At 38.5% G+C, this 72,089-nt stretch overlaps 3 protein-coding genes and 1 pseudogene across 3 annotated transcripts; 2 read left to right on the top strand and 2 right to left on the bottom strand.

The window, feature by feature from the left end:
* Window positions 1-10,579: 10,579 nt before the first annotated feature.
* LOC100657642 (olfactory receptor 10A2-like) lies at window positions 10,580-11,707 on the bottom strand. Its single transcript, XM_023550899.2, has one exon. It carries the CDS (start codon window positions 11,611-11,613, stop codon window positions 10,648-10,650), a length of 966 nt encoding a protein of 321 aa, XP_023406667.2. The 5' UTR covers window positions 11,614-11,707; the 3' UTR covers window positions 10,580-10,647.
* Window positions 11,708-34,566: 22,859 nt separating this feature from the next.
* On the bottom strand, window positions 34,567-36,194 carry LOC100657929 (olfactory receptor 10A5). Its single transcript, XM_023550620.2, has one exon. The coding sequence runs from the start codon at window positions 36,081-36,083 to the stop codon at window positions 35,121-35,123; it is 963 nt and encodes a 320-aa protein (XP_023406388.2). The 5' UTR covers window positions 36,084-36,194; the 3' UTR covers window positions 34,567-35,120.
* Window positions 36,195-54,489: 18,295 nt separating this feature from the next.
* LOC100658213 (elongation factor 1-alpha 1-like) lies at window positions 54,490-57,495 on the top strand (annotated as a pseudogene).
* Window positions 57,496-65,690: 8,195 nt separating this feature from the next.
* LOC100663864 (olfactory receptor 226) lies at window positions 65,691-70,469 on the top strand. Its single transcript, XM_003423459.3, has one exon. It carries the CDS (start codon window positions 67,597-67,599, stop codon window positions 68,599-68,601), a length of 1,005 nt encoding a protein of 334 aa, XP_003423507.2. The 5' UTR covers window positions 65,691-67,596; the 3' UTR covers window positions 68,602-70,469.
* Window positions 70,470-72,089: the final 1,620 nt, after the last annotated feature.

Genomic DNA, 72,089 nt, shown 5'->3' on the forward strand with positions numbered 1-72,089 from the left:
AGACTTCAGAATATTGCACGAATCTCCATTTCTAAATTCAGAAAATTGTAAGCTAAACAGAAAGACACAATATAGAACTGGGGTTATCTTGACCCCAGGGCCAAAGATTCTTTGTGCGGCTGAATGTTATTAGGCACAGGAAACAGATACTCAAGATAGCGTCAGAACCATGGAGAGAAACTAGATGTGTTAAGTATAAATCTTTAAATCAGCTTCCCTTGATTGACTTGTGTAGTGTACAGTCTTGACTCTTATGATTTTTAAAGCTCGTGTTTTACATGTTAGTAAAGTCTTACAGAAATAAGTAGGTGTTACTAATAAGATTCAGTGCTGTGAAAAGGAAAGTTTCGTCACTGTACCGTAACTAAGCTTCAAAACTGGGCCCCTGAAGTTGTTTCTGATGACAAATTAAATGAAGGAATAAATCTAAAGTTCTTAGCATGGCATCTAACGTGCTGTAAATGCTCAGTAAATGTGTTTAGTATTGTAATTACAGAAGACCTGCTGGCACAATGGTTAAGAGCTCGGCTACTAAACAAAAGGTTGGCAATTTGAATCCATACATTGCTCCTTAGAAACCCTATGAGGCAGTTCTACTCTGTCCTATAACGGTTGCTATAAGTTGGAATGGACTCGATGGCAACGGGTTTATTATTATTACAATATAATACTAAACTTAAAAGCCACTCATTTTTTTGTCCTACTCATTGTCCAAAGTCACTGTCATGCCTGGTATTCAATCACTAAGAGAAAATAATCATTTGTTCAATAAAATAAATACTGATTATCTACTGTGTACCAGACTCTCTTTTAGATACTGGAGATGATACATTAGTAAACAAAACAAACAAAAATATCATCTTCTGGTAGGGAAGAGAGGTAATAAACAAATTGTGGGGGAAGAATATATAGCAAGGTAGATGGTGGTAAAGCAGTGGAGAAGGACATAGGCATTTGGTGTGTAAAGACACCAGGGAAGCCTTCACTGAGAAGATGATATTTGAGCAAACTCCTGAGCAGGTTCAAGAGGTGAAGTGAGGATGGTGAAGGAAGAAGGGAGGAAAAGAGCCAAAAAAAAAAAAAAAATGAGTAAACGTTGTTTGTAAAAATTCGTTGACTCATATTCATCTTTTTAAAACACAACCAGGCATCACTTCTATGCAAAATTTTTGATACCTCATCTATTTTCATAGTAAGCATTAACATTTATTGAGCTATCCTGTGTTTTGCATTTATTATCGTATTTAATTCTCACAACATCATGAAGATACAGGCTCTATTAATAGGACCATCTCACAGCCAAGGATCTGAGGCACTGAGAAGTTGAGTAATTTTTCCAGTGTTAGGCAGCTAGCAGTCTCACTGCAAGGCATGGATTTAACCATTAGGCAACACTTTCGCCCACTCTCTTAGAATGGAAATGAGTTAGAGCTCACAGGTTAGGACAAGCAGAAGTCTCTAGGACGGGGTAGGTAGTAAGAGAGCAAAAAGCAAGACAGTTTCCAAAGATGGACAGGAAATTTCAATGTATTAGCAAAACTGGAGACCTGTGTTACTGCTTTCATAGCGCTTGTTGTAGAATAATCATTAATTTATATATTTGTCTCATATTCTAGATGGTTTACTCCTTGAGAGTGGAAATTGTGTCTTCTTCAAATTTTATCTCAATGGCTGGAAAGGGATTGCTTTTGAATGAATGAATAATGAGAAAAATGTGGACAATAATCAGGGAAATATGTAAATGTTTTCTCTATAGAAAGACAGTCTTTGTATAGACTAATGCAGGCATAGTGAGCTCCTTTTACAAGGTATTTAGACACATAAGAATAGCACACAACTTCATAGACTTTACACAGGTTTCAAGCATCCTCCTTGTATCTAACCCATTTCAGTAAATGGCAGCAACCCAGTTGGACAATCCAGATATCTGATATAATCCTTTAATTTATCCCCCAAACTTGATTACTCTTCCTCCTAAACATTGATTCAGTGTTACCTTCTCCATCCTGACGATGGCTTGGAATATTGTATGAACCCACTTCTAGGTTATTACCTTCAAATGTATCCTTGATGTGCGTGTCATCTTTGTGACAACTCTCATTAAGTCAGTTACATGCTCAACATCTTTGAGAAACTCTTTCTTAGCCCTAGGCTAAAGTGTAAATCCTTAAACAAGGTTCTTTTCTATGCTGTCTGGTTTTCGTTGGGTTTTTTTGTTTGTTTTTGGTCCAGTTTCAAATCCCCTGCATAACCAATGCTTGAGTCACACCAAAATATTTGTTATTTCTTACGCATACCTTGTTCTCACACCTCCTTGCATTTGCCCATGCTTCTCTCTATGCTTGAAAATTTCTCCCTGCAACTATGTAGAATTTTCATCTCAGCTTTCAAGTTTCAGTTGAAGCATCACTTTTCTTTGTGATTTTTCCCTCTCTTCCCCTAGCAGACTCAAGGAACTATTTTTTCACTCTCTCATACCGCTTTGTGCAAACCTCTAGTAAAGCACTTTTATAATTGAGTTTTATAGCAGAGTCCCTGGGTGGTGCAAATGGTTAATGCACTCGGCTGCTAACCAAAAGATTGGCGGTTTGAGTCCACCTACAAGTACCTTGGAAGAAAGGCCTGGCAATCTACTTCTGAAAAATCAGCCATTGAAAACCCTATTTAGCACAGCTCTACTCTGACCCACATGGCATAGCCATGAGGCAAAGTCATTTTGATGGCAACTGGTTTGTTCATTTGCTTTTTTTTTTGGTTTATAATTGGGTATGTGTGCATCTACTTATGTTATCTAATTCTTAGCACCATTAGGAAAAATCTATTTGTTCATCACTGTATCTTTTGTACTTAGCATAGTGTTAAGCACTCAGTAATATAGCCTAAGTTTTGATAATTTGATAGTATTTTGATGAACTATTGGCTCTACAGTCAATTAAGACCTCTAAGTGTTTTTTTTTTATCTGTGATATGTTGAATTTCCTCTTCCATGGTATATTTATTCCATTTAAATGTTTTGTTATTATATATCTAGCTAGAAAAGATATTTTTAAAGCCTTAGTGTAACTGCTTTGGATAGTTGATTGTACCATTACGTCTACTCCTCTCAAATACTTAATCAAAATGTTTTCTAGGACAGAACCAAGTCCCTGGTAGCACATCAGTTAAACTGTCTCCCAAAATAGCGCTTGTTGTAGAATGAGTTGACATCAATTTTTTGTTGTTGTTAGGCACAGTTGAGTTGGTTCTGACTCACAACGATCCTATGTATGACAAAACAAAACACTGTCTGGTCCTGCGCTACCCTCACAATTGCTGGTATGTTTGAGCCCGTTGTTGCAGCCACTGTATCGATCCATATTGTTGAGGGTCATCCTCTTTTTCCCTGACCCTCTACTTTTTACTCTATACTTCTTGGGCAAATTTGTTCAGCAAATTGGAAAGACATCTAATTTTTCTATCAAAGACCTTAAGTCCTTTTAGACATGGGCTGGGTATAAATAAACACAGTTGTATATACTGACACTTGGAACATATCTCTTTAATGTAGCAACAGAAATCTCATGAGAGGGTTCATCAAATACTTGAGTGAAATGCAGATAAACAATATTGATACTCATTCTTTAATCCAAGATCTAATATCAAATTCCTTGTAAAGCCTTTTCTGACCTCCCCCACCCTCCAGCTGGGTATAATTAATTACTCATTCCCTTGTGGTCTTAGCAGCATCTTAAACACATCCAATGTTTTTGTTTCATAATTATTTTTATATGTATGTCCTCTCCTGCAAATTGTGAGCTCCTCAAGGACACAAACCAGATCATATTCATTGTTGTATCCCCATTACAGTGTCTGGCCACTAATAAATAACAATAAATGTTTGTTGAATTACTAATTAACATTCATTTTAATATTAGTTAATTGGCCTAACATACTAATATTTATTTTTAAAAGTTAATGAAGTTCATTGTCATAAAATTCCTAGTGAATCCATGGTGGGTTAAAATGATCATTATTATTTTTATAAAAATTCCCTTGAATAATTTTCTAAATCACTGAATGGTAAGAAATATGGAAATAAGTGTAGAATTATAAAGCACTATACAAATGTTAATTCTTATTGTTATTATTTTTATTGATATTTCTATAGTTTCAAAAAGACTCTCGATCAAACCTTTGGTAATTCAGTGTTGTATAAATAGAAAGCAATCCGATGAAGAGTAGCTGAGACCCAGGGTGGCTGAAACCAGAGGAAACCAGCAACACAGCATAGATTGAGAATTTTGTAGGTACACACAACTAGGTGATACTAGTTAGGCACTGGCCAACATGTAACAAAAAAAAAAAAAAAAGGAAAGAAAAATGTTTTCAGGATGAAAATTCAGAAGTTATCTAAGAGAATCTCTGAATGTCCAATTAATGAAGCTGAGGGAACTTCCACATGTCTAACAGCAGTTTTTTGACTTTCAAAACAGAGGAATCCCCTTATTAAAAACAAACAAATCCAAACAAACATGACAGGCAATCCCAATACTTAAATCCAGTAAGATTGAAGAAGGGGCATGAGCTCAGAGCCCCACTAGCTTGGCTTTTACCTTTCTCCTGCCTCCTGAAGTGGGCCCTCTTTCATCTTCTTAAGACTCTAGGGCTGCAAGAAACACAACATGAAAACATGGTTAAGGACTTTACCAGCCTCCTTCCTGTACTTGCAGCTCTACTTTTTCCTTGTTTTCTCTCTCACATTCCCCTTTCTTTTCATCTATATTTCCCTCTCTTTCATACCTTTCATCTTTTCTTCTATTTTAAACTTCCTATCTCTTTGTCCTATTAAGTAGAGGAGGAATGGTAGAGGGGAAGTTGCGGGGAAAGATTTTGAAGAATTGACTTTCTTGTAACTGCATAAGTGTAGTTAGGTTTGTAAGAATTTGTAATTCAGGTACTATTTTACTGCAGGTCTTGCAGAGCACAAAGCCTTTGGTTAGTGTGGTGGTGACTGCAGCTATAGAGATAGGGAGAGAGAGAACCTGGAAAGAAGGGAAAGTGATAGAGAAACTTAGTTGAGGTTGGCCGGTTAGCTACATCTGTCTGTAGTGTATGCTTTCAGAGGTAACATTTTGGAGGTTCTGTGCTTTGTTTCAACAGGAAGGATTAGGTAGCATACTTAAAAGAACTTTGTGAAACTACCATATGAATGATAGTCTGAGACCATATAATTATAATGGCAAGAGTATAAGACTTCGGTGTCCTAAGTTTTGAGTTAAAGTACTGGTTATTGTTTTTTGCTGTCAGATTGTGAGCTAGTGGCATGACCTCTTCTGAGTTGTGATTTCCTCAACTGTAAAATTATGATAATAATAAATGTTCTACTCACCTTACAGGATGGTGGTAAGAATAAGAATAGAGTGTGGTAATATATGTGTATGCACTTTTGACATTCTAAGCACAATGCATGTATTATTGTTTTCTATCCTTTCCCAGGTTCCCCAATTTGTCAATCCCTGTAAAACTTCATGTTCTTTACTTGAGACTTATGATCTCCTTATTTGCCTCTCAGAAATGTGTCAAGGAAGACACATATTTTGGTGGTGAGCTATTATCCTCTCTATAAGAAATTTCAACCCTGTGCCCTATCCTCTCACCCTTTACTCACCTCCTTCAAGTGACATTTGTCTAGATTATATTCCAGAGAAGTCCTTGTCTATGTCAGTCACTCTGAAGATGCCTTATGCTATTTCTGAGTGAGTGAATTATGTCTGCCTGTGCAAGTCATTCCAGAGAAACTTCGGGATGTGTCTGTGTCAGTCATTGCAAAGAAACTCTGGGCTAAGCTTGTCTGGGTTCATACTGCTGTTGAACTCTGGGTTGTGTCTATGTCACATTCTCAAGCTTTACACCAGGGCTGTACCAGGACCCCAGGTAAATCTTGGCCTGTGGCTGGGTCACTCCCTTTAAAGAAGCCCTGAGCTATGCAACATAAGTCACTGCACAGAAGCTCTGAGATGGGCCTTTGCCAATCACTCTAGAGAATTCCAGGCTATGTCTCAGGGCTGTTTCAGTCCCTGCTGTTTACTGTAGACAAGCTATTCCCCTAATGCTTCTTCCTTCTGAGGTGAAGTCAGAGGTTCACTTTCTGAAAGGTGTGAGTTTTGAGGAATTCTCAGGAGTGCAAAAATTCATGAAGATTCTTCAGTACCATAATTGGAGGAAGTTCTTCACTGTAGCTTCAATTTTTCCTGTACTTCAGAGGATTCAAGAGCAAAGGGACAAAACTCAGCCTGTCTATTCTCCAAGGTTTGTACCTGAGACAGGTTAGCATAGCATGTCAATCTTCTTTTACACATCCCCTTACTCTTGATTCTCATTCGGCTGGTTCAGGAGTATCTCTGGCCTGAACCAGAAGTTTTCAGGCAGGGAGAAGAAAACTCATTAATCATTGCCTGGACCAAGTGGAGAATATTAGTGAAGACTGTAAGTAGTGGATTGGGATGCCGTTGGCTGAAGAGGCTATTGACTTCAGAATAAGATGAGGAGAAAAGTCTGACTGATATTCTCAAAATCCAACCCCTCTGGAATATAAATTGAAGTTGAGGGAGTAAGGTAAAGTCTGTACCTTGTAATAAAATTGCCCCTAGATGATCAGAGTGTCTTCCAAAGACTCTAATGGACCTCTGAACTTCATTTCTTACAGTCCTTATGCGAAGATCATTTATTCTATGCATCTTACTATAACCACGTAACCATATTTGACCTCATTATTGCTTGCTTAGTACCCACCGTAGGCCATGTACATATGTTCTTTGTCCACAAAGTGAATGACTAAATTTATCCACAAGGAGTTTTTAAAATACTCGACCTTCCTTCTCACCCCCCATATACATAGGTTGCAGTTTTCCATTTTGATTGATTTCCATGGTACACTCACCTTGTACTTGGCTCTAGGGAAATGCCCATATTCCCAACACAAGTGATAGTAGTGAGGTGAATCAGTAGATTAAAAGAGAATGGCTATTTATTGTTCCCCTTGTTAGACCTTTCTTGTCTAGTGTTTAATCAACATCCCTGCTCACTAATATGTACCAGGCACTGGGGATTCAGTAATAAATTTAATAAATAACTGTCCCTGGAACCACGGAATATACAATTTAGAAAGGAAGACAAATATCAAAGAACCATGTAAAAATGTGAAAGGACAGCTGTGATGAATGTGTGACTAAAATAACATGATGCAGCTACAAAAATTGCATCTCCATTTCCCCTTTTCTTGGATTTAAATTATGAGCATGAGACTTGAATAATAAGTAAATAAAGTTATTATGAACAGCAATCCCAAAGCCTCAGCCATATCTTTGGATAGCTGAGAGAAAAGTCTTTCAGAGGTTAATTAGTCAGCATGAGATACTTTCTCAGTCCTAGCAATCTCAAAGGGGCCCAATATGAAAGTGGGATATGAAGAAAAAGAACCATCCCCACCCTCATTGTAGTTTGAGCTCATTGTGAAGAAGATGAGAACAGTAAGAGAATATTTATATTCTACTTATGTGTTGGAAACCCTGGTGGTGTAGTGGCTAAGAGCTACAGCTGCTGACTAAAAGGCCGGCAGTTCAAATCCACCAGGCACTCCTTGGAAGCCTTATGGGGCAGTTCTACTCTGTCCTTTAGGGCGACAGGTTTGGCTTTTTTTTTTTTTTTAATGTGTTAGACTCTACTGTTTCTGCTATTTATATCCTTGGGAGATGAGTTTCAATATTCATATGTTTAGTTAAAAATTTTTAGTTAAAATTACTCAGAGAACTATCGAGAAAATTAGATGTATCAGCAACTCACATTGGTGGGTAAACATTGAACTTGGGGAGGTCACCACATGTTGAACTATGTTTTAAGATTTGGGATTTCAACAGTCATTTTTGAAGGTTCTGATTAAAGGATTTGGAGTTTTTCTTGACTCAAGGCTCAGACTTGATGAGGAGCACTTCTGAAGGGAAACCTGCAGCAGACATTGTAGGAGTTCCTCTTCAGTCTTCTTGAGTCACTGATGAGCTTGTCTGCCCTCTCTCAGCCTCTGTAAACTTTGCTTCTAACAGATTGCACCTGAGCCTTTCTAATAACTGCCTCATGCACAGGAGCCCCTTTAGCATAGCAAAAGCCAGAGGTCCCAGGAATTTTACTTCGTCCGTCTTCCCCATCCCACAGACCTCCTATGGGGCAGTTCTGCTGTGTCCTATGGGGTCGCCATGAGTCAGAATGCCTCGAAGGCAACAGGTTTTTTGGTTTTTATATGCATGTATATATATCAGCGCCTAACATCAATAAAACAGCTATGTAACTGATGAGTTTTAAATGGATATTGTGCAGAAAGTATGGAGAATTCCTGTATATCTCCCTCTCCATACACACTGTTTCTCCAATTATTAGCATCTTTCATTGCTGTGGTACATTTGTTAGAATTGATTATCCGATGATGATACATTAGAATTAGCTGAAGTCCATAGTATCCATTAGTTAACTCTTTATGTTATACAGTCCAATGGATTTTGACTAATGCATAATGTCATACGTTCATCATTACAGTATCATACGTAATAGTTTCACTTCCCTAAAATTGTATTGCACTGTACCTATTCATTCCCACCCCCCTCCCACCCTGGCCCCCTGTCAACCACGGATCCTTCACCATCTCTATAGTTTTTACCCTATTTTTAGTATAGAGTTTTGCAGAACATAAGGTGTTCAGGAATGCATATGTCATACGTGCAGTTTTTATTTTCAAAGAGTGACAGGTACATTGGAGAAGATAAACATAAAAATCATACAGAATGGTATGCACATAAGTTATCTATTATTAAATAGATTCCATGGGTAGTACAAATGGTTAATATGCTTGGCTGTTTACCAAAAGTTTGGAGGTTCAAGTCCACCTAGAGGCACTTCAGAAAAAAGGTCTAGCAATCTACTTCTAAAAAATCAGCCACTGAAAACCATGTAGAGCACTGTTCTTTTCTGACACACATGGGCCACCGTGAGTCAGGATTCAACTCAATGGCATCTGGGTATTCTTAAACTTGGAATGGGTGCATATAGGAGAGGGTAGTTTATGTGGCTTGGTGGGTCACAGATGGACCTTGAAAGATGAGATGGATTTGGTAACAATAAAGGTGAAAACAACCTTTCAAGAAGTGAAAATAGCATACCAATATCATCAACTGCTAATTGTCTGAACTGTGAACTCAGAAGTTTGAATGATAGGCACACTTTCTCTGACTTACTCATCTATTCCTTTTTCTTCAAAATTATTTTGTTAAAATTAAAGTTTCATAGCGCTATTATTTTTACCTAGAATATTTTAAAAATTACAAATATTTGATGACAGATGTTATTGATGAGACTGTGGGGAAACAAGGAACTCTGGTAGCACAGCGGTTAAAGCATTTGGCTACTAACCAGTGTCAGCGGTTGGAACTCACCGGCCGCTTTGCAGGAGAAAGATATGGCAATCTGCTTTCTTAAAGATTTACAGCCTTGGAAACCCCATGGTTCTACTCTGTCCTGTAGGATTGTTATGAGTTGAAATCAACTCAACAACAGTGAGTTTTTGGTGGAGAAGCAAGCACCCTCATACATGCTGGTGGGAATGAAAAATAGTACAATCATGCTGGAGAAGAATTGCTAATGTACAGTAAAATATCATACGTTTTTATCTTTTACCCAAGAAACCCAATTGCTAGTTTTCCATCTGTCAGCTACACTGGCAAAAATGTAAAAACATGTATGCATAAAGGTGTTCTTTACAGTGTGATCTGTAAAAGCAAAAAAATAGGTTAAACTATGGTATATCGTAATAAAAAATCATGAAGAACCTTTCTGTTGTTAAAGAAGACTTATATTAGTGCGAGGTGAATCTTTTTAAGGTTCGGAGGAAGAAGTACCATGATTGCAATTTAAAGAATTACTTAAACAAGGCAGGAGAACCTAAAAACGAGATAGAGGGTCCATGGAATCTCAGGTTGTCTTTCTGGAAAAAAATTGATGCAGGAAAGGAAATAATTATTGGGATTATAAAAATGAATGCATGAGGATTTTTGATCCACTTTCCTATATCCACACTAAATATCAATAAGTTTTAAAGAACCTACTTTGCCTCAAGGGCATGAGAACTGAAATATGACAGTGAGTAAAGCTATGCATTGGGAGGAATCATAGATTTTTCTATCAGATGAATGAAGTCAGATTTTCCCAGAGGAAGAGAAAGTGACAAGATGATTTTAATGGATTTTTCTCTTTCATTATGTATGTTCCCAAGTTCAAATTACAAGCAATTTCATACTGTCCACAGTGTATATCATGCAAATGCACATTAGGAAAGTGAACATCTGAAGTAACTTGGCTACAGAAGTGTCCAATACCGATTGCACCGGAAAAAAACTCAATATAAGTTGAGAAGGGACAGGTAGAGGAATTCTGGAAGTAGTAGTGATAGCTCTAAACTACTTCTGTGCTTCGTTCCCTCCACTGAGCCTTCCGATAGCCATTTCAGCAGCTTAATTTCTTCCCAGTGGAGATGTGAAAACAGGGAGAGAGGAATTCCAAACGTAAAACTGATTGTTCCGCAGTAAGTAGAACCTAGCCTTACATTTTTTATGTCTGTGGTATACATTAGCTGAGGCGTCGGACCTTGTGAAAGCTCCAGCTGAGGGCATTTTTCACCTCATTATTTCTCAGGCTATAGATGATGGGGTTCAACATGGAAGTCACAACAGTGTAGGACAATGAGAGGAGCTTCTTGCTGTTAGGGGAATTATTAGACTTAGGTCGAAAATAGGTGAGGCTTAAGGATACACAGAAAAGGGAGACAACAAGGAGGTGGGAAGAGCAGGTAGAAAAGGCTTTTCGCTTTCCTTTTGCTGATGGAATCTTGAGGATGGCAGCAGCTATGTGAGTGTAGGAACACAGGATCAGCATGCAGGGTACCATGACAAACAGAATAGTTCTGATGATGGCATAGATCTCAAACATTGCTGTGTTTGCACAGACCAGCCTCAGCACAGTTGGGCTGTCACAGAAGAAGTGGTTGACCTTGTTGGTGCCGCAGAACGGAAAGCTGAAGAGCCACATGGTCTGCACAATACCTGCTGGAAAACCTGGAAACCAGGAGGCTGCAACCATATTGGCACAGGTCCTTTGGTTCATGATGATTGGGTAGTGCAGAGGGTTGCAGATGGCTACATAGCGGTCATAGGCCATGGTGGCCAGGAGGGCACATTCACCCACCCCAAAGAAGAAGAAGAAGGACATCTGAGTAGCACAGCCAAGGAAGGAGATGGTTGTGTCCTGGGCAAGCAGGGTTCCCAGCATCTTGGGTACAATGACTAGGTTGAAGCCAATCTCCAAGAAGGACAAATTCCTGAGGAAGAAGTACATGGGATTATGCGGCATCGAGTCAGTCAAGGTAACCATAATGATGAAGCTGTTTCCCAACAGAGTGATGAGATAAACGATCAGAAATGTCATGAAGAGTAATGACTGTATTTCAGTAGGTAGGGAAGAGAAGCTCATGAGGATAAACTCACTTACTCTTGTCTTGTTTCCTCTAGTCATAGGTATAGGCATAAGTATAGACATAAGTGCTCAACAGTGAACATGCAAAGATATTCTTGATTGGAAGAGTCAGATTCTGGATTTGTTGTTCAGATTTTGTCTCAGTGTCAAGGTGAGAGAAAAAGTTACAGTCTCAGTTGGAAGAGGAGGGGTATCGTGTTTTCTAAGAATAAAGACACAAGGAAGAATGGCTAGAACCTAATCTCTCAAATGGGTCTTGATCAGCTTATGAAGGAATTGATATTTCTCTATATGATTTTTAAATGTACAGAAAAGCCATACAAAGTCAGAAACATGAGATATTCAATTTCTGAAGGAACTACTAAAGGACAGATTTTGGAAGACAGGGATATTCCCGAAAGTAGCTAAAATTGTAGAAACATGCCCCATTGGTCATGATGTCACTAAACAACAGAGACATGTCAATTTATAAAACCTTCAAAAAAGCAGACCGATGAATTTAGTAATTTTCCTGCTGTATATGAGTTTCTTGCCTGATTGAAATTTGGGAGATGAGAGAAGAGCTAACATGTATTGATGACCACTTACAGGCCACATAGTTTACATATGCTATTGCATGGTTTAGGTCCTCATATCTCAATTGTATAGGTAAGGAAATTGGGCTCAGAGAAGTTAAAGAACAACAATTACAGGGCAGATTATGAACCCAAGCCACATGTGTTGGGTGTCAAAGTCTTTCAGATTTTTACTAAACTATGCTTCATTTTATGCTTCATTGGACTGCTCTGCATTGATATGAGGACTAAGTCAGTAATACATAAGATAATTCTAATTGTGGAGAAACTGGAACCCCAATGTATTGTTGATTGGAAAGTAAAATGGTAGATACACTGTAGAAAATGGTTTGGCGACCCTAAAAAAAGCTGAACTTTAGAACTTCCATGTGATCCAGAAATGCTAATTTTAGGTATAGGCCCAGAAGAAGTGCATACTGCAATGCAAATAGAAACCTGTACACCAAAGTTCATTGCAGCGCTTTTCAAAATGGCCAAAGTGTCCATCAACAGACGGATGGATAAACAGAATGTGTTATATCCATACAATGGAATGTTGCTTACTCATGAGGAGAAATGAAGTCCTGATGCATGCCACAACATGAATGAACATTGAAAACATTTTATTAGTTATTGGTAAGTGGCAGCGAGTTAAATTCGACTCATAGCAACCCTGCGTACAACGGAAGAAAACACTACCAGGTTACACACCATCCTCAAAATCGTTGCTATGTTTGAGACTATTGTTGCAGCCATTATCTCAATCCATCTTGTTGAGGGTCTTCCTCTTTTGAGCTGACTCTCTACTTAACCAAGCATGTTGTCCTTCTCCAGAGACTGGTCCCTCCTGATGACGTTTCTAAAGTATGTGAGATGAAGTCTCACCATTCTCACTTCTAAGGAACATTCTGGAAGTAGTTTTTCCAGGATAGATTTGTTCCTTCTTCTGGAAGTCCATGGTATATTCAATATTGTTCACCAACAGCATAATTCAGAGTATGAATTCTTCTTCTTTCTTTCTTATTCATTGTCCATATTTTGCATGCATATGAAACCCCTTCCCCTTGACCTTGAGTCAATTCCGATTCATAGTGACCCTATAGGAAAGAGTAGAACTGCTCCATAGGGTTTCCAATGAGTGCCTCATGGATTTGAACTGCAGATCTTTTGTTTAACAGCCACAGCTCTTAAGCACTATGCCACCAGGGTTTGTGCATGCATATGAGGTGATTGAAAACACCATGCAGTTCTACTGTGTTCTGTAGGGTCACATGAATATATAGATACCTGTTATGGATTGAATTGTGGCCCCCAAAAATATGTGTATTCTTTTGTCTAGGCCATGATTCCCAGTATTGTGTGATGGTCCACCATTTCGTCATCTGATGTGATTTTCCTATGTATTGTAAATCCTATCACTATGACGCTAGTGAGATTGATTATCAGCAGTTATTTTAATGAGATCTATAGGATTAGATTGGGTCTTAAGCCAATCTCTTTTGAGATATAAAAGAGAGAAGCCAGCAGAGAGACATATGGACCTCATACCAGAAAGAAACAGAAGGCAGGAGAATAATGTGTCTTTTGGACCCAAGGTCCCTGCACTGAAAAGCTCCTCAACCAGAGCCAACAGAGAGAGAAAGCCTTCCCCTGGAGCTGACACTCTGAATTTGGACTTACACCCTACTGCACTGTTAGAGAATAAATTTCTCTTTGTTAAAGCCATCCACTTGTGGTATTTCTGTTATAGCAGCACTAGATGACTAGGACACCAACAGATTAAAAACATGTTACCATTTACAATCACTTAAAAGAAGAAATACATAGGTATAAATCTAACAAAACAAGTACAGGACTTGTAGGCTGAAAACTACACAACAGTCTGAAAGCATACCCCTTGAGATCGGAGACCAGACAAGGATGCCTTTTATCACCACTCTTATTTAACATTGTGCTGGAGGTCCTAGCCAGCACAATTAGGCTAGATAAAGAAATAAAGGGCATCCAGACTGGTAAGGAAGAAGTAAAAGTATCTCTATTTGCAGATGACATGATCTTATACACAGAAAACCCTAAATAATTCTCGAGAAAACTACTGAAACTAATAAACGAGTTCAGCAGACTATCAGTATACAAGATAAACATACAAAAATCAGTTGAATTCCTCCACACCAACAAAAAGAACATCGAAGAGGAAATCACCAAATCAATACCATTTACAGTAGTCCCGAAGAATATAAAATACCTAGAAATAAATCTTGCCAGAGATATAAAAGACCTATACATAGAAAACTACAAAACACTACTGCAAGAAACCAAAAGAAACATCCGTAAGTGGGAAAACATACCTTGCTCTTGGGTAAGAAGACTTAACATTGTAAAAATGTCAATTCTACCAAAAGCCATCTAGAGATACAGTGCAATTCTGATCCAAATTCCAATGACATTTTTTAATGAGATGGAGAAACAAGTCACCAACTTCATATGGAAGGGAAAGAGGCCCTGGATAAGTAAAGCATTACTGAAAAAGAAGAACAAAGTAGGAGGCCTCACTCTACCTGATTTTAGAACCTGTTATACCTCCACTGTAGTCAGAACAGCCTGGTACTGGTACAACAACAGATACATAGACCAATGCAACAGAATTGAGAATCTAGACATAAATCCATCCACATATGAGCACCTGATACTTGATAAAGGCCTAAAGTCAGTTAAATGGGGAAAAGATAGTCTCTAACAAATGGTGCTGGCATAACTGGATATCCATCTGCAAAAAAATGAAACAAGACTCATACCTCGCACCATGCAAAAAAACTAACTCAAAAGGGATCAAAGACCTAAATATAAAATCTAAAACGATAAAGATCATGGAAGAAAAAACAGGGACAATGCTAGAAGCCCTAATACATGGCATAAACAGTGTACAAAACATTACTAACAATGCAGAAGAGAAACCAGATAACTGGTAGCTCCTAAAAATCAAATGCCTCTGCTCATTCAAAGACTTCATCAAAAGAGTCAAAAGATTACCTACAGATTGGGAAAAAGTTTTTAGTATGACATTTCCAATCAGCATCTGATCTCTAAAATCTACATGATACTGCAGAAACTCAACTACAAAAAGACAAAAAACACAATTAAAAAATGGGCAAAAAATATGAACAGACACTTCACTAAAGAAGACATTCAGGTAGCTAACAGATACGCGAGGAAATGCTCATAATCATTAGCCTTTAGAGAAATGCAAATCACTCCAGCAAGGCTGTCATTGATCCAAAAAACACAAAATAATAAATGTTGGAGAGGTTGTAGAGAGACTGGAACACTTACGCACTGCTGGTGGGAATGAAAAATGGTACATCCACTTTGGAAATTGATTTGGCACTTCCTTAAATAGCTAGAAATAGAACTACCCTATGATCCAGCAATCCCACTCCTTGGAATATAGCCTAGAGAAATAAGAGCCTTTACACAAACAGATATATGCACACCCATGTTCATAGAAGCACTGTTTACAATAGCAAAAAGATTGAAGCAACCAAGGTGCCAATGAATGGATGAATGGATAAATTATGGTATATTCATACAATGGAATATCACACATCAATAAAGAACAATGATGAATCCGTGAAACATTTCATAACATGGAGGAATCTGGAAGGCATTATGCTGAGTGAAATTAGTCAGCTGCAAAAGGACAAATATTGTATAAGATTACTATTTTAAGAACTCAATAAATAGTTTAAACAGAGAAAAGAATATTCTTTGATAGTTATGAGAGTGGGGAGGGAGGGAGGGAATGAGAATGGTTTTCACTAATTAGGTAGTAGATGAGAACTATTTTAGGTGAAGGGAAAGGAAGACAACACACAATACAGGAGAGGTCAGCACAACTGGACTAAACCAAAAGCAAAGAAGTTTCCTGAATAAACTGAATGCTTCGAACGCCAACAGGGACAGGGGTTTGGGAACTGTGGTTTCAGGGGACATTTAAGTCAACAGGCATAATAAAATCTATTAAGAAAACATTCTGCATCCCACTTTGGAGAGTGGCTTCTGGGGTCTTAAACGCTAGCAAGCAGCCATCTAAGATGCATCAATTGGTCTCAACCCACCTGGAGCAAAGGAGAATGAAGAACACTAAAGACACAAGGTAATTATGAGCTCAAGAGGCAGAAAGGGCTTCATAAAACAGAGACTACATTTGCCTGAGACCAGAAGAAGTAGATGGTACCTGGCTACAACTGATGACTGTCCTGACAGGGAACACAACAGAGAACCCCTGAGGGAGCAGGAGGGCAGTGGGATGCAGACCCCAAATTCTCGTAAAAAGACCAGACTTAATGGCGTGACTGAGACTAGAAGGACTCCGGAGGTCATGGTCCCCAGACCTTCTATTAGCCCAAGACTGGATCATACCCTAAGCCAACTCTTCAGACAGGGATTGGACTGGACAAAGGGATAGTTAATGATATTGGTGAAGAATAAGCTTCTTGGATCAAGTAGACACATGAGACTATGTTGGCACCTCCTGTCTGAAGGGGAGATGAGACGGCAAAGGGGCTCAGAAACTGGCCAAATGGACAGAAGAAGAAGGGGAGGGAAGGAGTATGCTGTCTCAGTGGGGGAGAGCAATTAGGAGTATACAGCAAGGTGTTTATAAATTTTTGTATAAGATTCCAACTCATTTGTAAACTTTCACTTAACCAAACCAAAACCAAACCCAGTGCTGTCGAGTCGATTCCGACTCATAGCAACCCTATAGGACAGAGTAGAACTGCCCCCTAGAGTTTCCAAGGAGCGCCTGGCGGATTTGAACTGCTGACCTTTGGTTAGCAGCCGTAGCACTTAACCACTACGCCACCAGGGTTTCCAAACTTTCACTTAAAGCACAATAAAAATTAAAAAAAAAACAACAACTATACAACACTGATGAAAGAAATCAAAGACCTGAATAAACTGAGAGACGTTATGTTCATGGATTAAAATGTTCACCATAGTAAAGATGTTAATTCTGCCAAAATAGATATACAAGTTTAAGGCAATTCCTATTACAATCTCAGCAACATTTTTATAGATACAGACAAGATTATTAAAATTTATATGAAAACGCTAAAACCAGAACAGCAAAAAACAATTTTTAAAAGTAATTGTTAGTCGCCGTCGAATCAATACTGACTCATAGCATCCCATGTGTACAGAGTAGAACTCTGTCCGTAGGGTTTTCAAGACTGTGACCTTTTGGAAGCAGATTGCCAGACCTGCTTTCCAAGGTGCCTCTGTGTCAATTTCAATCACTAAACTTTCGGCTGATAGTGGAGTGCTTAACCATTTGCCGATAAAGCGGGAATAATCAATCTACCTAATTTAAAGACTTATTATATAGCTACAGTTACCTTTATCTAATTCACAGATCAATGGAACAGAGTAGAAAACCCAGAAATAGACCCATAAACATATATGCTCAACCGATTTTTTACAAAGTCGCAAAAGCAATTCAGGGGAGGAAAGATAGCTTTTTCAGCAAATGGTGTCGGAGTAAAAAGCTATCCATAGCTAAAAAAATGAACCTTGACCTAACTCTCACACCTTATGCAAAAATTAACTTAAAATGGATAATGGACCTAAATGTCAAACGTAAAATTTCTAGACAAAACAGGAGAAAATCTTTGGAACCTAAGGCTAGATAGACTTGACATCAAAATTGTAATCCATAAAAGGGAAAACTGATAAATTACGCAACTTCAAAATTAAAAACTTTTGTTCTTGAAGAGATATTTTGAAAAAGCCACAGCATGGGATAAAATATTTGTAAACATAGAATTCTCAAAACTCACCAGCAAAACAAAAACAAAAAAGCAACAACAATCCAATTAGAAATGGGCAGCAGACTTGAAGAGATGTTTCCTTTAAATGGTCATGCAGATGGCAAATTAGTACAAGAAAAATTGTTCACCATCATTTGCTATTAGGGAAATGCATATTAAAACCACAATATCAGTACAGTTCTGTGAGAGTGGGCCAAGTAAAGAAAGTAGTGACATCACCTAATCCTGGTGAGGATTCAGCTTGTATTCTAAAGCAGAATTCATTGAAGAAAAGATTTGTTGTTTTCACCATATAAAATTTAAATAAATTTGAATATTAAAAACTCCAAATAGTGAATTAAAAGATAAATTAAAAATGGGGAACATGTCTATAAAATAGAGGACAAGAGATCCTTATGGATTTCTCCAAGTGAAAATTAGGTGAATATGCATTCAATTCACAAAATTAGAAATGGAAGTGGCTAAAAAATATGAAAATATCTATGAAATATATGCAAGTTCAGAGTCATGAGAAAGGAAATACAAAAATTTTAAAAGGAGATTATTTTGTCTTTTATATTTTTATAAAATAATACTTATTTTGAGCAAAAGTGAAAGGACATAAACATTCAAACACAGTGGGTTCAAATAACTGGATTTCACAGTATGCATCCAGTCTCTGGAAGCCCTGGTGGTACAGTGGTTAAGTGCTACAGCTGCTAACCAAAAAGGCCCACAGTTCGAATCCAACCGGCACTCCTCGGAAACTCTATGGGGCAGTTCTACTCTGTCCTGTAGGGTTACTATGAGTCAGAATCGACTCAATGGCAGTGGGCTTGGTTTACTTGGTTTATCCAGTCTCTGAACTAGCAATTCCATATCTACAATTTTACATTATGTGTAATTTTACCTATTGGAATTCTCCTCTCCACTCTATAATAGAATAATTGGAATAAGTGAACAGCAACAACAAAAAGGGACAACCTAGTTGTATAAAATAAAATCTTGGTTAAAGAAATTATGCTATATCCATACTATGGACCGTTATGCAGTCATTTAAAAGTATGTTATGGAAGAATATTAAATTGCATGAGGAAATATTCAATACACTCTGCTGATTTGATAAGGTATGCTACAAAATAGTATGTTCAATGTAAAAACATGTATTTTTAAATGAATCTATCAATGTTTATTTAAATGAATATATTTAAAATAAATCTATTATATATCATCAGAGTAGTGGTGGTGCAGTGGCTGAGAGCTATGGCTGCTAACCAAAGGGTCGGCAGTTTGAATCCTCCAGCCACTCCCTGGAAACCACATGGGGCAGTTCTACTCTGTCCTTTAGGGTCGCTTTGAGTCAGAATCAGTTGGACAGCAACCAGTTTTTCTTTAATTATTGTATATCATTAAATGAATATATCATTGATAGATGAATGCTTCATGTATGAAGCATGCATTTAATTCTTAATATCTTAGTGGCACAATTGGAACTGTTTACATGTAGTCTTTGGGTTTTATATTTTTTACATTACCCACAGTGAAATGCATTACAGTACTTTCATTTAGATGAACAAACACAAATTATTAAGAATAAAATATTTGTAACACAGAACAACCCATAAACAAAAGAGAAAGGTAAATGAGAATCTGGAGAATATATTTTCAGTAATGGCAACAAATAATAATATGTGTCTGTCTACCTCATATATATATAAAGAGCCATATGGATCCTTAGAAAAAATACAGCCTCCCTGAAGGAAAACTGGCGTACACAAATATTTAATTCACACACACACACACACAATTGCCAGTGGCCAATAAGCATATGAACATTACTCTGCTAGTAGTAAAAATAAATAAAAATTAAGGTAACACAGAAAATCAGTTTGGCAGAATAGTATGAAGATCCTTAAATATTTATACATGTTGATTTAAGAACTCTGTCTAATAGAAAAGATGGAGACAATGATTTTATGGGTAAGTTTGTTCAGTGCTCACAGATATAGAGAGAAATTGGAAATAATCAATAGTAGATGGATGAATGGCTTATCTATGAAGCATGCATTTAGGAAAACATCCATGTAATCATTTAATTAACTTTTGAAGACCACTTAATGTCATAGTATAATACCCTATGACATTAAATGAAAAAAATCAAACACAACAGTCCACATGCATGATAAAATTCCAATTTTGTAAATACATGTATATGAAAATGGTATATGCAAAATTTTACAAGTGATCATCTTCAAGAGGTAAAAGAAGATTTATTTTCTTATTTTTATCTTTTGGATTTCCGAATTCTCTACAGTGATCTATTTTTATTATGTAATAGCAATAGAAGTACTAACAATGAAAATGAAGATAATGATGACCACAATAATGATGAGAAGCTGGCAACATTTACTGAGTATGCAATAGAATTATGCTTTGTGCTTTACATTCATTCTCTCATTTTGTTCTCACAGCTGTATGATTTCAGTGCAAGTATTATCCTCACCGTATGTAAGACGAATAAACTGAAATTTAAAACAGATATGTACTTTTGTAATTAAGGAACTTCGTAGTTATTTACATGGAGAGTAAATGGCAGAGCCTGCACTCAAATTCATAATCAGAAAAATTTATAATAAAAATATTTGTTTTCAACAAGGCATATAATAACACACTTTATCCTTTAAGTCTCATGTTTGGTCCCCCACCTTCCATCTAACTTCTTCCTGTCCTTCAGTGCTGAGCTTCTTACCATTTCCTGAGAAAGTGCTTTTCCTGTCTCTGCCTTTGTGCTTCACACCACCTCCGCTTGCACATGCCTTCTCTCCCACCTGGCTGACTTTTTTCTTCTCATTCTCATATCTCGGATCTGCCTCTTGTGTGATATTTCCAGATAGGATTAGTCATCTTTTTTTCTTTCCTGTGTGTTTAAAAAATATTTTAGTTATTCAGGTACTTCAATTATCTATTTACATTTGAATTTCCCAGGCTAATTTGTAATCTCTGTCGGAGCAGGAACTGCCTTACTCATCTTTATAGGAAGAAGCCCAATGCTGGCCCCAAATAAGCTATTTATATATATGTGTTTTGAGATGACAGATTGGATGCATGAATACATGTATTTCATAAAGCTCATCTTTGTGGAGTTTCCATTCACCATTGGTATTATTGCTTTTCTCAGAGTCTGCTCTCTTTTTAGTCACAACTACAGTTTCACTAGAAGCTCCATTTCATGACAGATGTGTAGTGTGTACTTCCGGTGGAGAAAGATTGGGAAGGAGGAGGGAGGAGTGATGAAAGAATCTGCTGTGTTTCCCAGAGAACGTCTGGAAACTGCTGAGGGAAAAAGAGATGGCACCCTGGCCATAGTGTGAGAGACATTGCAGAAGTTGGTGGTCCATGGCCTGCCCATAGGCTCCTTGCCATCCCTTAAAAAGTTCCACAGAAATATCCCTTTGGTAATCATATCACTGACTGTCTACAAGAAGAGGAACCTGGTCTTCTAGGCCTTCTATTTCCACCGAATTGTCCCAAAGATGTAGTGCTCCTACTGTCCCCTGTCCCGTGCACTCCATTGAGGCTAGTCTTCCCTGAGTTATTTAGTGGAAAATCAAAACCTAGAGAAAGATATATATACATATACGTATATAATATATGGGGCGGTTCTACTCTGCCCTATAGAGTCGCTATGAGTCGGAATCGACTCGATGGCAAAGGGTTTGGTTTTGTTTTATATATATATATATATATATATATATATATATATATATATATATATATATATATATATATTTCTACATCCCAATGACTATAAGAGTACATGACATTTAGTACTCAGTAAATATTTGAGAATGATTATTGTATGGTGATTTTTATTACTATAAGCCAACTCATTTAATCATATGAAAAAATACACATACTGTCATTAACAGTATAGAAATTGAAACTCAGAGAGTTTAATAAAATTGCTAAATATGTCAGAAGCTAGAGAGTTCCAAGGCTGGGATTAAATTAAGGTGAGTTTCACTTCAAACCTCTCTCTCTCTCTCTCTCTGTGAGTGTATGTATGTATATATATACACACACACATACATACATACTGTTGAGAGTCCAGATCCTGGAATTTATCTATCCCAGAAAGCTTTAGGGGACAGAACTGGAAAAAAAAAAAAAACCTGGGTAATGGGGGTGATATCAGTCTTCTTGTAGCCACAAATCTCACTTATCCTATGACACAGGTAGGGAAAACTGAAGCCCAGGGAAGAGGAATTGCCAAGATCTTCCCAGCACGGATATAGGAATATAACTATGGTTCCCAGCAAACCATGCACAAACCTTGTTCAGTGAGTAATTTAACCTGGAGAGGGGCTCCTGCCCCTTGGCTCTCTGCCTAGTTCAGCTCTGCTCGACACCCTACACTTTGTGCATGTCCTTGAGTGGTTGAAGAGCTCTGGATTTATTGTCACAGGAGCCAGAAGAGGAACAAGGGAACTCTTAACTCGCTGTCCTGAATGAGTCATTAATGGCTGGAGCTGCATCCAGGCCACTGCTGTCTTTTTTGTGTCAGATGTGACTGTATAGGTTGGCTGTATTCCCAGTCCTGACCTTATGAGATTTGTTCCCAGCTGTGCCTCTTTTGTCCTGAGGGCCAGTCAAAGTTCTGGCACTTGTATTTCCCCCAGGTGTTCCTGGGCTCACCCGCACACCTCTTCCTTTCCTTCCTTATGGGAACATGACCTTTCTTTTGGAATCTTTTGTTCTTTGGGACCCTGATGTATGTCAGATGCCAACAGAATGAAGTTCAAGAAAGGAAAACCAAATTCTAGGCTAGAGCAAGTAGTATTGTGCACAGAAAAGAACAGAAGTTTGAAGTCAGACTGACCTTAATTTAATCCCAGCCTTGGAACTCTCTAGCTTATGATATTTTTAGCAATTTTATTAAACTCTCTGATTTTCAGTTTCCATACTGTTAATGATAATATGTGTATTCGATCATTGAAATTATGATTAAATGAGATGGCTTATAGTAATAGAAATCACCATACAATGATCATTATTTAATAAATATTTACTGGATATTAAATGTTATGCACTTTTATAGTCTTAGGATGTAGGAATAATATATGTACATATGTATATATACATATATGGTTTCTGTGCCCATGAAATATTGACAGAGAAATCATTTTGAACTGATTGTATTCTCTGACTTCAATATTGTTTTGACATAAGATTAACAGAAGTGTTACAGTGATAGTAAGGATAGTTCCATTATACATTTTACCGAGGCTCCCCTAATTTTAACATTTTACATAACCATGTTTCCTTTGTCAGAACTAAAAAACTAAACATTTGTACAGAACTATTAACTAAACTACAGGCTTTATTCTAATTTGATCAGTTTTCACACAAATGTCCTTTTTCTATTCCAAAATTCAATCTAGGATCGAATTCATTGCATTTATTTGTTATGCTTCCTTAGTTTTCTCTAATCTGTAAAATTTTTTCATGTTTCCGTTTTATCACAGTATTGGCACTTTTGAAGATTATTGGTCATTTTGTACACTGTCCCCAGATGAGGGTTTGGCTGTTGATTTTTCATTAGACTTGGTTAATTGATTTCTGTGAATACTATGACAAAGGTGAGGTGCCCCTCTCATATCAATCATATCACATTAATGTCTACATGACATTAACATGATTTACCACTGGCTATGTTAACCTTGATCAATTGGTTAAGGTTCTGTCTGCCAGGTTTCTCCATTGTAAAGTTACTCTTTTTCCCTTTCTATACACTATTCCTGGAAGCCCTGGTGGCGTAGTGGTTAAGTGCTACAGCTGCTAACTAAAAGGTCAGCAGTTCAAATCCACCAGGCGCTTCTTGGAAACTCTATGGGGCAGTTCTACTCTGTCCCATAGGGTCTCTATGAGTCGGAATCGACTCGATGGCACTGGATTTGGTTTTTTGTTTATACACTATTCCTTAGAAGTAAGTCTAACTCACAGGCAATGAAGGGGAATTAATCTCTAGCTCCAGGAATCCAAATTTTTATCATGCGTAAAAAATGTTTTTAATTAAAAAAGAGAGTTGAAAGGAAACAAAACCTCTGTCCTGATTTCTCCCCCTTTGATTCCTAATGTCATGATCTGGAGAAAATTACTCTGTCTCAATTTCTCATTCGTACAATGTGAGACTCCTGTTGTGTGAATGAAATGAGATAAAGTGTTGCAAATATGTGAAGCCCTGGCCAATATGGCATAAGGTAAGTTTCCATCAGAATACTGTTTGACCTGGGTCTTGAAGGTTACCACTGAGGAAGGGAAGGGACATTCAGTTAACTGGTATGATGTCTAGGACCACTGCTGTTACTGCCATCAACACTATTTCTGCAATTACTCCAAATTATCGTCAGATTAATTTCTTTCTTTTCATCTGGTGCACTCAACTCTTTATTGCATTAAGATCTTTGCATAAACTTTGAATATTGTTTCTCCTAATTTCCACTACTCAATCTTCCAGTACTGCATTAAAACGGATCAGACCTCCCAGCAAAGTCTTCTCTGGCCCCAAATATAAATTAGAACTCCATCCTTTTATTCTTTCCCAGAGTATATGCTCTTTTCCTCCACAACGATATACATTTGTAATTGCATATTTGTTTGTGAAATTTTATAAAATGTCTCTCATCCCCATGGGACTGTAAGCTCCCCGAGGGCAGGGACTCTGTTTTCCTCATCACAGTAAACACAGTATGTATATGTAGAAGTTTTGGGTAGGAGAGGGCTGGGTAGCGAGTCTGGAATTAGTAAGAATAGTAAGTAGGCTCTTATGATAATAATTCAGAAATAAGGGCCTGGTTAGGCTAATAGCAGTGGCAATGGAAATGGGAATTGAATCAAGGGATGAGTAAGAAGAATTTTGCCAAGGAATCGTTTGCAGAATTAGGAGACTGGTTGAATAGTACTACAATAACACTTATCAAACTGCAGAATTGTGAGATAGTAAAGCACTTTGAACAACACTGTCTTTTTGTTCATATAGCTATTTGTTTACTTGTCTGTCTCACTCATGGGGCCAGCAGTCCTAGAGGGCAGCATTGTTGTACTTTCAGGGCTCAGCATATAAATGTTCAGTGACTCAAGGAAAGAATATATCAATGAAATGTAGGTTAAAAATGAGAAATAAGTAACAAGACATATTTCTTCAAGATTTGGAGGACTTTGTCTGAGAGCATATGCTTAACATATACCTCAACAACTAAGCAAAGGTGTCTTGTAGTCTCTCTTGGCTACTGTGTTAGGTATAAAGTGCTGCTTTAACAGAAATACCACAAGTGGATGACTTTAACAAAGTTCGTTATCATCAATCTTCCCACAGTCTAGGAGCTTCTCTGTGCAGGAACCTCAGGTCCAAAGGACATGCTATGCTCCCAGCATTAATTTCTTGGTGGCACGTGGTCCCCCTGTCTCTCTGTTTGCTTCTGTCTTTTACATTGTAAAAGAGATTGGCTGAAGACACACTCAAATCTTGTAGATTGAGTCCTGCCTCATTAACATAACTGCCAGTAATTCGATCTCATAGAGATAGGAAAATCACATCAGATGATGAAATGGAGAAGCACACAATACTGGGAATCATGGCCTAGACAAATTGATACACAAGTTTTTGGGGGACACAATTCAATCCACGACAGGGTCCACAGAAAATATGGAACTCGCATTTGGGTGAGAGGTCTGGGCTAGAGGAAAGAAATTTGGGAGTTATTCATTCATGTAATTATTACCTACTGTGTGCCAGGCACATGACTGGGCCTCAGGAATACAAACACCAGTGATAAACTATCCTTCATGTACTCTATATGCATATAAAAATATGTCTTAATGCTGTAAGAGTTATATACCAACAGTTACATACCAGTTTATATACTGTATGTTTACAAAAGAGAGTGCACTCTACTTCTTCTAGAGGGATCAGGGAAAAATTCACAAAAGAGAAAACATCAGAGTTAATTTTTAAATGATAAGCAGGAGTTAACTTGGTTTGGGGAGGATGGCGTGAAAGGCAGAAATTCTAGATAGAGGAACTGAATAAAGATATGAATCGAATAACAATTTCTACCTTTTATTGAAAGCTTACTCTGTTCCAGGTAGCTTTCTTTAGAAAATAAAAGTAACTTTATTAGTGATTTCAATGATATCAAAGAAATAGTTCACCATAAACCTTATAGATCATCCATGTATGTCTCAGTTTTTTTTCTCTTATGAGCCTCTTGAATGCAACCTATCATTCTTTTACTTTCCTCTGAACTCTTCCCAGCTTCTGCTTTCATATTTTAGAGAAGTTATATATTATATTGAAAAGAACATGATTTTTGGGGGTCAGATAGACCTGTACTCAAACCTAAGGTCTGACACTTATTAGTTGTGAGTTTGTCCTGGTCTGTACATTATGATACCTGTGAGGATTAAATGATAGTTTGTTTAAAATACATGTCACCTGCCAGTATTAGTTTTTTAAATTTCCCCTGCTTCCTGAGAAAAGGGGGAAACTAATAGTTTACTTTTGCCACAATTGGTAGCAAACATCTGTTGAGAATACTGCATAACTGATATTCTACTTTAAACTGCAAAAAACACTAACGGTCCAAAAGTGGAAACAGTTGGCTAATTGATTTTTGAACATGGTGTCTCTCCTGCTACAGAACTACTGGTTCTAGATGTTCACAGTCGGTTTTATTATTTTCATTTACTTTGCACCAATCCTATGAAGTATGTGTTACCACCTCATTTACAGATGAGAAAACTGAGGCATGAAAATTTAGAGTAATTTGCATGAGCTGGTATAACTGGTTAGCAGACACAGGGCTTGAACCTAGGTCATTTAGACGCCAAATTGTGCAGAGGAATAAAAAAAGACCATGGTAAAGAAACTTTAAAAAAATATAGTGTGAGGAGAAAGAAGATCGTCCAATATGACTTATAGTTGAATGAATAAGGGAATGAGAACAGGGATTGGAGATTTAGAGCTGATTTAAAAAGTGGTTTATATGACATTGTGAAGACATTAGTCTTAGACTGAAAATGAAGGTAAATCATAAGGATTTTCAGAATGCTAATGACAGATCATCACATTGGTGTGTTAGCAAGAATTCTGGAGTGTGTATGGAGGATGGATTGAATGGAATGAAGTATATGTGTAGGTCTGGAGTATGACTGGAGGCATGGAGACCAATTAGGAGGCAATACCAATAATCCTGGTGGGAAACATGAGTCATCTCCACAGGAGGGATCTGTTAAAATCCTGGGAATAGACAGGATCTCTAAAAGATAGTACACAGGCAGGAAAGAATAAGACTGCCAACAATTGAATTCCCAGAACAAATACAGTTTAAAAGGACTTAGAAAATAAAACAAAGAACCTGCACTTGGACATGCAAGAGGAATAACAAAGGAAGCCATGCTTATGGAAAACAAGATGATCAAAACTTTATGATCCATTTTCTATTTATACAAGCATCAAAGAAAACCTGAACAATGTAAGATTTGCTCAAGAATCTCTCTGGACCAAGATCTGTTCCAAACCTGGGATCACTGGGCTGATATAACTACATCCACAAACGGCCTTTTCCTTCCAAACTCCTATCTCTAGAACCATAGTCTCTGAGAGCTGGATGGGGCCCTGGAGACCTGAGAGTAAAACTCTAGCAGGCTCTCTGCTATGGGGACTTAGTTTTCTCTCCCTCTGATGCAGCTACACTTGTCATCACTGACTTCTATCCTCATCTCCTCCACCCATGGGGTTGCAGACTAACCGGTCTATTAATGAGCAGTCACAGGCTGTGGTCTCATTAAAAAGTGGTTAATGAGGCACTCTGCTGTTCAGGGAGCACAGCTGACTGAGGCTCCCAGTGGACTATCCTGGGGCCTGGTGGAAAAGCCTAGGTGAATAGACAGGATGAGGTCTGGGGAGAGGGCTAATGAACTCAAGCTGCTAAAGCACAGCTCCTAATGAACTCTGCTTAGCAAGCAGGCCAGCTTTGAAGCTCAAGTCCCTGCTGGCCTGCAGGCATGCAGGATGAGTGAGGTTCAGATAGGCAGAGATTCTCCTCTGGGCTGTCAGGTCTGCTTATAGCTTGTGTCCCTTTGCCACCCACTGTCCACATCCCTGCCAGGAGTAGTGTTTCCAGAATACAGATATGATCATTACTTCAGGCTTAAAACCCTTTAATGGATGTATATAGTTCACAAAATAGTGTTCAAACACCTCAGCTTAGAAAACCTCTCAAGATTTGACTCCTTGTACCCTCGCCACCCTAACCTCCCTCCAGCTTTCCCTCCTGTATCCTAATGTTCATCACTGCCATTATCAACACCACCACTGACATCAGCACATAATAGTGTTTCTGTAGAATGTAGGAAATGCCAGCATTGTTCTTTAGTGATTTACACGTATTAACTCATTTAATCCTCTTACCCAAGCTATGAAGTAGTTGCTATGATTATCCTCATTTTACAGAAGTGGACACTGATGTAGAGAAAACAATACTAAATAACTTGCCTAATGTCACAGAGTGAGCTGGTAAGTGGGAGAGCTAGGGTTAAAACCGACATTTTGGCTTCGGGATTCTTGCTCTTGCTGAAGGAAGTGGTGGTGAACTATAGCCTATGGACCAAATCCACCATCCCCTGACTTTTATATGGCCTGTTAGTGAAGAGTAGGTCTTACATTTTTAGATATTTAGAAAAAATTAAAAGAATAACATTTCAAGACCTGTGAAAATTATATAAAAGTCAAATTTTAGTATCCATAAGCAAATGTTTTTTGGAATACCGTCATGCTCATTTACATATCCTCTATGTCCGCTTTCACAGTATAAGAGTGAAGTTGAGTAGTTCCAGCAGAGTCTTCATGTGGTGCTCTCATCTCTGCACTCCTGCTTGATGCAGCAAAAATTGCAGGGACACAGTTATAACTTGACAGTTTTTTAAGTGCCACGCATCTCTCTGTGCAGCAACATTTAATTCCCAGAGTATACCCATCATGTGTAAATGAGAAAAGTGGACTTCAAATGTCACAGTTTTAAGGGACGGTGGAGTGTGGATTATTCTGTTAAATTAGATGGCAAAGCATTCTGTTTATTATACAATGGTACTACCGCTGCGCAAAAAGAATACAATATACATCGTTATCACCAGACTAAACACTCATCACAATAGTTCGAACACAAAGCGAGTCAGAGAAATCAGAAAATTTAAATGGAGTATCTCATCACAGCAGAATTACTTATCGAAAGTAAAAAATGAAAATGTTGTTGCAACCAAAGTGAGTTAGAGTGGGTCCTTTTTTGTTTTTTGTTTTTAACCCAGGTAAGCAAAATCTTTACCAATGATGAGGTAATTAAAACATGTTTGATTACAACAGCCAGAGAGGTCTCCGGAGAAATTAAACTTGCTTAAACTATCAGCCTTTCGGTGAGAACTGACCCTCGAAAAGTTGAGACTGTGTGCGCAACAACAACAGTCAATTAAAAAACACACCAAGTAGGTCACCCATCCTTCCGCCCCAGATCCTCCCTGGGTTCCCAGCGCCTCTGGAAGCCTCCCACACCCGTCGCTTCCGTCTTCCCCGCCAGCTTCCGGGATCAGACCCCAGGCCTCTACGCTGTCGCCCCGTGCAGTTCCCTTACTCGGGCTCCGCCCAGCTCTCCTTGGCCTTCCTACCCAGGTCGCCTTCCCGTCCCAGCACCCATTCCACCCTTGTTGTCCTCTCCCTGCAGGCTGTGGGAGGGCACTTGGCCTGAGGGTACTGTGGTTTCCCGGGAGGAGAGAGCAATAGTCTCCGGAAGTGACGCAACGGGACGTCTGCGTGTGTGGGGAGCGGCCGCGTCAGACAGCAGCATAAGATAGTGATCTCCGCGGAAGTTAAGTTAGTCGTAATTTCCGCTCGTGAAAGAACGTGGAGGACAAAAGGGAGTAGACCATAGTACGGTTAGCTGGAGCCTTGAAGAAGGTAATACACTTACAGGGTGGATAGGCATGATTATTGTGCCATCAAGGACAAATTACGATAACAATATATAGCCTGAAAGTAGAATGTGAACCTGAATACCCAGAAGCTCCATCATCACTTCGATTTTTAACATAATATGATTGAAATAAATATTTCCAGTTGGATGGTGAGTGCACGCAGCACGCCAAAATGGAAAATAGCAAAATTTGTATAGTGTTAAAGTTGTACTGAGACATCTAATGATGCCCAAAGAAAATACGAAGCATCTACAGCCAGCAGAAAGACAAACACAATTTTAATGAACCTCAAACTTGTATTAAATCAACCACCTTCAACGAAGTTAATATCTCGATTAAGTATCACAAGCCACACATTAAGAATTCCAGAAGGTAAACATGACCTGGACATTGGTAAAAATATATTTCATATATTACACCCATTACGGTTTCAGGAAACAAGAAGAAAAATGCAACACAATATTTTTTCCTCTTTCATCAAGGTACTGTCATTTAAGCATAGACATAGAGTGCTTAAAATAGAATTCATTTTACAAGATGAAAGTGTGGCAAGAAGTTTCAGATGTCTGTGTAGGGATGTATGTTACTGAAAAGTAATCTCAAAGGGGGGAAAAATAAACATCAATTGCAAGCTTTATCTGTTTTGCTTAGTGGAAGTGCAGATCAAATCGTCTATAGTAGCATATTCCTGCAAATTGTGTTAATTTTTGAACCAGTGTGGGTGCTGACTACTGTTGTTGTTGTTAGGTGCCCTCGAGTCGGTTCTGACTCATAGCGACCCTATGCACAAGAGAAGGAAACACTGCCCGGTCCTGAGCCATCCTTACAATCGTTGTTACGCTTGAGCTCATTGTTGTAGCCACTGTGTCAATCCACCTTGTTGAGGATCTTCCTCTTTTCCGCTAACGCTGTAGTCTGCCAAGCATGATGTCCTTCTCCAGGGACTGACCCCTCCTGACAACATGTCCAAAGTATATAAGACGCGGTCTCGCCATCCTTGCCTCTAAGGAGCATCCTGGCTGCACTTCTTCCAAGACAGATTTGTTTGTTCTTTTGGCAGTCCATGGTATATTCAATATTCTTCGCCAACACCACAATTCAAAGGCGTCATCTCTTCTTCAGTCTTCCTTATTCATTTTCCAGCTTTCACAAGCATATGATGTAATCGAAAATACCACGGCTTGGGTCAGGTGCACCTTAGTCTTCAGGGTGACGTCTTTGCCCTTCAACACTTTGAAAAGGTCCTTTGCAGCAGATTTACCCAAATGCAGTGCGTCTTTCGAATTCTTGACTGCTGCTTCCATGGCTGTTGATTGTGGATCCAAGTAAAATGAAATCCTTGACAACTTCAATCTTTTCTCTGTTTATCATCATGTTACTCATTGGTCCAGTTGTGAGGATTTTTGTTTTCTTTATGTTGAGGTGCAATCCATACTGAAGGCTGTGGTCATTGATCTTCATTAGTAACTGCTTCAAGTCCTCTTCACTTTCAGCAAGCAAGGTTGTGTCATCTGCATAACTCAGGTTGTTAATGAGTCTTCCTCCAATCCTGATGTCCCCTTCTTCTTCATATAGTCCAGCTTCTAGGACTATTTGTTTCAGCATACAGATTAAATAGGTATGGTGAAAGAATACAACCCTGACACTCACCTTTCCTGACTTTAAACCAATCAGTATCCCCTTGTTCTGTCTGAACAACTGCCTCTTGATCTATGTAAAGGTTCCTCATGAGCACAATTAAGTGTTCTGGAATTCCCATTCTTTGCAGTGTTATCCATAGTTTGTTATGATCCACACAGTCGAATGCCTTTGCATAGTCAATAAAACACAGGTAAACATCCTTCTGGTATTCTCTGCTTTCAGTAGGATCCATCTGACATCAACAATGATATCCCTGGTTCCACATCCCCTCCTGAAACCGGCCTGAGTTTCTGGCAGTTCCCTGTCGATACACTGCTGCAGCCGTTTTTGAATGATCCTCAGCAAAATTTTGCTTGTGTGTGAGATTAATGATATTGCTCTATAATTTCCACATTTGGTTGGATCACCTTTCTTGGGAATAGGCATAGATATGATTCTCTTCCAGTCAGTTGGCCAGGAAGCTAGCTGTCTTCCATATTTCTTGGCATAGACGAGTGAGCACCTCCAGCTCTGCATCTGTTTGTTGAAACATCTCAACTGATTTTCCATCAATTCCTGGAGCCTTGTTTTTCACCAATTCCTTCAGAGCACTGATACTACTAGTAGTATCAAAAATAGGTTTAGGATTTGTGTGTGTGTGTGTGGTCAACTATGTTTCACACAGGATTTGCTGTTTCAGCCAGTCTTGAATGTACAATTCAGTGACATGAATCACTTTTGCTATGCTGTGGAACTATCACCACTACCCATTTCCAAAAAAAGAAAAAATCCCCAGTTAGAAACCCACTATGCCCCTTAAGCAATAACTCCTCCTTCCATTCTCTGGTAATCACTGATAAACTTTTCTTTCTATGAATTTCCTGTTTTAGGTATTTCATATAAGTGAAATCATGTAGTATTTTTCCTTTTGAGTCTGACTTATTTCACTTAGCATGTTTTCAAGTCCCATCCATATGGTAGCATGTATCAGAACTCCTTTCTCATGGCTGAATCTTATTCCATTGTATGTATGTATGATACTTTGTTTATCCGTTCATGTATTGATGGACTTTTGTGTTGTTTCCACCTTTAGGCTATTGTAAATAATGCTGCAGTGAACATTGCTGTACAGTATCTATTTGAGTCCCTGTTTGAAATTTTTTTTGGCTTTATACCTAGTGGTGAAAATGCTGGGTCATATGATAAATCTATGTTTAATTTTTGGAGGAACCTCCAAACTATTTTTTTCACATCGTTTGCACTGTTTTATATCCCTGACAGCCATGGATGAGAATTCCAATTTTTCCACATCTTCTCCAACACTTGTTTCTGTTTTTCTGAAAATAACCATACTAGATGGTGTGAAGTGGTATTTCATTGTGGGCTTGATTTGCAATTCTCTGATAACTAATGAAAAAGTCCCTAGGTGGTGGGTGCAAATGGTTTGCACTTGTCAACTAACCTAAAGGTTGGTGTCTTAGTTAACTGGTGCTGCTATAACAGAAATACCACAAGTGGATGGCTTTAACAAACAAATTCATTTTCTCACAGTTTGGGAGGCTAGAAGTCCAAAGTGAGGGTGCCATCTCTAAGGGAAGGCTTTCTGTCTCTGTTGGCTCTGAAGGAAGGTCCTTGTTTCTTATGAGCTTCTGGTCCTGGGCAGTCTTCGTGTGGCTTGGCATCTCTCTTCCCCTATCTCTGCTTCTCTTGCTTGCTTGTTTAATCTCTTTTATATCTCACTGCACTAACCCTGTCTCATTAACATAACAAAGACAGTCCATTCCCAAATAGGATTATAATCACAGGCATTAAAACAAAACAAAACAAAACAAAAAACTTTCCTATGGAGTTGATTCCAACTCATAATGAACCTACAGGATGAAGTAGAACTGCCCCATAGAGTTTCCAAGGAGCGACAGTGGATTCGAGCTGCCAAACTTTTGGTTAGCAGCCAAGCTCTTAACCACTCTGCCACTAGGGCTCCAACCATAGGAATAGAGGTTTTTTTCAGGAACACAATTTAATCCATAACAGTTGGTGTTTCAGACTCACCTAGTGGCACTGTGAAAGAAAGATCTGGAGATATGCTTCCATAAAGATTACAGCCAAGAAAACACCATGGAGCAGTTCTACTGGGTAATTCAGTCCTGTCCTGTGCTTCTTCACAATTGTTGCTGTGTTTGAACCCTTTTTTGCTGCCATTGTGTCAGTCCATCTCACTGAGAGTTCTCCTCTTTTTTGCTCCCCCTCTAGGTAACCAAGCATGATGCCCTTCTCCAGGAACGGGTCCCTCCTGATAACAATTCCAAAGTATGTGAGACAAAGTCTTGCCATTTTTGCTTCTAAGGAGCATTGTGGCTGTGCTTCTTCTGAGACAGATTTGTTCCTTCTTCTGGTAGTCCATGGTAGAATCAGTATTCTTTGCCAACATTATAATTCAAAGCCATCAATTCTTCCTTAGTCTTCCTTATTTGTTATCCAGCTTTCGTATGCATATGAGGTGATTGAATATACCATGGATTGGCCCAGGTGCACCTTAGTCCTAAAAGTGAGATCTTTCCTTTTTAACACTTTAAAGAGGTCCTTTGCAGCAGATTCGCCCAGTGTAATACCTTGTGTGATTTCTTGACTGCTGCTTCCATGGGTGTTGATTGTGATTCCAAGCTGGTTGTGGACCTAAATGAAATCTTTGACACCTTCAATATTTTCTCCATTTATCATTATATTGCTTATTGGTCCAGTTGTGAGGATTTTTCTTTTCTTTATGTTGAGATGTAATCCATACTGAAGGCTGTAGCCTTTGATCTTCGTCAGTAAGTGCTTCAAGTCCTCTTTGCTTTCAGCAAGCAAGGCTGTGCCATCTGTATATCACAGATTATTAATGAGTCTTCCTCTAATCTTGATGCCATATTCTTCTTCATATAGTCCAGATACTCAGATTATTTTCCATCATACAGATTAAATAAGTATGGTGAGAGGATACAACCCTGACATACACCTTTTCTGGGCATTAATGATCCATTTTCCTCCATCCATACTAAGTATTAATAAGCTTAGGAGCCAGCATTGCCTTAGGGATATGAGAAATAAAATCAAAGAACAAAACGAATTCTGTAGTAGAAGGGATTGCTAGTTTGTCTGTTTGCTGAATGAAGTCAGGCTTGTCCAAAGTAAGATAAAGTGCCAAAATGACTTCTGATGTATACTGATGTCTTTCCTTTTGTGTGTCCCCAAGTTCACATTACAAGCAGTTTCATAGTTTATACAGTATGTGTTACATTAGCAATGAAAATACTAGAATGGCTTGGCTACTAAAGTGTCAAAATATCAATTGCCTGAATAAGAAAAAGAATGAAAATATTCAATGGACAGGCAGAGGAGTTTGGCAAATGGTAGTGATAGATCTGAACTACCTCTGTGCTCTTTTCTCTCAGCCATGCTTTCCAATAGTCACTTCATCATCCAGATGTCCTCCCAATAGAGACATGAAAAGAGGTAGAGAGGAATCCCAAACATGAAGCAGATTGTTCCTCATTCAGTAGACTCTAGTCTTACCTCTTTGTGTCTATAGAATGCAGTTTCTGAGGCCGATCACCTTGTGGAAGGTCCTGCAGAGGGCATTTTTCACCTCGTTATTTCTCAGGCTGTAGATGATGGGGTTCAACATGGGAGTCACAACAGTGTAAGACAATGACAGCAGCTTCTTGCTTTCAGGAGAATTATTCGATTTAGGTAGAAAGTAGGTGAGGCTTGAAGATACATAGAAAAGGAAGACAACAAGGAGGTGGGAAGAACACGTAGAGAATGCTTTCCGCTTTCCTTTTCCTAATGGAATCTTGAGGATGGCAGCAGCAATGCGAGTGTAGGAACATAGGATCAGCATGCAGGGTGTCATGACCACCAGAATAGTTCCAATAATGGCATATATCTCAAACATTGCTGTGTTTGCACAGACCAGCCTCAGCACAGGTGGGCTGTCACAGAAGAAGTGGTTGACCTTGTTGGTGCCACAGAATGGAAAGCTGAAGAGCCAGGTGGTCTGCACAGTAGCTACTGGAAAGCCTGCAAACCAGGAGGCTGCAGCCAGTTTGGCACAGGTCCTTTGGTTCATGATGACTGGGGAGTGCAGGGGGTTGCAGATGGCTACATAGCGGTCATATGCCATGGTGGCCAGGAGGAAGCATTCAGCCACCCCCAAAAAGAAGAAGTACATCTGAATAGCACAACCAAGGAAGGAAATAGTTGTGTCCTGGGCAAGCAAGGTTCCCAGCATCTTGGGTACAATGACTAGGTTGAAGCCAATCTCCAAGAAGGACAGGTTCCTAAGGAAGAAATACATGGGACTGTGCAACATAGAATCAGCCAAGGTTACCAAAATGATGAGGCTGTTTCCCACCAGAGTGATGAGGTAAATGATCAGAAATGTCATGAAGAGTAATGACTTTATTTCAGTAGGTAGAGAAGAGAAGCTCATGAGGATAAACTCACTTAGTTTTGTCCCATTTTCACCAGCCATGGGTACAGGCATAATTGCTCAGCACTGAGATAGTCTTGATTGGAAGTGTCAGATTCTGGATTTGTTGTTCAGGTTTTGTCTCAACACGAAGGAGAGAGAAAAAGTCACAGGCTCCGTTGGAAGAGGAAGGGCTTTTTTTTTTTTTTTTTTTAAATAAGGACAAAGAATGGCCAGAACCTAAACTCTCAGATGGATCTGGATCAGCTTCTGGAGTTTATTTTTCAATATTTGCACATGAACATGTATAGAAAAGCCTTACAAAGTCAGAAACATGAACTATTCAGTCCCTGAAAGGGCCACACAAAGACACATTTTGAAAGACAGTGATATTCCTGAGAATAGCTAAAATTTTAGAAACATGCCCAAATGTTATGATTTCACTAAACAACACGTACACATGAATTTATCAAAACTTTAAAACATATAATTGAAATGCTGAATAACAAATGCACCTAATGATTTTTTTCTGGTCTTTATGAATTTTTCATGCCTGGTTTAGAAACTGGGATGTGAAAGTAAGCTAACATGTAGAACATGTTACCAAGTATATGTAACTTGAAATGACATGAAGACCAAGTATGTGTCAGAAGCTCCACATATGTTATGGTGTGGTTTTATCTATTTTTATACTTTTTATACTTACAGGTGGTAAATTGGGCTCAGGGAAATAAAGGAACTTGGCCAAATATACACAACAATTAAATGACAAATCCAGAATCAAAGCTACATCTGTCAGACACCAAAGTCCAAACCTATGCTTTACCTGGATTGTCCTGCCTTCATCTAAGGGCTAAATCTTTAATGCATAAGAGAATTCAAACAGAAATTCTTACAAAATCGTAGTGAAGATAGAGTAAAAGAGGACCAAGAGCACCAACAATGGTTACATCAAGATATTCAGGAGCCTCTTTGAGACTATTGGATCTCCCTTTAGAAATTAGTTTTTAGTTTTAAATTGATTATTAAAGGGCTTCTCTCTTCTTTTTATCTTGGTAATCTTGAACTTGTAATTTTCACAGGGAAATGGTGAAATCAGCCTGGAAATGGAATTGGCTGAGTGGCTGGGATAAATGAAAAATGAATTGAATGCGATCAGGGAAATGTTGCAAGAAACAGACAACAACTCAATTAAAAAATAAAATCATCATTAGGATCAGAAAAAGACAGACTGGACACCAGATAAATTAGGACCAATGATGTGGTCAATAATTCCCACACATTACGGAGTTAAAATGGCCTCACATGCTGTGGTAAGGAGTTTGGAATTTATTATATGGATTAAGAAGAGCCACTGAAAATTTTGCACCAGGGGAGTGACACTGTCAGTTAAGCCATGTAGAAAGATTACTGTAATGTATAAGAATGTGAGAATAAGAGAGCGATGAACAGCGTATGCCTGGATTCAAGGAGAACAGCTGAGAGGCTAAAGCAATAGCTCATTCTTGCCTGCTCCTTTAAAAAATGATGCATTTTCCACTTTGTTACCATATTTGGTAAGCCAAATCTGATCACATCCATGCATACTCACTTTCTGCTCCACGCTACCTTTGTAGTGGGGTTAAGGGAGAGGGATCTTGAGGCAATGGAGTGAACCCAGATGAAAAAAAAAAAAGGACGAAATTTCTGTTTATACCCATTATATATTCCCTTATTTGGAGAGTCAAAGTTTTCATTCTATCCACCTCCTGACAACATTACTACTTGTCTTTCTAGGTCATTTTAAGGACTGCAATCCAAAACAATTTGAGGGTTCTTGTTAGTTGCCATTGAGTAGATTCCGACTCATGATGACTCCACGTGTTAAGAGTAGAACTGCTTCATAGAGTTTTCAAGGCTATGACCTTTCGGTAACAGATCCCCAGGCCTTCAAGGCACCACTGGATGGGTAGGAACCACCAACCTTTCGGCTAGTAATTGAGCACTTAACCATTTGTGCCACCCAGTGGCAAAATTATTTTGTTGTTTCACATCATGTTTTGAAGGGATGCAAAGTAGGAAAGGAGCGTCAGGGAGATGAATGGGAACAATATCTATGTTGTTGTTTTTAGGTGCCGTAGAGTCAATTCCAACTTGGAGTAACCCTGTGTACAAAAACACTGCTGGATCCTGCACCATCCTCACAATTGTTGTTATGTTTGAGCCCACTGTTGTAGCCACTGTGTCAATCCATCTCACTGAAGATCTTCCTCTTTTTTTCCACCCTCTACTTTACCAAGCCTGACGTCCTTCTCCAGGGACCAGTCCCTTCTGATAACATGTCCAAGTATGTGAGATGAAGTCTTGCCATCCTTGCGTCTATGGAGCTTTCTGGCTATACTTCTTCCAAGACAGATTTGTTTGTTTTTCTGGCAGTCCATGGTATATTCAGTATTCTTCACAGACACCATAATTCAAAGCATCAATTGTTCTTCAGTCTTTATTCATTACCCAGCTTTCACATGCATATGAGGTGATTGAAAATAGCATGACTTGAGTCAGGTGCACCTTAGTCCTTAAAGTGGACCTCTTTGCTTTTTAACACTTTAAAGAGGTCTTTTGCAACAGATTTGCGCAATGTAATACCTTTTGTGATTCCTTGACTGCTGTTTCCATGGGTGTTGATTGTGGATCTAAGTAAAATGAAGCCCTTGACAATGTTGAATTTTTCTCTGTTTATCGTGATGTTGCTTATTGGTCCAGTTGTGAGGATTTTTGTCTTCGTTATGTTAAGATGTAATCCATACTGAAGGCTGTAGTCTTTGATCTTCATCAATAAGTGCTCAAGTCGTCTTCACTTTTAGCAAGCAAAACCAAAAAAACCAAACCCAGTGCCATCGAGTGGATTCCGACTCATAGCAGCCGTATAAGACAGAGTAGAACTGCCCCATAGAGCTTCTAAGGAGCATCTGGCAGATACCTACTGCCGACCGTTTGTTTAGCAGCCATAGCACTTAACCACTACACCACCAGGGTTTCCTTTAGCAAGCAAGGTAGTATCATCTGCCTATCACAAGTTGTTAATGAGTCTTCCTCCAATCCTGATGCCACATTCTTCATATACTCCAGTTTCTCTGATTATTTGCTCAGCCTACAGATTGAATAAGTATGGTGAAAGTATATACAGCCCTGAGGCACACCTTTCCTGATTTGAAACCACATTTTTTTTTTTTTTAGTACCCCCTGATTCTGTTCAAACTACTGTCTCTTGGTCTATGAACAGGCTCCTCATGAACACAATCAAGTGTTCGGGAATTCCCATCCTCTGTAATGTTACCTGGAATTTGTTATGATCCACACAGTTGGATGCCTTTGTATAGTCAGTAAAACACAGGTAAACATCTTTCTGGTATTCTCTGATTTCAGCCAAGATCCATCTGATGTCAGCAGTGATATTCCTGGTTCCATGTCCTCTTCTGAACCCAGCTTGATTATCTGGCAGTTCCCTGTGGATGTACTACTACACCTGCTTTTGAATGATCTTTAGCAAAATTTTACTTGTGTGTGATATTAATGATATTGTTTGATAATTTCCACAGTCTGTTGGATCACCTTTCTTTTAACAGGTAGCTGTCTTCCAAGTTTCTTGGCATAGACAAGTGAGTACTTCCAGTGCTGCATCGTTCATTGAAACATCTCAATTGGTATTCTGTGAATTTCTGGAGCCTTGTTTTTTGCCAATGCATTCAGTGCAGCTTGGACTTCTTCCTTCAGTGCCATCAGTTCTTGATCATATGCTACCTTCTGAAATGATTGTCAACCAACTGTTTTAGGTGCAGTGAGTGTGTGTATTTCTTCCATCTTCATTTGATGATTCTTGCATCGTTTACTATTTTTCCCCATAGAATCCTTCCATATTGCACTTTGAGGCTTGAATTTTCTCTTCAGTTCTTTCAGCTTGAGAAATGCTGAAAATGTGCTTTCTTTTTGGTTTTCTAACTTTAGGTCTTTGCGTGTTTTATTATCATACTTTACTTTTTTTTCTCAAGCCACCCTTTGGAATCTTCTGTTAAGTTCTTTTACTTCATCATTTGTTTCTTTCGTTTTAGCTACTCTGTGTTTAAGAGCAAGTTTCTGAGTCTCTTCTGACATCCATTTGGCCTATTTTTTTCTTTCCTTTTTGATGACCACTTGCTTTCTTCATGTATGATGTCCTTGATGTCATTCCACAACTCCTCTGGTCTTCAGCCCTTAGTGTTTAATGAGCAAATCTGTTCTTGAGATGGTCTCTTAATTCCGGTGGAACATACTCAAGGTCATACTTTGGCTCTTGTGGACTTGTTCTAATTTTATTCAGCTTCAGCTTGAACTTGCATTTGAGCAATTGCTGGTCTGTTTCACAGTCAGCCCTTGGCCTTGTTCTGACTGATGATATTGAGCTTTTCCATTGTCTCTTTCCACAGATGTAGTCGATTTGATTCCTGTGCAATCCATCTGGTGAGTTTCATGTATATAGTTGCCGCTTATCTTGGTGTAAAAGGTATTTGCAATGAAGAAGTCGTTGGTCTTTCAAAATTCTATCATGGGATCTCCATCGTCATTTCTATCACCAAGGCCATATTTTCCAACTACTGTTCCTTCTTTGTTGTTTCCAAATTTTGTATTCCATACACCAGTAATTATCAATGCATCTTGATTGCATGTCTGATCAATTTCAGACTGCAAAACTTGGTAAAAATCTTCAATTTCTTCATCTTTGGCATTAGTGGTTGGTGCATAAATTTGAATAATATTCATATTAACTGATCTTCCTTGTAGGCGTATGGATATTATCCTATCAATGATAGAGTTGTACTTCCGGATAGATCGTGAAATGTTCTTTGTGATGATGAATGCAATGCTGTTCCTCTTCAATTTTTCATTTCTGTCATAGAGTAGGAAACCCTGGTGGCGTAATGGTTAAGTGCTATGGCTGCTAACCAAAGGGTCGGCAGTTCGAATCCACCAGGCCCTCCTTGGAAACTCTATGGGACGGTTCTACTCTGTCCTATAAGGTCTGTATGAGTTGGAATCAACTTGACGGCACTGGGTTTGGTTTTTGTTTTTTGGTCATATAGTATACCATATGATTATCTGCCTCATAATGGCCAATACCAGTCCATTTCACCTCACTAATGCCTAGGATACCGATGTTTATGCATTCCATTTCATTTTTGATGATTTCCAATTTTCTTAGATTCATACTTCATTCTGATTATTAATGGAAAATAATTGTTAATGGATGTTTGCAGCTGTGTCTTCTTATTTTGAGTCATGCCACATCAGGAAATGAAGGTCCGGAAAGCTTCACCCCATCCAAGTCATTAAGGTCAAGTCTACTTTGATGGGGCAGCTCTTCCCCAGTTGTATTTTGAGTCCTTCCAACCTGAGGGGTTCATCTTGCAGTGCTGTATCAGACAATGTTCTGCTGCTATTCATAAGATTTTCACTGGCTAATTTTTTTCAGAAGTAGCCCACCAGGTCCTTCTTCATAGTCTGTGTTAGTCTGAAAGCTCTGCTGAAATATGTCCACTGTGGGTGACCATGCTGGTATTTGAAATACCAATTGCATTGCTTCCAGAATCACAGCAGCATGCGAGCCACCACAGTAAAACAAACTGACAGATGTTTGGGGAACAGTTTATGTAAGGTGTGGCAATTTTAATACACCTTTTTTCTTTCACTCTAAGGATTGTCAACTACTTCAAAACATGTAATACTGATTTCTTGTTTCCGAGTCACATTACCAGGTAGCAAACGCATGAGCTTCTTCTTCAGTCCAGCTAAGCTATCATTGATGATGGACGATCAATTGTCCAGTATATCCCCTGGCTCTCAAAATTAATATCTGAAAGGAATATTACAGTACAATTAAGTAGAAAGTGTATATGTTAAGGAGAGCCCACCTCCTTCTCTTTGAATAAGTGAGTAACTTGAAAAAAATAGATTCAAGTAAAAATGGTGTAAAAAATATGAGGACCGTTAGAGTTAAGGATCAGAAGAAAACATTCAAGAACACGGAGTTAGCATAAAAGCATAGGCTATATGAAATAAGAGATATGATCTTAAATGATATAAGAAAAATCTGCATTTTTTATTTATTGAAGCACTGATGATACAATGATCTGATTGTTCACTGGAGCTTAGAATTTAGTGGGGGAGATATTTAAGAATCAATGTAATAATTCATGATGAAGGTCATGATGACGATGTATACAATACTTTGTGAGCATATGAGAAGCAGGGGCACCTAATATAGGCAATGAAGGATTTCTAGGTAACAGACTTCATGAAAATGAAGTTCGCTTAGAGGTAGGCATAAACAAATAGGAGCTAAATGTAATTAGGAAATAATTGTAATAACAACAAATTGCAAATCTATTGTCCTGAGATAATCTTTAAACTTTCAACCTTAAACCAAAATATCTCCTGAAGTCTTTTTAAACCAAAGAATAGTTTAACTTAATGCTTAAGTAGCCTTTAGCATTGTACTCTTTTAAGATCTATTTATATATATAGAATGAAACTGATAACAGCAACTAGAAAGATTATATAAGAACCTCAGGGGACGGTGAGTTTATGTTAATGACAGAGGAACAACTCGAAAAGGAGGGTGAGAATGGTTGTGCAACTCGAGGAGGGTAATCAATGTCACTGAACTGTGCATGTAGAAACTGTTTAATTGGTATATGTTCTGTGTGTATTCTCAACGGCAACAACAAGAAGCACGATATTTAAAAAAATTTCAATAGTAGAAATAAAATCTTTGTGGAAGAAGTACAGGCTCAATTCTAAGAGAGAAAAACTACATAGACAAGGTGCTTTCCCAGAAGAAGCAGAAAATGGGGAAATGGGTGAAATTAAGAAAGAAAATAAGATGAAATTGGAAAAACAGAAAACAAAAATCAAACTAACAATTAATGTCCCTGAAAAAGAGAACCAAAGAAATGAAATAGAAAAATAAATTGTAAGGAAGATGAAGACTTTACTGATCTAAGAAAAGTCAATTAGACAATAACAAGAACTCATGAAGCAGCTGGCAAAATCAATGAGAAAAGGCTAAGTCGTCAGCCAGTCATGCTTTGGTGAACACTTTGATTTTCAAGAATACATTAAATTCATTACAGCATCCATGCAGGAAAAAAAAAAATTTTAAATTATACTTATCACAATGGTCGTGAATTTCTTTGCAGCACTAAAAAGTAAATAAAATAAAGTCTATAGTTTTGAGCAGTTTGGAGAATTTAGCAAACTGTGTTTAGTCTTTTGTTGCTGAAGCTCATACATATACAAAATAAAATCCATAAAACTTTGAAAAATAATAAAAAGATCAATGATGTAAAGCAATGTATCAGGTATAAACTACTTAAATTTTATTAGTACAACCCAGCCATCTGTCTTGAGATTATTAAAGAAGTAAAGGCATGAGAGATATGGACACAATAATTTCTATTAGTGGGACATATTCAAGATATGAAAGATGTCCCTCTTCTGGAAAAAAAATGGGATAGAAGAAACAGCTAAACATTTTTAATCTATACCCTTAAACAATACAATTAAATATTGAATAGGGAGTTATGAACAGGATGAATTTATTCAGAAAAAAATACTTGAAAATAAAAATTGTGATTACCAAATTAAAAGGCTGTGAAAAACAGTGCTGAATACTGAAGCAAATGGAAGAAGAGTATGTTTGAGAAATTACACCTTCATTTTTTAGAAAATTATAAAGAAAAATGATAAGGGAAATAGAAAAGTCATGAAGTAAAAATAAATAAATTTACTGGGAATGCTCGAATGAGAGAACAAAACAGAGAGATGAAAACAATTCTTATGTAAATAATAAACATTACTGAGCTAAGGGAAGATATTAGTTTGTGTACTTAATACAAAACAAAATAAATAGAAATATATTTACACCAATATGTCTTAGTTTTTGTGTTGTTTTTCTTTTAATTTGAAAGATAAAGAAAAGTTACTTTAAGCATCCAGACAGGAAACAATTCAAAATGAAAAAGCAAAACCACACAAACTACAACCAAAAAACCTTCTAGACTACCTACAAGAAAAATGAGAAGTTGAGAGAGCAGCAGATTTCTGCTGGCAAACAACACGACAAAACAGTGTAGATTCAGGTTTGTAAAATTTGGAGAGGACAATTGAGACTTTTATTGGCATTACGTAAGAAATACTGAAAATATGTTAACTGGATTTTCAAATTATTTTAGAAAACAAACTACACAGATAATGAAGGAAATAGTAGAATGAAAAGAGCAAATTAATTTAAAATTATGAAACAGGTAAGTAAATCTAAAAATTGGCCCTTTGAGAAATTAAAATTGGAGACAAATTGTTGGCAAATCTAATGAAGAAATAAATGGAGAAAACAAAAATATGCAATATTAGGAATAAGAAATGGAAAATAACCCCAGATATAGATGAAATTTTTTTGAATTATAAGAGAATACTATTATATTACTGAAAGTGTTATTTTTAAATAAAATTGATGGTTTTATAGTAGTCTTAAGGTTCAATCTTGGTTTAAAAACATAAAAATATGAGTGGGTGGAAGTAGTTTTATGAAATGATTCAAACAAGAAAGCCATGAGTCTTATGGATTAGTTCCTTTCATTCTTAAAAGGAGTAGTGAATAAATCTTACAATAAACTACTTCAGGAGAAAGAAAAAAATGCAGTGCTTTCTAATTTATATTATGACCTATTTAGATCCAAAACAAAACAAAAACCCCTTGCCTTTTAGTAGATTACGACTCTTAACAACTCTATAGTATAATACACAGAAAAGCCCAAAGATCAATCTCACTTGTGAATACAAGTGCAGAAACAACAAATTGAGACCACTGTTAATCGAAAACTGTAAATACATGGCCAAGTAGGATTTATTCTAAGAATGCAAATATGGTTTAGAATGAAATATTCAAATATAATTAATCCCGTAAGGAATGCAATAGAAAATATGTTAATTTCAATCCTAAAAATGTTTAATGAATTCAGTATTTATTCCTGTTTTAAAAAATATAACACAGTAAAATTGAGTAAATTGTGAATAGAAGACTGCTTTCTTAATATAACCCAAATAAATTACAAAACAACCAATACTGTGCTTAACAATATAATGGTAGAGCAGTGGTTATTTAAATTTGGGGATCATGGAACCCTTTTATAATTTCCCAAATGCTATAAACCCTTTCTGCTCCCAATGTACATATATCCATATATACAAAATTTTGCATGTAAGGTTTTGGAGGTCACAGATATCCTGAAGACCACCCATAGATACTGTTGAGGTTTTAGTTCCACTATTTGTTTTGGAAATGATGGCCAATGCAATATGAAAAAACAAATAAGGCATAAATGTTGAAAAAGAAAATATAAAATTATCATTACTCACAGAAGAAAAGCTATTATGGCTAGTAACACACTATATATTAAAAATCAGTATTTTTTCTATATATAAGGAAAAAGCAGTTAAAAAATAGGTTACAAGTTACCAGTAAAATACAAAAAGTTTAGAATAATCATATAAAAATGTATAATATGCCTTTTAAGAAAACCCCAGACCCTTATGAAATGTTATAAAATCATCTTGAACAAATGGAGTCTCATATTCTGTTCAGGCAGAGAAGTAGTACTATAAAAATGTCAATTTTATCAAGTTATTAAAAACATTTAATGTAATACAAAAACAAATATCCCAATGGCACTATTTGTAACTTGGCAAAGTGATTCTAACAGAAATAAAAACTGAGAGATGGTAAATGCAAAGAACACTAAAAGAAAAAATCAAGGAAGGAGTATGTGCATGACCATATAGTAATATATTTTATAAAATATTTTATTATTTTATAATATGAAAATATTTTGCAATATCTTTATTCAAGCATGGTTTAAGTATAGTAAATTGTATTAGACAATTTATTGAAATAGAAGGAAGTCCGGAAGTAGTGCACACACAAGAAAAAATAAATAGCTTCAGGGCAAAGTGAAAAAGTTAAATTCCCATCTTTTATAATAAAAAAATTATACTCTCTAAAGATTTATGATTTAAATGTAAAAATTAAGGTGCAGTTGAATGAAGAAACTATGTTCATATTTAGTTTAGATGCTGAAAGCCTTCCGAAGCAGCATAGTAGACCAGAATTCATTTAAAAAAAATTGATCCATTTGCCCGTATAAAAACAAATGATTTTCAACATTAAAAATGCTGAAATAAAAAAATTAAATGAAAATTAAAATATCTAGAGATACATGGCAAAAGATTGGTACAGATTCCCCATGTGAAAATTTGAAAAATTATATAATCATACTTTTGAAATAAAAATGCTATAGAACATGGAAAAAAGTTCAAAGTTACCTGCAAAAAAGCAAATGAAGATTAAAAAGTATTTAAAAATTACAGTAGTAAGATATGCTAAAAGTGGAAAAAAAATAAATACTACAAGTCAAAATGAAAAATAGATTTCACAATATATATTGAAGATGCTTAGAACTAGCAATTCCTTATCTACAATTTTAGGTTAATTTTGGGTGTAAATTTTATTTACCAGAATGCTCCTTGCAGCTTTATTTACGATAATGAAACAGTAAACAAATGTGATGTCACCTCTGCCTGCACATGCCCGCCCCTTCCTGTACCTGGCTGAATTCATCCTTCTCTCTTCTAAACTCAACCCTGTCTTGCCTCCCTTCCATGCTTCCAGATACGGTTAGTCATCTTCTGTGTTTTCCTGTATGCCTTTAAAATACTTCAGTTGTTCAGTTGTATTTTAACTGCCTCTTTACATCTGAATTTCCTGGTTTAATCTGCAAGCTCCTTCAGAGCAGGAACTGTCTTATTCAGCATAGTGCTGGTCCAGAATAAGCTATTGATATGTATTTTTGCCTGAACGAATACAAGAATCTCACAAAGCACATTCTTTCTGGCCACTGACATTCTTACTTCTTCCAGTCAGTATATTCACTCAGATTCCATACCCACATACTATAATTGCTTTCACTAGAAGCTCCATTTTGTGACAGGTGTGTTGTGTGTGGTGCTGGTGGGAAAGGATTTGGAAGCAAGAGAGAGGCATGATGAAAGAGCCTTCTGTATTTCCCACAGAATATCTGAAAACTACTGGGAATAAAGGAGATGGCACTCTGGCTCCACTGTGAGAGACATTATAAAAGCTGGTGGTCAACGGCCTGCTTACAGGCTTCTTACCAGTTCCTCTAGAACTTCTGCAGTGACATTCCTTTCCTATTCATATCACTAACTGTCCTGGGAACAGGAACCTACTCTTCTAGGCCTTCTATGCCCATAAAATTGTCACAGAAATGTGGTGTCCTGTGATGTCTTCTGCTCCATGAATTTCCACTGAGGCATGTCTTCCTTGAATTCCTTAGTGGAAAATCAAGACCTGGAGGAGGATATATATATATATAATTGAGGTTCCAGAGCCTGACATTTCCATGACTCAGAAAACTTTAGGGGGTAGAATTGAAAAAAAAACACTAAGAAACAAAAAAAAATCTTGGGTAATCTCAATCTTCTTGTGACCTCAGATCTCACTTAGACATAGGCAGGGAAAATCAAAGCTCAGGGAAGAGAGAAACTGATGGGATCTTCCCAACGTGGACACAGGCATAGAATTATGTGTCCCAGTCAACCCTACCTAAACCTTGTGCAGCTGAACAACTGAACCTGGACAGTGTGGCCCTGACTGATCTGGCTCTTGGTGAGGAGTCTTACCTGTGCTCAACAGGGAGATCTGCCTTGTTCAGCTCTGTTGACCCCCTATGCTTTGTGCATGTCCTTGAGTAGTTGTCACAAGAGGCAGAAGAGGAACCAGGGAATTCTCACTCCCTGTCCTGAATAAGCCACTATGTAATAGCTGGAGCTGCAGCCAGGTCACTCGTCTCTTCTCTGTCAGACAAGACTATATGGGTTAACCATATTCCCAGTCCTGACTTGAGGAGATTTATTCCCAGCTGTGCCTCTTTTGTCCTCAGGGCCAGTCAAAGGTCTGACAATTGTATTTCCCCGAGGTGTTCCTGGGCTCACCTCAGTTTCTCTTCCTTCTCTTCCCCATGGGGACCTGACCTATCTTGAATCTAGTGTCCTTTGGGTGTCTTGATGAATGCTAGATGCCAATGGAATGATGTTTAAGAAAGAAAAAGCAAACTCTAGGCTAAAGGAAGTAGCATTGTGCACAGAAAAGCCCAAAATGTTTGGGTTCTAAGTGACCTAAATTTAATCCCAGCTTTGGAACTCACTGACTTGTGGTATTTGGGGATTTTGTTTAACTCCGAGTTTCTCCGTATTGCTTAGGTAGAGATAATAATGCTTATTTTACAGGGTTGATCTAATGAGATGGGATGGAGAGGCTGGTGGATTCGAACTGCTGACCTTTCTGTTAGCAGAGCAGTTCTTAACCACAGTACCACCAGGGCTCTGATATATTAATATTTGTTATATTATATTACAACTTATGTATTAATATACACTATTAACATTAATATACACTATTAATATAACTTGTCATATACCAAATAATCATTAATTTATTAAACAATGTATATTGAGTTATCACTACATGCTAGACATGGTTATAAGCCCTGAGATATAGAAATGAACAAAACAAACTCCCTGCACTCATAAAACTTACATTTTAATGGGGGAAAGGGTGGAGAGAAGTCAGGCATTGAACAAATAACTAAGTACATAAGACTAAGTAGCTGCTATCAATAAAACATTAGTGTGAAGAAATAGGAAATTGTTGAAAGAAAGGACTCAACCGAGTAGACTTCTATTAATATAGGACCTAATGTTTGTATAGACCTAGTCTGGTCATTCTTAAAGAAAATGTATAAGCAGAAGATGTAATCTCGTACCCAAGATTGATTGCCCAAATTGAAGCTATTGGAATTTGGAAACGGCCATGGAACAGTACAAGATACAGTTGTTCAGGCTTTAAGAGTAGAAACAGTTTAGAGATAGGAAAAAGTATCAATAGTTTTTATTGTAGCACAATTACTAACAGGAAAAGAATTAGAAAATTACCTTAATTCCTTCATTTGGGTACTGCTTTAAAAATGTGAATTTTTCATATCATGGATTTCTATGGCACTGTAAATATAAGTTAATGTTGAATAAACTCTCAGGTAAATTTTTAGGTGAAAAATCAAGGTAAAGGACATTATATGCACACCACACAAACTACTTGTATTTTATAGAAATAACACACATACATATAAAGTATGTAATGAGAAAATTTCTGGAAGGACATATAAGAAATTGATAATAGTTATTGCTTTTGGAGCAGAAAAATGGGCAACAGAGAGGTCAGTATTGAGAGGGAAATCTTTTGATTGTATATTATTTTATACTGAATGAATTTTTATCATGTGTGTTTATAACATCTTGATAAAATAGTGAGATACATGAAACATACAAGACTTCTCTTTTGATTTCTGACTCTTTAATGAGAAAACATGCCAAGCCCTGGGAAATATCATATAAGTCTCCAGCAAGACATTATTTGACCTGGGACTTGAAGGTTGCCATCAAGGAGTGGAAGAAGTACTCAGTTGACTGTGTGATGACCACCACCACTACTGTTACTGCTACCAACACCATTTCTGCAATTACTCTAAATTTGCATCAGATTCACTTCGTTCTTTTCCTCTAATGCACCAAACCGTTTCCTGCCTTAGGACCTTCACATATGGTGATTAATTTGGTGTGTTCCTAATTTTCAACTGGTAAATGCCTATTCAATTTTCTCATAAAAGTCACTTCCTTAGAAAGGTCTTCCCTGACCCCCTTATGTTAGAACTCCCCTTTTATTCATTCTCTTATCATTTTGTTCTTTTCATAGCAATGATACAAATTTATAATTGTATATCTTTTGTGAATTTTTTGTTTAATTCTATTTTTATTGGATTGCAGTATCCTTGAGGGCAGGGACACTGTTTTGCTTATCACTGTTAATTCAGCAATTAACAGTTAAGCTTAAAGGAGGACTGCGAAACAATGATAACAGTGATGCTATGGATTGAATAGTGTTCCCCCAAAATGTGTGTCAGATTGGCTGTGCCATGATTCCCAGTATTGAGTGATTGTCCACCATTTTGTCATCTGATACGATTTACCTATTTGCTGTAAATCCTACCTCTATGATGTTAATGAGGTGGGATTAGAAACATTTATGTTAGTGAGACAGGACTGAATCTACAAGATTAGGTTGTGTCTTAAATTAATCTCACTTGAGATACAAAAGAGAGAAGCAAGCAGAGAGACAGAAGGACCTCATACCACCAAGAAACAAGAGTCAGGAAAATAGCATATCCTTTGGACCTGGGGTTCCTGCTCTAAGAAACTCCTCGACTGAGGAAGATAGATGACGAGGACCTTCTCCCAGAGCTGACAGAGAAAGAAAGCATTTCCCTGGTGCTGGCACCCTGAATTCAGACATCTAGCCTCCTAGACTGTGAGGGAATAAATTTCTTTTTGTTAAACCCATGCACTTGTTGTATTTCTGTTATGGCAGCAGTAGATAAGCAAGACAAGTGAGGAGTCTCTTATAATAATTCCACGCCTAGGCCAATGGGAGTGGGCAATGGAAATGGGAATTGACACCAAGGGATGAGTAAGAAGCATGTTGCAAAAGAAGAATTTGTAGGCCTTGGAGACTAGTTGAATACTGCTATGATGTTGTTGTTAGCTGCTCTCAAGTCAGCTCCTGACTCATAGGGACTCCATACACAATGGAACAACACACTGCCCAGTCCTGTGCTACTCCTATGATGGGCTGCGGATCGGACCATTGTGATTCACAGAGTTTTCACTGACTGATTTTGAAAGTAGATTGCTAGGCCTTTCTTCTTAGTCTGTCTTAGTCTGGAAGCTCTGCTGGGACCTGTTGAGCATCATAGCAACATGCAAGCCTCCACTGACAGATGAGAGGTAGATGCACATGAGAAGCATTAGCCAGAAATGGAACCCAAGTCTCCTGCAGGGATGTTGGGAATTCCACCACTGAACCTTCAATGCCCTGTGATAGCAATGATAACGTTGTGGCATTATAACATAGTGAAGTACATTGACTGACATTTTTTGTTTCATGATTGTCCGGTCACTTCTCTCTCATTTACTGGACAAGCACCAACTAGACAGAAGCTCCTTATTCACCATTGTACCATCAGCACTCAGCATATAATGTTAAATGATAGAATGTAAGAGAAACCAAAAAACCAAACCAAACCCACTGCTGTCAAGTGGATTCTGACTCATAGCAAACATGTAGGACATAGTAGAACTGCCCCATAGGGTTTCCAAGGCTGTAATCCTTACGGAAGCAGACTGCCACATCTTTTTCCTGCGGTGGGTTTGAAACACTGACCTTTCCGTTTGCAGCCAAGTGCTTTAACCATTGCACCACCAAGACTCCTCTGTAAGATAAATCAATGACAAATTTAGTCAAAAAGTGTGGTAAATAGCAAGAAAAAGAGATCCGATTTGATGACTTGAAGAATGAGTTTGTATTCTAAGTAAATCTCGTGTTTAGAATGTCTAGTAGGCATACCACAAGGGGGTTGGAGTTTCTGGTCTGTCTGTGACCCTCAGCTAGCCAGTTCAGCACAGTCCTGAGAGACTGTGATCCTTGATCCATGTTCTGCCAGGCTGGGCTTCCGTGCTAACAAAAGTGCCTGGGTGCGCAAGTGTACCTCTCTCCCATTCTATCGGCTCACAGTAGCATCATTCATGTTTTGTGTGGTTATACTCAAAATGCCCGCAAACATTACATTAAGGGTAATTTGTTTGCATCTCTGGGGTATGCCTATCACTTTTGGGTGAGGTGTTTATCTCAGTGCACGCAGACAAGCCCTTACAAACAGCACATACTTATTAGTAGACCCAAAATCAAAACACAAACAAACTCACTGCCATTGAGTCAATTCCTACTCATAGCGACCCTATAGGACAGAGTACAACTGCCCCATAGAGTTTCCAAGAAGTGCCTGGTGGATTTGAACTGCTGACCTTTTGGTTAGCAGCCACAGCCCTTAACCACTATGCCACAGAGTTTCCATTAGTAGATCCAAAACCCGACACTTCTGACTCATAGCGACCCTATAGGACAGAGTAGAACTGCCCCATAGGATTCCCAAGGAGCAGCTGGTGGATTCGAACTCCTGATCTTTTGGTTAGCAGCTGAACTCTTAACCACTATGCCACCTGGGCTCCTACTTATTACTAGAGGGGTAAGCGTATTTGCATTCCTGTTGGGCATTTTGGATAACAATTTTGGTGGGCTTTTTAGATTAAAATTTGGGTGGGCTTTTGAGATAAACGTTTACAAGTAAAAGAGCGTTTTTGGTTAGAAAGTGCTTACCAATTTTAAAACGTATCTGCTGTGTTTATTGTCAGTCTTATTAGGCAGGATGGCATATCCTCTATAAGAGTTTCTTACATTACATTACATTATGGTTTGGGAGCGAGGTGTTAAACGATGCTCCAGCAGAAATGTCTTGGAGGCAGTTGGGAATATGGATCTCACATTTGGGCGAGAGGTAAATGATAGAGATGATGACTTGGGAATCAATCATTCATTTAAACATTTTTTAACGCCCTAGGCACAGGAACACAAACATGAACAAAAGGCACTCCTTACACTCAGGAGATAGATGTGCACGTAAAGTGCAATTACACTGTCTTAAATGGTTTAACAGTAATATGACTGAGATACAGTGTTCATACAAAGGCAAGTGAACTCCGCTTTGCGTAGGAGAATCAGGGAGAGTTTCTGGAAGGAAAAATATTAGAATTCTATTCTGAAGAATAGACTTAGAGCTAAATCTTGAAAGGTGAGTTGGAGTTAACTTATTTTGGTGAGGATGCGGTGAGAGAAGAATTTTAGACATAAAAATTGTGCAAAGATATAAAGGTATAATAATAATGCCATTTAATTACCTGTACACGTACTCTGTGACAAGTAGCTTTTGTATTCAGAGAATAAAAGTAACTTTATAACTGTTTTTAATGGCCCCAAAGAAATAACTCATCACACAATAACCAAACCAAAAACACCCATTGCCGTCTAGTGGAATTCCGACTCAGCATCACACAATTGATCAGATAATTTCCATGTAAGTTGGCCTCTACTTGGCTGTTTGGTTTGTTTTGTTTGCTCTTTAAGAATTCTTAAGGGCTCTCTTGGCCTCCCATATTTTATCTCATTTTTCTATTTCCCCTCAACTTCTTCCAGCCTTGACCTTTTAGAGAATATGTATGCAATATTCCAAAAGAAAGCGATATTTTGGATTCACTCTAGATTCACAGCCTAGCTCCGACACGTAAATAGTGGTTACTGTGGGCAAGTGACTCACCCTCTGGAAGCCAGAACGCTATATTATATGCAGTGATAATACCTGTATTAAGTGATTGTTTATTTTAAACTATGTGACTCATATTTTCCTGTCAATAAAAGTTAGTTGTTTATTTCCCATTCTCCACTGGAAAAGGGGGAGCTTACACAGGGTTCTTAGGTTATAAATTGTAGCAAACAACTGCTGAGAATTCTGCATAACTGATAGTGCACTTTAAATTGCAAAAAAAAAAAAAAAAAAAAAACCACTGTAGGAAGGGTCACAGAGGTGCACAAGTGGAAGCGTTTGGCTAATATTTAATTTGCCTACATGGTGTCTCTGCTGCCACAGAACAACTGGTTTAAAACTTTTTCAGTGGGTTTTATTATTTTCATTTAATCTTGGCATCAACCGCATGAGGTAAGTATCGTTATATAGAAGAGGAAATTCGGGGATAGATATTTAAAGTAGTGCACATGAGCTTGCATTCTTAATAAGCAGCAGACACAGGATTTGACACCAGGTCATTCAGACTCCAAATTGTTGAGAAGCTAAAAAAACATGGTGTTGGGGAAAAGAAAACATTTCGATACGACTATAGTTGAATGAACAACGGAATGGTGAAAACTGAAATTGGAAAGATAAACTAGAGCTGAATGGGGCTTGTGTGACAGGCTAAGGACATTAGTTTTATTCTGAAGATGAGGGTGAATCTAAAGAATTTTTGGTACAATAAGGACAGATCATCATGTTTGTGTTTTAGCAAGAACTTCGGTTAGCATATGGAGGATAGATGAGAATGAAGTGTATAGGTAGATCTGGAGAATGACTGGAGGCAAGGAACTCAATTAGGAGGCGTTAGCAATAATCCTAGTGGGAAACATAAGTCGAAATCCTGGTAATGGCTTTTTCACAACCGGTTTGCCACCAGAACACAGGTGTTGGTGAAAACTATTGCAAAGTCTAACCCAAAATAGGAAAGGAAAAGACTCATATCAACATCATTTTTATTGGACATGTAGATTTGGGTAGGTCCACCACTATTGGTCACCTAATCTACAAATGTAATGCGATGACAAAAGAACCATTAAAAATTTTGAGAAGGAAGATGCTGAGATGGAAAAGGGCTCCTTCAAGTATGCCTGGGTCTTGGATAAACTGAAAGCTGAATGTGAGTGAGGCATCACCACTGATATCTTCCTGTGGAAATTTGAGACCAGCAAGTATTATGTGACCATTGCTCATGCCCCAGGACACAGAGACTTTATCAAAAAGATGATTACAGGAACATCACAGGGTGATTATGCTTTCCTGATTGTTCCTGCTGATATTATTCATAAATTTGAAGCTGGTATCTCCCAGAATGGGCAGACCTGTGAGCATGCCCTTCTGGCTTACACACTGAGTGTGAAACAACTAGTCGTTGATGTTAACAAAATGGATTCCTCTGAACCACCCTATAGCCAGAAAAGATACGAAGAAATCGTTAAGGAAGTCAGCACCTGTATTAAGAAAATTGGCTACAACCCTGACACAGTAGCATTTGTAACAATTTCTGGTTGAAATGGTGACAACATGCTAGAGCCAAGTGCTAACATGCCTTGGTTCAAGGGATAGAAAGTCACCTGTAAGAATAGCAATGCCAGTGAAACCATGCTGCTTGAAGCTCTGGATTGCACCAACTCATCCAATTGACAAGCCACTGCATCTGCCTCTCCAGGATGTCTACACAATTGGTGGTATTGGGACTATCCTGTGGGCAGAGTGAAAACTAGTGTTCTCAAACCTGGCATGGTAGTCACCTTTGCTCCAGTCAATGTCACCACTAAAGGAAAGTCTGCTGAAATGCACCATGAAGCTTTGAGCAAAGCTCTGCTGGGGACCAATGTAGGCTTCAATGTCAAGAATGTCTCTGCCAGATGAGTAGATAAACAAAGTATGGCATATACACACAATGGAGTACTACACAATGATAAAGAACGATGATGAATCTGCCAAGCACCTCACAACACAGATCAATCTGGAGGACATTATGATGAGTGAAATAAGTCAATCACAAAAGGACAAATACTGTATCAGACCACTCCTATAAAAATTTGTGAAAAGGTTTACACACAAAAAGAAGCACTCTTTGATGGATACAAGGGAGAGGAGGTTTGGGGATGGAAAAACATTAAATAGACAATAGATAAGAGGTAACGTTGGTGAAGGGTAAGACAGTACACAATACTGGGGAAGCCAGCCCAACTTGTATAAGGCAAGGTCATGGAAGCTCCATAGACACATCCAAACCCCCTTAGGGAATGAATTACTGGGCTGAAGGCTGTGGGCACCTTGGTCTTGGGGAACATATAGCTCAATAGGATAACATAGTTCATAAAGAAAATGTTCTACATTCTATTTTGGTGAGTAGGTCTGGGATCTTAAAAGCCTGTGAGCGGCCAGCTAAGAGACTCCATTGGTCTCACCCTTTTGGGAGCAAGGGAGAAGAAAGAAAACTAAAGATACAAGGGAAAGATTAGTCCAAAAACTAATGGACCACGACTACCGCGGCCTCCACCAGACTGAGTCCAGTACAACTAGATGGTGCCCAGCTACCACCACTGACTGTTCTGACAGGGATCGTAATAGAGGGTCTTGGACAGAGCTAGATAAAAATGTGTAGTGAAATTCTAACTCACAAAAGAAAGACCAGACTTACTGGCTTGACAGAGACGGGCGAAACCTCAAGCGTATGGCCCTCAGACTCCGTTTTAGCTCAGTAATGAAGTCACTCCTGAGGTTCACCCTCCAAACAAATATTTGACAGGCCCATAAAATGAAACAAGACTAAAGGGGCACACCAGCCCAGGGGCAAGGACTAGAAGGCAGGAGAGGACAAGAAAGCTGGTAATAAGAAACCCAAGGTCAAGAAGGGAGAGTTTTAACGTGTTGTGAGGTTGTTAACTAATGTCATAAAATAATATGTACACTGTTTAATGAGAAACCAGTTTGTTCTGTAAACCTTCATTTAAATACATTAAAAGAAAGTCTCTGTCAAAGATGTTTTTCATGGCAATGTGGCTGGTGATGGCAAAAATGACCCACCAATGGAAGCAGCTGGCTTCACTGCTCAGGTGATCAGCCTGAACCACCCAGGCCAAATCAGTGCTGGCTATGTACCTGTCCTGAGTTGCCACACAGCTCACATTGCTTGCAAGTTTGCTAAGTTCAATGAGAAGATTGATCCCTGTTCTTGTAAGAAGCTGGAGGATGGCCCCAAATTCTTGAAGTCTGATAATGCTGCCATCCTTGACATGGTTCCTGGAAAGCCAATGTGTGTTGAGAGCTTCTCTGACTGTTCTCCTCTGTGTTGTTTTGCTGATCACGTTATGAGACAGACAGTTGCTATGGGTGGTATCAAGGCAGTGGACAAAAAGCCTGCTGGAGCTGGCAATGTCACCAAGTCTTCTCAGAAAGCTCAAAAGGCTAAATGGATATTATCCATAACACCTGCTACCCTAGTCATAATTAGCGGTGGAAGAATGGTCTCAGAGCTGTTTGTCTCATTTGGCCATTTAAGTTTAATATTAAAAGATTGGTTGGTGATAACAATGCATCATAAAACCTTTAGAAGGAATGGTTTGTGGACCATTTGTTTCTTTTTTGTGTGGCAGTTTTAAGCTATTAGTTTTTAAAATCAATACTTTTCAAGTGGAAATGACCAAAAATCTGTCAAAGAATTTTGAGACCCATTAAAACAAAGTTTTATATGAAAAGCAAAACAAAACAGAACAAAGAAACAACAACAACAAAAAAAAAAACGCTGGTAATGGATGGAATCTGTAATAGATAGTACACACGTAAGAGAGAAGAGAACCCACAATTGAACTGTCAGGATAAATATAATTTAAAAGGACTTGGAAAATAACACAGAGTCTGTACATAGACAGGCAGGGAAAACAAAAGAATCCATTGCTATGGAAACCAAGATGATCAAAAGTTTCAAGATCAATTTTCCATTTCTACAAGCATCACAGAAATCATGTAGAGTATTTGATTTCCTCAGGGACCTCTCTAGACCAAGATCTGTTCCAAGCCTGGGATCACTGGTCTCTATCGTAACTTCACCCCACAAAATGCCCTGGTCCCTCCAGATCCGTACTTCCAGAACCATAGTCTCTGAGAGCTGGATGGGGCCCTGGAGACCTGAGGGTAAAACTCTAGCAGGCTCTCTGCTATGAGGACTTAGTTTTCTCTCCGTCTGATGTAGCTACACATCACTGACTTCTATCCTCATCCCCTCCACTCATGGGGTTGCAGACTAACCAGTCTATTAATGAGCAGTCACAGGTTGTGACCTCATTAAGATGTTGTTAATGAGACACTCTACTGTTCAGGGAGCACAGCTGACTGAGGCTCCCAGTGGCCTATCCTGGGGCCTGGTGGAAAAGCCTAGGTGAATAGACAGATGAGATCTGGGGAGAGGGCTAATGAACTCAAGCTGCTGAACCACAGCTCCTAATGAACTCTGCTTGGCATAAAGATCAACTTTAGAGCTCAAGTTCTTGGTGGCCTGCAGGCATGCTGGATAAGTGAGGTCCAGATAAGCAGAGGTTTTCATCTGAGCTGCCAGCTCTGCTTAATGCCTGCTCTGCTCAGCCATTTTGATAAGGGCTTCAATTTGTGAGATGAAGATGTGGTTTTGTGTTGCCCCGAGTTTGTGGCTTGTGAACAATTGTACAAGACCTTTGACTCTATCCCATAAACTGTGACCCTGTACCACTCATTCCCTACATTGCTGCCAAAGCAATATTTCCAAAATATATAGTAGATGGTTAATTTATGCTTAAAACCTTTTAATGGATCTGTATAGCTCATGAACAAAGATTTAAACTCCTCAGGCCATTCAATGCTTGACTCCTCCCTACCTTCTACACGTTTTTCCCTTCAGGTTTCTCCACCATGTCAACATTGTCCATATTATTTCCACAACCACTGCCACCACCACCACCATGGTTATCATCATCAACATCTCTGTAGTGCTTACTACGTACACAGCAGTGTTTTACATATATTAATGTATATTATTTAACCTTACAACAAAGGACTGAAGTAAGTGCTATGATTTTTCCCGTATTGTACAGGAAGACACAAAGGCAAGGCCTAATGACTTAATGTCCTAACTCACTAACTCATTGCTGTTGAGTGGATTTCAGCTCATAGCAATGCTATAGGGCAAAGGGTTTCCAAGGCTATAATCTTTATGGGAGCAGACTGCCAAATATTTCTCCTATGAAGCGGTTGGTGGGTTTGAACCACGAACCTGTTGGTTAGCAGCTGAGTGCTTAGCCTTCAGTGCTCCTTGCCCAGTGTCCTACGGTTGCTGTTGTTAGGTGCTATCAAGTTGGTCCCGACTCATAGCAACCCTATGTACAACAGAAGGAAAAACTGCCCAGTCCTGCACCATCCTCAAGATACTTGTTATGCTTGAGCACATTGTTGTAGCCACTGTGTCAATCCATCTTGTTGAGGGCCTTCCTCTTTTTTGCTGGCCCTCTACCAAGCATCATGTCCGTGTCCAGGGAATAATCTGTCCTGAGAATACCTCCAAAGCATATGAGATATAGTCTCACCATCCTTGCTTCTAAGGAGCATTCTTGTTGTACTTCTTCCAAGACAGACTTGTTCTTTCCTTTGGCAGTCCATGGTATATACAATATTCTTTGCCAACACCACAATTGAAAGGCATCAATTCTTCTTTTTTTTTAAATATTTTTTATTGTGCTTTAAGTGAAAGTTGACAAATCACGTCAGTCTCTCACATATAAACTTATATACACCTTACTACATGCTCCCACTTACTCTCCCCCTAATGAGTCAGCCCGCTCCCTCCTTCCAGTCTCTACTTTCATGACCGTTTTGCCAGTTTCTAATCCCCTCTACCCTCCCAACTCCCCTCTAGACAGGAGATGCCAACATAGTCTCAAGTGTCCACCTGATGCAAGTAGCTCACTCCTCATCAGCATCTCTCTCCAACCCATTGTCCAGTCCAATCCATGTCTGATGAGTTGTCTTTGGGAATGGTTCCTGTCCTGGGCCAACAGAAGGTTTGGGGACCATGACCACTGGGATTCTTCTAGTCTTAGTCAGACCATTAAGTCTGGTCTTTTTATGAGAATTTAGTGGTCTCCATTCCACTGGTCTCCTGCTCCCTCAGGGGTTCTCTGTTGTGCTCCCTGTCAGGGCAGTCATCAGTTGTGGCCGGGCACCATCTAGTTCTTCTGGTCTCAGGATGATGTAAGTCTCTAGTTCATGTAGCCCTTTCTGTCTCTTGGGCTCATAATTACCTTGTGACCTTCGTGTTCTTCATTCGCCTTCGATCCAGGTGGGTCGAGCCTCATTGATGCATCTTAGACAGCTGCTTGTTAGCATTTAAGACCCCAGATGCCACATTTCAAGGTGGGATGCAGAATGTTTTCTTAATAGAATTTATTTTGCCAATTGACTTAGATGTCCCCTGAAGCCATAGTCCCCAAACCCCTGCCCTTGGTCCGCTGACCTTCAAAGCATTCAGTTTATTCAGGAAACTGCTTTTGGTCCAGTCCAGTTGAGCTGACCTTCCCTGTATTGAGTGTTGTCCTTCCTTTCACCTAAAGTAGTTCTTGTCTATTATCTAATCAGTAAGTAGCCCTCTCCCATCCTCCCTCCCCCCCCTTTCGTAACCACAAAAGAATGTGTTCTTCTCAGTTTAAACTATTTCTCAAGATCTTATAAAAGTGGTCTTATACAATATTTGTCCTTTTGCAACTGACTAATTTCACTCAGCATAATGCCTTCCAGGTTCCTCCATGTTATGAAATGTTTCACAGATTCATCATTGTTCTTTGTCGATGCTTTTGCTGTGTCCCAGAGGTTTTGATTGGAACTGTTCTCATTGCATTCTATGAATTTCTTTATTCCCTCCTTAATGTCTTCTATAACCCAGTCTTTTTTGAGCAAGGTATTGTTCAGTTTCCAAGTATTTGATTTCTTTTCCCTGATTTTTCTGCTATTGATTTCTACTTTTATGGCCTTATGGTCTGAGAAGATGCTTTGTAATATTTCGATGTTTTGGATTCTGCAAAGGTTTGTTTTATGACCTAATACGTGATCTATTCTAGAGAATGTTCCATGTGCACTAGAAAAAAATATATATACTTTGCAGCTGTTGGGCGGAGTGTTCTGTATATGTCTATGAGGTCAAGTTAGTTGATTGTAGCAATTAGATCTTCTGTGTCTCTATTGAGCTTCTTACTGGAAGTCCTGTCCTTCTCCGAAACTGGTATGTCGAAGTCTCCTACTATAATTGTGGAGGTGTCTATCTCACTTTTCAGTTCTGTTAAAGTTTGTTTTATGTATCTTGCAGCCCTGTCATTGGGTGCATAAATATTTAATATGGTTATATCTTCCTGGTCAATTGTCCCTTTAATCATTATGTAGTGTCCTTCTTTATCCTTTGTGGTGGATTTAACTTTAAAGTCTATTTTGTCAGAAATTAATATTGCTACTCCTGCTCTTTTTTGATTGTTGTTTGCTTGATATATTTTTTTCCATTCTTTGAGTTTTAGTTTGTGTCTCTAAGTCTAAGGTGTGTCTCTTGTAGGCAGCATATAAGGCAGCATATAGACGGATCGCGTTTCCTTATCCTGTCTGAGAATCTCAGTCTCTTTATTGGTACATTTAGTCCATTTACATTAAGCATAATTATAGGTAAGTATGAGTTTAGTGCTGTCATTTTGATGCCTTTTTGTGTGTGGTGTTGACAATTTCATTTTTACACTTACTTTTTCGTCCTGAGGTGTTTTTCTTTGTAAATTGTCTGTTCCTCATTTTCATAGTATTTGACTTTATGTTTGCTGAGTTGTTACGTTTTTCTTGGTTTTTATTTTGAGTTATGGAGTCGTTATATCTCTTTGTGGTTACCTTAATATTTACCCCTATTTTTCTAAGTAAAAACTTAATTTGTGTCATCCTATATCTCCTTGTTTTCCTCTCCATAAGACAGTTCTATGCCTTCTGTATTTAGTCCCTCTTTTTGATTATTGTGATCTTGAACATAATGACTTCAATGATTCCCTGATTTGAGCCTTTTTTTTCTTTTTAAAATTAATCTTAATTTGTTTTTTTGATTTCCCCATTTGAGTTGATATCAGGATGTTCTGTTCTGTGACCTTGTGTTGTGTTGGTATCTGATATTATTGATTTTCTGACCAATTTCCTTTATTATTTCTTGTAGCTTTTGTTTGGTTTTTGCAAATTCTCTAAGCTTGTGTTTATCTGTAAATGTTTTAATTTCACCTGCATATTTGAGAGAGAGTTTTGCTGGATAAATGATCCTTGGCTGGCAGTTTTTCTCCTTCAGTGCTCTGTATATGTCATCCCATTGCCTTCTTGACTGCATGGTTTCTGCTGAGTAGTCTGAACTTATTCTTATTGATTCTCCTTTGTAGGAGACCTTTCTTTTGTCCCTGGCTGCTTTTAAAATTTTCTGTTTATCCTTGGTTTTGGCAAGTTTGATGATAATATGCCTTGGTGATTTTCTTTTTGGATAAATCTTATATGGGGTTCGGTGAGCATCTTGGATAGATATCTTTTCATCTTTCATGATGTCAGGGAAGTTTTCTGCCAACAGACCTTCAACTATTCTCTCTGTGTTGTCTGCCATCCCTCCCTGTTCTGGAACTCCAATCACATGCAAGTTATTCTTCTTGATAGAGTCCCACATGATTCTTAGGGTTTCTTCATTTTTTTTAATTCTTTTATCTGATTTTTCTTCAACAGTATTGGTGTCAATTGCCTTATCCTCCATCTCCCCCACTCTGCATTCTAATTGCTTGAGTCTGCTCCTCTGACTTCCTATTGCGTTGTCTACTTCTGTAATTTTAGTGTTAATCTTTTGGATTTCTGAATGCTGTCTCTCTATGGATTCTTGTAGCTTATTAATTTTTCTACTATGTTCTTGAATAATCTTTTTGATTTCTTCAACTGCTTTATCAGTGTGTTCCTTGGCTTTTTCTGTAGATTGCCTTATTTAATTTTTGAGGTCATCCCTGATGTCTTGAAGCATTCTGTAAATTAGTTTTTTATATTCTGTATCTGGCAATTCCAGGATTGTATCTTCATTTGGGAAAGATTTTGATTCTTTAGTTTGGGGAGTTGTAAAAGCAATCATGTTCTGCTTCTTTACATGGTTTGATATCGACTGCTGTCTCCGAGCCATCTATAAGATATTGCAATGATTTATTTTATATTTGCTCACTGAGTCTTGTTTTGTTTTGTTTTCTTTCAATATACTTAGATGGGCTACTAGATTGTGCTGTCTTGATTGTTGTAGCCTTTGAATCACTTGTGTCCTATTACCAGCTGGTTTGGGCTGTTACCAGATATATAAACCTAAGAGTCTGTTCACTATTCTTGAGTAGAATCTTATTTTTGGTCACCAAGTGTGTGGTGTAGACTGTGACCTATTCACTTAGAGGAGTAGTGGTGATAGCTGTGTGCACCAGATTCTAGTAGCAGCAGGGGATCACATTCCTGGGGTGCAGGATGCTGACAAGCTTCCCCCAAGTGCCAGTGAGGTAGGTGTGTCTCTATTCCTAAAGCACTTTGGTGAGTGGGCTCTGCAGCTGCACCTTAGGCACCCAGTGTATGTACCTCTACAGATTGGTAGGTGTCACTATCTTCAGACCCCTATGGCAGGAGGCTAGGTGGTTTGGGTGGAGCTTCAGCCCTCAGTTCCCCGTTGTGGGTCAGTGAGGGCTCTGTTTAATAGGTAGAGATATCAGACCTGGGAAATTGTCTTTCCAGTAATCCACCAAAACAATTACAGTCAGATCACTATCAGAATTGCCTTTGCATTATCATAGCCACCTTGTTGCCTGTAGGGATGAAAGCCCAAGACTGTGGTACTGGTATGCTTGGCTGGAGCTGGTTCTGTATTTTTAGTCCAATTTCAGAAGTCAGAGAAGGATTTTTGGTCCCTAGGTTTTTTTGTAGCTGCTTCTCTCAGGGCAGGAGAATGGGTTAGGAAAAGTCAAAAAAAAAAAAAAAAAAAACAAAACCCTGCAAAGCACTTCACTCTCTGGTCCAGGAAATTCCAATGTTAATGAAGCCGCCTGGGAAGGGGAGGGTAGGGATCAGATAGCTAGGAGAGAGTAGCACCCAGGAATATAGACAAAGTTACTTATCTTGCTTGGTGATGACTGTTTTATCTGAGATTCCTGAGGAGCGTGTAGCCTGTGTGCTTTGGCTGGGTCAAGATTGCCCCCAAGGGTCAGGCCCACAGTCCTGTGCTTGTGCTGTCTCAGAAGCCATGGTCAGTTCCCCAGCTCCCAGTCCAAAACCCAGTGCCAAGGTTCCCCGGCTGGGAAGCCACACTCCAGGCTCCAAAACCAGTCGCTGCCTCCCAGTGACTTCTCCTCGTGTCAGCCACGTCACTGTGCTGCCTGCGTGCACTGGCTGAGCTTCTCCCGAGGTCACTTCTGGGGGCTAGGGCTGTGTCCCATATTTGCGCCATCTCAGGATGCTGTGCCCAGCTCCCCTATGCCCAGTCCAAAACCTGGCGCCAAGGTTTTCTGACTGGGACGCTGGCTCCAGGCTCCAAAAACAGTCACTGCTTCCCCATGGTTGCTTGTTCTCTCGTTAGCCGCATCAGTGTGCAGCCTGCTTCTGTTGGCTGAGTCTCTATGGAGGTTACCCCAGGGGGCTAGGGGTTAGGGTTGTGTCCTGTGCCTGCCCCACCTCAGCAAGCCACAATCAGCCCTGCCACTCAGCACCCGGGACTGTGAGGGCTCAAGGCTGTGGCGCAGGTTGCTGGTTCCAGAAGCGGTTTCTGCTTCAGGGTGCAGCTTTTTGCTCCCCTGTCACTCAGGTCAACTCTTTAGATCTGTGTTTGGTCGTCAGGGTTCATAGATTGTCATGTATGTGATCGACTCACTTGTTTTTCAGAGTTGTTGCAAGAGGGATCCGAGGTAGCTTCTACCTCGTCAGCCATCTTGGCCCTGCCTCCTCTCTCTCCACTTATAATATTTCTTGTTATTTTTGTTAGCTGCCCTGGAGTCGACTCCAACTCATGGTGAGCTTACCTACAATAGAACAAAATGGTGCCCAGTCCTTTGAGTAGCATGATGGAAAGAAGTGGAGATTTACAGGGAAGAAGTCATAGAGAGAAATACATGAGTTGTAGGGGTATCGTGATATACCCTCTTTCATGTAACTTTTCTGGTAAACTGTTTTTTGAATTTTTTAAACATATCCTTTTCTTGGCTCTGTCCCATTTTTCTTTTCTCTCGTATCTCTTTTGGTCTCTTGGGCTCCAGCCTCAACACCATCCCAAAGGGTCACAGGGCGGAGGTAAAGTGAGAACTAAAGGGGGGAGGTATAAGATAAAAGACTCTTTCCTGGTTTGTCAGACTTCTCTGACCACAGGAGAAAGAAAAGGTGGAATATCTGTAGCATCTTTCTTTGTACCAGTGCTTCAACTTTCTTTTACACACTCCATCAGTGCTCTTTTAACCAGTCTGGCCATTTCAGGAGGGCTTGAGTCAAAGACATCAGAATAAAGTGAGTGGATTCTGTTATCTTCTGCATTTCTCTTCATGTGGTCAATTGTACCATATTCCCTCTACTTCTGTTAATACATCCATGTTCTTATTCCTATGTACACCTAATAAAACCAAAACTCCTATCAACATTTTCCACATCTGGTCCACTCTATTGATATTTAGACTGTTACCAATTTATTTATATTTTTCATTCATACCTGGTCTCTTTATTCATACTTTGCCTTTCTGATCCTCCGTTCCTAGTTTATCCTCTCCATATTTTACTTCTCTTCACCTGATCTATCATTAGATCTGTTGTCCCTATAGCACGTTTGTCTTTCTCAAACATCATCCATCTTATCCATATGAAGTTTTATCTCCCTAATCTAAATCTTAATTTCTTATGTTCTATCTTGAATCTACTCTCTCTTTTTCATTCAATGCCTAACTTCTCTACAAAAAAAAACTTCTCTACATATCATTCCAACTCTGTTGAATTTTCTGTCAATCCATTCTCTACTCCTGATCACTTCCTCCCAAATCCTTTTTCATTCTGTCTTCTATATATTCTAGTCATATTCTCTGCAGTTCAACTATTCTGCCCATATCACACCTTTTTCTACTTTTGCCCAACCATTCATGCATCCATCCAACTATATAATGTCTTTACTGATCAGTTACTATAAACAGACCGTATAATAGGAACCACTGTGAAAAGGAGAGATGGAAATATCAGTAAGTATTCTAACTGTGTCTGCAGAAATAGGGATATTTTTGAAGGGGAGATAAACAAGGATCTGAGATCTCAAAGATAAATAAGAATTTCTCAGAGCGGGGATGGGTGTTTCAGATAGAGAAGGGTATGTGTACAGTCACAGAGTTAGAGAATATTGCGACATGCTTAGAAAAATGAAAATAATGTTCCATGACTGGATTGTTGTATAAAAGTTGAAAGGAAATACATTTTGATGCAATGTAAGGGGTTGTTGTATGTGTTCTACAAAACTGGATGCCCTTGTGGTCAGACGTCTGCATAGACATTTCCTTCTAGAATCAAGTGGAGATTAGATTGCTGAGGGTTAAGACTGGCGGCATAAAGACCAGATAAGAGGCTGTTGAAATAGTTAAATCAAGAAATAGCAAGGACCAGGTATAAGGGACTGGGGGAAAGCAGTAGAAACAGGAGAGGAGAAAGAGTACAGATATGACAAATTTCTGACATAGGTGATTACATGAAAACTTATGCCATTAATTTTGATAGAAGAAAAACAGACTTAGGAAATATTTTTCTGGACATATTGTGTTTGAGAGACCCAGGTGACATTCAAGGAATTATGTCTGTTCCTTGCTATCACCATTATGGGCCACTTCAACAACATAGTTCATCCTTTATAGCGAATTTAGCACTTGTGGCAGTGATATAGCAAGTAAAATGATATGTAGTTGTCCACCGGCTCTAATGGAACAGTAATAAGAGGCACCTCATCAAACCTGAGATGGGGAGAGGAAAGAAAGAAGGATAACTAAAGCTTTCCATGAAGAAATGCCACGAGCCAAGACTAGAAGGCTAAGTAGGAGTTAGCCATGCCCAGGGAGGTTATGGCATGAGCAAAGCTACGGAGGCGATGCACATGCTGTGTGCCGAGAGCTTCAGGGTGTAAAATACAATGTAGGCTTCGTGGGAGATGAGGTTTTAGTGATAGCAGTGGCAGATCATGAAGTACCTGTATGCCTCATTAAGGAGCTTGAACATTATTGCAGAACTATGAAGGATTTTAATTACCCATTGCCATCGAGACAATTCTGACTCACACCCTATAGAACTGTCGCATAGGATTTCCAAGGCTGTAATCTTTATGGAAGCAGACTGCCATATCTTTCTTCCTCAGAATGGGCAGCAGGTTGAACCACTGACCTTTCAGTTAGCAGCAAAGCTCTTAACCATTGCGCCACCAGGCATCCTTTTTGGGTTTTAAGTACGTGAGTAAAATAATCAGATTTGGGCTTTGGAGAAGAGAGTATGTGCAGAAAGACCAGTTAGGAATCCAAGTGTGAGAGGCTAATTTTTTTTTTTTTTTTAATGTACAGATTATCAAAAATAAAGGTAGAGAAGAGAACAAAAATTAAAGGATTAAAAAGGAACATCTATGGCCAGGAAGGTCAAATGCACAATGGATAACATGTGAGGCAAGGACTGAAGAAAAAAGATCAAGGCTAAAAGCCATGAATAATAAGTGTAGGTTCGAGGTTCCCATTTATGTGGGTGAGTATATAGTATAGGGATAGGCCTGTCACCTTAAACTTTCACGGATGAGGAGATGAAGATGTGTTCCTACAACTAAATTATGAGCTCCCTGAAGACTGAGCACATTTTTTTTTGTTGTTGATACATGCTTCCCCAAGAGCCAGCACAGACTCCTATCCTGTGACCAATACAAAGCCATTTATTTGTGTCCACTTTTGTCTTAGCTCATTTCCAGTTTAAAAAGAGAAAACTGACTTCAGCTCTATACTGACTATACACATTGCATTCTAATGACATATCTCTGACCAAGAGAAACACTGGGCTCTTTCTGCTGCCTTCTGACGACACTCTGCATTCTCATCTTCTGAGGAGCAGTGGACAAGCCCAACACCATGAAATGGAGGAACCAGAGTGCGAGGGTGAGTGAGTTTGTATTGGTGGGCTTCCCAGCTCCTATGCCACTGCGGGCACTATTGTTTTCTCTTTCTTTAGTGGCCTATATATTGGTGCTGACTGAAAACACACTGATCATTATGGCAATTAGAAACCACCCCACCCTCCACAAACCCATGTATTTCTTCCTGGCTAATATGTCCTTCCTGGAGATCTGGTATGTCACCGTGACGATTCCAAAAATGCTTGCTGGATTTGTTGGGTCTGAACAGTATGGTGGACAGTTAATCTCCTTTGAGGGATGCATGACACAACTCTACTTTTTCCTGGGCCTGGGCTGCACCGAGTGTGCACTTCTTGCCGTTATGGCCTATGATCGCTATGTGGCCATCTGCCATCCTCTCCACTACCCTGTCATTGTCAGTGGCCTGCTGTGTGTGCAGATGGCATCTGGCTCCTGGGCTGGAGGTTTTGGCATCTCTATGGTCAAAGTTTTTCTAATTTCTCGCCTCTCTTATTGTGGCCCCAACATCATCAACCACTTTTTCTGTGATGCCTCCCCATTGCTCAACCTTTCATGCACTGACATGTCTGCGGCTGAGCTTACAGACTTTGTCTTGGCCATTTTTATCTTGCTGGGGCCTCTCTCTGTTATTGGGGCCTCCTATATGGCTATTGCTGGTGCTGTGAGGCGCATCCCCTCAGCTACTGGACGCCACAAAGCCTTTTCTACCTGTGCCTCTCACCTCGCTGTTGTGATCATCTTCTATGCAGCAAGTATCTTCATTTATGCCCGACCGAAGGCACTCTCAACGTTTGACACTAACAAGCTGGTCTCTGCTCTCTATGCTGTCATTGTACCATTGCTGAACCCCATCATATACTCCTTGCGCAACCAAGAGGTCAAGCGAGCCCTACGCCGTACTCTGCCCCTATACAAGGGCCAGGATACTAACCCCAGGAAAGCTAGTAGAGATACATCAGAGGGAGTTGCTAAGCCTTAAAATATGCTCTTAAGCTTGGGATCCATGTCTACTATGAAGTCCAGTGGAGCATTTAGTATCTAAGTTAAAGAGTAGAATTTTGTAGGCACCACCACGGAACTGGGAGTAAGTCTTTGTAACTAGTCTAGGAGGAAGAAGAAGGATGAATTGCAAGGAGAAGCTGGATTTCCACAGAACAGAGCTGTAAAATATAAGCTGGAGGTTAGTCAGATGTTGTCTGCTCTATTGTAATTTATATAAAACAGACTCCATGAATCATGCATACTGGAGGAATGGAAAGGATTAGCCATGAGCAGAAGAAATGACTGAGCTTCGATATTTAGATAAACAAACAAATGCAGAACTAGCATCTCCCTAAATGATTCTTTCTGGATATGCTCCTGGTTTTAGCCCTGAGGCAGAAGAAATAAAAGAGAGACAGAAGGAGGAAACCATTCAAGAAAGCATGGGCTATCTTAAGGAAAACTATTAGAGGACTCTTGGATGAGATCCCTTCTAGGCATAGGTCACTGGCTGCAGCCTAGGAGACCAGCAGGTGATCATTCCAACGTGTTCCAAGGCAAGGAGATAGGAAAATCATAAGTTTTGTGTGGGCAAATATCCACTTTCTCGACTATAGTAGTTTCTAGCTTCACTTCCTCATTTTCCAAGGTCAGCGCTCACATTGAACAGGAGTCACAGTGAACTAGGGGCTGAGCAATTGTGTATTTAGTTTCATTGAACTATAACCTCCATAGAGACAGGGAACACAATTGTTTGTTTTTAATTTTTTCACCATGGCCCAGAAGAGTATCTAGCACATGGATAATATAATCAATAAATATAATTTGAAGCCCTGTAGGCAAGGCATGTGTGTCATACCTGTAGATAGGGTTGGCAGGTGCTGGAACTAGACTCCTTATACATGACTTGGATATGGAAAGGTACAAATTTGCAAAACCTTGCTAGAAGAAAATTTGGCAAAATCTAAAAATATTAAAACCATTTTGATTTAGAAAGATTTACGTAAATAGATATTTATAATAACAAAAAATTGAAATATGCTAAACTTCCATGAGTAGCATTAGTTAAATAATTTATAGTTCATACATTAAATGTAATACTATGCAAACATTGAAGCAAAATAATCTAAATAGAGTTAATGACAAAAATATTCCTAATACATTAAATGAAAAGATTAGATTATGTAACAGTATTAAAATTAGTTTTCATACGTATTTATTTATACAGGACTCGAAGGAATTATCCTCAAATATTACCTGTAGCTATGCAATGGACCCCTTACTCTTATTAATTGTATTTTGTGGCAAAAGCATTGTGACCAAGATATTTATTTAAATGAAAACATCTTAGCTGATAAGACATACAGCTTTATTCATCTAGACAGAGGGATGGTTAGAGGGTATGTCAGCATTGATTTTTAGAAACCCAGCTCTCTAGAATCACCCGAGTTCCAGAACCCTGATGACAGCATCCTGCATGGAGCTGCTCTCTCCAGATTTTGGAGGCAACTGTTGTTACTGCCCATCTTTTTATAGTCATCTGCTGCTTGATAAAGTATGTGAGATGCTAACAGTAATCATATTGAACATTATTTGCTATTTCTCCTTACTAAAAATTTTTATATAATGTACATTTCTATTTGTGCCAAAATAGTTACATAACCTCATAGGAATTATAACAATTTAAAAATGATTGGATATAAAGCTTATCAAAAGTCTGTCTCCCAGTTGTCCCCAAGGAATAAGTTTCTGAAATGAAGTTAGTGGTCTGGAGAGGAAATGTCCTCCTCTAGGCATCACTGTTGCATGAACCTCCCTTATTGAATCACTCTTGTTATAAGAAATAAAAACATGATGTTGGTTTTCTTTATTGTGCTTTTCTTTATTTTCCAAGCTTTTTACAATAAGATGCATTATTTTTTTTTCAAGTGAAAAAAACACTTTTAATTCTGACTTCAAAAATTGAAGCCAAATACTTCAAGTATAGAAACAGTGTTTAGCATAATATCCTGAACATGTTCATCATTCAATGAGAAAATGTTTGAGTCCATGTGAACTATGTAGGGAATGACACCTCTCTTGATTTGGATTGAATTTTAGTAGTCATGTGACCCTCTTGGCTCATATTGAAGTTAAGGTCGTAAAACCTTCTCAGATTTTTCAAATGAACTCTTAATTATCAGGTTAGGTATTCCCCATCCATCACTGATGAGCTTAATTTTTCTCCAAAACTTAGATATAGGACTTTATTTTATTCTGTTACATTTAATCCTGCTTGCTTCAGACCATCTCTCTAATCTGCCAATCTTTTAAAATATTGCATAGATAATGCAACACTTTCATAATTCCCATTTGCCAAGGCAGTTCTTGGGAGAATTTCCAGTTCCTTGTACCAGCACAAGGAAATCACGGATGGAATCAGACTGGGTCATTCAGGTTGGAATGCTACTCAGAGTGGTCAGAGACAATAAATATATCAGGAGCAAAACAATATAGACGTTTCTAGTCTGGCTTTCAAGGTTCTTCACAGTATGGTCTCAATTTTCTTTTTGATTTTCTGATGGTTAATTTTATGTGTCAACTTAGTTAGACCAGTTATTTAAAAAAAAAAAAAAAAACAAACACTAATCAAGGTGTTGCTGTGAAGGTCTTTTGTTGATATGGTTACCATCTATAATCAGTTCACTTTAAGAAAAGGAGATTGCCCTCAATAACGTGGGTAGGCCTCCTCCAATTAGTTTAGAAGCCCTTAAGAGCCAAAACTGAGGTTTCCCAGAGAAGAAGACTTCTGTCTCAGGACTGCAGCATCAAATCTTGTTGAGTTTCTGACCTTCTGGGCTGCCCTATGGATTTCAGACTTGACAGCCCCCACAATCATCTGAAAATAAATCTCTTAACAAATAAATTTCCCTATTGGTTCCGTTTTTTGAGGAACCTCGACTGATACAGTCTTTATTTTAATCTCTCTCCCACTATGAACCCTGTGTTAGATTGTGTGATTAACAATTGTTTTTTTTTTTTTTTACTATTTGCTAACATTTCACGTTGAACAGAGTCAGAAAACATCTCCCAAACCTTTCTGGACAAAGACCTTTTTAAAAATAATGATCTTTCTGTAACTCTGAAAGCCCTATTTCCCTTTATTGAAAAAACCCTCATAGTCATGAAATACATGGAAAGACTAGAAGCTGTCAGATCAGAAGAAGCTAAGGAGACATGAAAACTTTATGCAATGTGGTATCCTTCATTGGCTCCCGGAACAGAAAAAGGATATTAATAATAATAAAAAAAGCCTGGTAAAATATTAATAAAATCTAGAATTATGTCAATAAAAATTTTTTTGTCAATAGGAATATATTAATGTTGGTTTCTTAGCTTTGACAGGTGAACATAGCAATGTAAGATGATAGTATTATGGGAAACTGAAACTTGGTGGGGGGTATATAGGATCTCTCTTTACTATCTTTGCAACTTTCCTATAAATCA

Source organism: Loxodonta africana, chromosome 7 (assembly GCF_030014295.1).
Source record: "Loxodonta africana isolate mLoxAfr1 chromosome 7, mLoxAfr1.hap2, whole genome shotgun sequence".
In the NCBI taxonomy this organism is placed as follows: Eukaryota; Metazoa; Chordata; class Mammalia; order Proboscidea; family Elephantidae; genus Loxodonta; species Loxodonta africana.

Bases quoted from the DNA above. Each gene is read 5' to 3' on its own strand.
- LOC100657642 (XM_023550899.2), bottom strand. From the start codon at position 11,613: ATGTCTATACTTATGCCTATACCTATGACTAGAGGAAACAAGACAAGA.
- LOC100657929 (XM_023550620.2), bottom strand. From the start codon at position 36,083: ATGCCTGTACCCATGGCTGGTGAAAATGGGACAAAACTAAGTGAGTTT.
- LOC100663864 (XM_003423459.3), top strand. From the start codon at position 67,597: ATGAAATGGAGGAACCAGAGTGCGAGGGTGAGTGAGTTTGTATTGGTG.